Source organism: Carica papaya, chromosome 8 (genome assembly GCF_054855325.1).
Source record: "Carica papaya isolate Zhongbai chromosome 8, ASM5485532v1, whole genome shotgun sequence".
Classification (NCBI taxonomy): Eukaryota; Viridiplantae; Streptophyta; class Magnoliopsida; order Brassicales; family Caricaceae; genus Carica; species Carica papaya.
Genome location: NC_142316.1, coordinates 24,826,974 through 24,899,062, shown reverse-complemented (window position 1 = coordinate 24,899,062; position 72,089 = coordinate 24,826,974). Strand labels below are relative to the sequence as shown.

The window sequence follows — 72,089 nt, the reverse complement described above, 5'->3', positions numbered from 1 at the left end:
ACCTTAATACAGAAGTAATAGGACAAGATTCTTGCTTTTCTAAACCACGAAGAGCAATTTTAATGATTGACGCTCTTAACTGTCTCTATTTTCTCTCGGATATTACTAGAGTTTCGAGTAATATTCACACCCCAAAACTCATGTCTATTTATAGTTTAACTCAACGTAAGAGAGAAAATAGTAATATGTTATTTTTCTGGGTGTTATCTTCTTCCTTAATTTAATAGAAGTAATTTTTTCTCTCTTATATGCTCATTAAGAGTCATATCTTTTTATAAAAGAATTTCTCTCTTATAGATTCACGAAAAGTCGTATTTTTTTACAAAGGGTATTGTTGGTGTTTATAATTTTATGCAACATCTTTCACCCGGTCATACAAGCCACATTAATCACAATATATACCACATCAATATATCTCTCACGCTTCATACAAAAAATGGGGCGTGCGAGAAAAAAGTAACAAGTAGTGTTATATTAAGTCACCATCTAACTAATACAACATTTTCATATTTATAATATCCCAGATCATTTGGACATTACCATTAACATACATTCTCCCTTTATGTTATAATTATATTACTTGGTTATATATAAAATATAACTATCCGGGCTTATGTGATGATGTCAAAAAGATTTTTCTTTAAATACTCATGACAATCCATCTCAAGTTGACTGCTTTCCTAACATGCTCCGTTATATCGTATAGTTCGTGGCCCTTGAAAACATATTAAAGTAGCAACACCAAATAAGGACTTTATATGATAGCTCCAAGTCGATGGGTATCATACAAATAGGGCACAAGAGTCTTTTGGTTTCACACAATAACAAAATAGGGAATTATTTTGTCGCACTCTATATCGGTCGTCATATAGCACATACAGTATGATATGTATGTCACAATATAGCTTCCACTAAGTTGGGTATGTCACTCTTCTATGTCATGTGAATCATCAGTCCAAATACTACTCAAGTATCTAACTCGAGCCACTTGATCAACATACTCAATGTGTAACCTGACACTCGATATTTGGCTCTAAGGTTTTATTATGAAATCATATATATTTCATGCTGGACTTTCTAGAGTCTCATCTTAGACATACTAAGGTGACTATAAAATTTTAGTATTTTGTTATTAATACAATTCAAGTTTAAAGACAATCCATATTGCACATACTTAATACCAATATAATTTAGTCTTATCCCACTCGCTACTCAAGTGTTAGGGAGATCATCCGTGTTATAAGGTCGATCATAAAGCTTGATGACATTATTACGTGCTTAATCATGTAATTATGTTCATGAACATTTTGTAAGAAAATAACAAACTTTTATTTCATAAATGATCAAGACACAAAAAATATATGTCCATTATGTATCAAATCCCATTTGAAAACTAAAGACTATGCAAACATAAACATTTCACATGACCTCAAAAATCATCTTTAGATATGGGGTTAGTCAAAGGATTAGCAACCATTTTACTAGTGGATATATACTTAATAATAACTTTTTCTTTTTTTATGGTGCCTCGAACGAAGTGATAATGTCTCTTAATATACTTAGTTTTCCTATGAAATTTTAGATCCCGAGCATATTGGATAGCAGTAGTATTATCACAATGTATTTCTACAGGTTCATCAACTTTATGGGTGATGTTGAGATCTAGTAAAAAGCTTCTCAACCAAATTGCTTCCTGTACAGCAAGACAATTAGCAATATACTCCACTTCTATTGTAGATAAAGCAATGCAATCTTACTTTTTACTACACCAAAATATGACACCTCCACCAAGGAAAAAAAATATATCCTAAGGTCGACTTAGACTCATCCCAATCGCTACCCCAGTCTACATCTGAATATCCTTTCAACCTTAAGTCCCCTCATTAATAACAGAGAACTAGGTCATTTGTACCACGAATGTTGTGCAAAATTCTCTTAATTGTTTGTCGATGAGCATGTCCAGGGTTGCTTTGATAACGACTTACCAAACCAACTGCAAAATAAATGTCTGACCGTATACATAACATGGCATACATCGAACTGCCTATTACACTAGTAGAAGGAATATCACTCATTTTATTTTTCTCTTCATCTATCTTTAGGCATGAGTCAAGACTTAAGGTTAGACTATTTTTAATAAGGATGTCAACGGGATTGGAGTAATGCATCTAAAATTATTCTAATACTTTCTTAATATATGTTTCTTAGCACAGTTCTAGAAGCTTCTTAGAACGGTCTCTCATTATTTCCATGCCAAGGAAAAACCTGACTTCACCTATGTCCTTCATCTAAAAAACATAGGACAACCACTGCTTGGCGGTATTGATCAACTCCATGTCGTTTCCAGCCAATAGTATTCCATCAACATATAAGGAGATAAACATAATCCCTCATGTTGCTTTCTTGACATATACACAATGGTCTTTATTGACCATGGACAAGGCAAACGAAGTAATGACTTCATGGAATTTGAAATACCATTATATGGAAGACTACTTGAGACCATATATGAATCTTTTAATAAGAAAAACTTTATTTTCTTGACCTTTTGAGATAAACCCAATAGGTTGATTCATATATACCTCTTGCTCAACTGTACCATTTAGAAAAACAGTCTTAACATCTATTCGAAACAACTCTAAGTTCAAATGGACAACCAGGGCTAGAAGGAGGTGAATAGAGGCAAATCTCACCACAGGAGAAAAAGTCTCTTCATATTCTATACCCTTAATTTGAATAAAACATTTCGCCACTAGTCGGGCCTTAAACTTTTCAATTGATCCATCAACTCTAAATTTTATTTTGAAAACCCACTTGTTTCTAATTGATTTACGTCCAAATAAGAGATCAATTAGTTCCTAAATTTTATTTCTCATCTTCAAGTCTATCTCATCCCTCATGACATTAATCCACTCTTTATTGTTTGGGTGAATTTATAGCCTCCTTAAAGGAGGTGGGTTCCTCAATTTTTAAAAGAGTGTAAAGGAAAATTTCTCATTCGATTTGAAAATATCATTAGAGAATTTTTCCACATTCACTCCTTCAGATTCTAGGACCTTCATCACCTGCCTAACTAGATGATAAATCTTTCCCACAGTCCCTTGTTGGTGTGTGATTAGGAACTTGAGGGCTAACCTCATGTTCTAAGCTCAAATCTTGAGAACTAACCCCATTTTTTAGTAGATTATCATTTATAGGCAAGTTTCAACTATCTCTTTCATTTGGTGGAATATCACTATCATTGGTGACTTGGTAGGTTCTCAATACATCCCTCTCATCAATAGATAATTGTATGTCCTCCTGTAACTTATACAGATCGAGATTCTCTTTTATTTCACCAATGTCTGAGAACTCAACCTCAAGAAAATCAACATTGCAGGAGTCAATTTCGATCATGCCACCATTCGGGTGTTCTCTAAACATTAAATATCATTTTGAATGTTTCAGATATCTGATGAACACCATCTTAGTTGTTATTGGACCTAGTTTTTCGTGCTTATGGGTTATGTTATGCACATACCCTACCGACCCCCAAGGACGTAAACGATCCAAAATGGACTTCTTGCCATTCCATAACTCATGTTGAGTGACATGTATACTTTTACTTGGTACATGGTTAAGAATGTAGGTTGTCGTAAGCAATGCATCTTCTTAAAACTTATTAGAGAGGTTGACATGTACCATCATTGACATAACCATGTCTAGTAATATACAAGTCTTTTACTTTACAACACCATTTTGTTGCGAAGTATGAGGAATTGTAAGTTGCTTATATATATCATTTTTCTTACAATATTCTTTGACCATATCATAAAGGTATTCACGACTATGATCGGTTCGAAGAGTCTTTACTCTTTGATCCATTTGATTTTTCACTTATGTTACAAAATGTTTAAACATATCTAACGCTTCATAGTAGTGAGAAATCAGATAAACATTCACATATCATGAATAACCATCTATAAAGTGAGAAAGTATATAGCACCATGATGTATTTTTGATATTTAAAGGTGCAAAGTATATGCCACCATGACGTGCTTTTGATATTTAAAGGCACACAAATATCATAATGGATTAATTTTAAGGGACTTGACATCTTCCTAAAAGGCTTCTTACTCGCTTTATCGGCTAAGCATGACTCAAATTTAGGCAACTTAGCCTTAGTACGTCGGTCCAAAAGACCTTCTTTAGCAGTCTACTAATTTAGTCTTGGCCAATATGATCAAGTGTAGCATGTTATTTAATAGATTCAAAGTGAGAAACATAAGCAAACATGATATTATTATATATATTATCATCCAAGTAAAGAATAAAGAAATATTTCTTAAAAAACCATGACCAAATATATCACCATGATATAAAATATCTAAAGTATCAGACTTAAAGTTAAAAGAAAAACCTAATTTCAACAAGGAAACAATTGAAAGTAAACAACATCGTACCCTAAATCTATAAAGAGTATCATGAAGGAGTAAAGTATTTCCTCCATGTAGCTTGATCTGGTATGTTCTAATTTTAAAGACGTCCTCTTTGTTATTGTTACCCAATACAAAAGTTTATGAACCCACAAGGACACGATGGTAGTCCATTAATCTAGCTCGATATTGAATTATATGTTTGCTTGCTCCTGTGTCTATAATCCAATTAGAAAAGAATTAACAACTAATGCATGGGAATAAATGAATAAATCAAAAGACAAAATAGAGAAGGGTATCTTTTTTGGCTCAGAATAATCACGAGCGAAGTGACCCTTATTGCTGCAGTTGTAGCACTTTATACATGTTACATTTTTCTCTTTATGGTATTTAACCTTATATTGTTTGGCCACACCAGCTGTAGGTCCACTGGCTTGAGAGGGGGGCTGATATTTGATAAATTGCTTGGCACGATTAGACTTGTTTCCTTTGGGTCTAACCCTCTATGGGCAACAAGCACTACATTGGAAGGATTAAACATTTTTTGATATTTAACTTTCATCTCAATGTGCCTAGCAATTTTCAAGAAAGTATTAATGTGTTCGCTATGAACCATTAGGAGTTTAAAATTTTTTCAATATTCAGGTTCATCTGGAAGTGAACGAATCACATTCAAAATTGCTCCGATCTCTCATGTTACACCCTCTAGCCTTAAGGTCACGAACCATAACACTCATTGCACATAAGTGTTCAGCTATACTGTGTTTTGGATCCTCTTCATACTTCATTCACTTTAAATATAAGGCACGAAACCTTGTTGCGGATGTCTGGCCATAAGTAACCTTAAACTTTTTCCACATGTTCTTAGCCATAGAACAATTCTCGAACTCTACAATGAGATCGTTATGCATGCAATACAACATAATATAGTGCGTATAATGATCCTTATTAGACCATTCCTAGTATACAGCTAGATCCTCATTGTACCGATCACTATTGATATTTTTTTCCTCATGTATAGTAGTGGTTAAAGTTTTTAAAACTTCGCACTCATTAAGAAGATATTGAATCTTCCTATTCCATATATCATAATTTGTCCCATTCAACTTCTCGTTGGTGGAAAAATCAATAATCATATTTTTGTTTGCCATTTTTACAAGCATATAAAAAATAAATATTGTGCATGGTTTTTTATAATTAAATTATCAAAATTTTATTGCTTATATCATATGTTCAAAAACTTCACTAGCTTCATAATCATCACATATGATACAAATTAGAAATATTGTAATTTAATTATCATGACAAAAATAAAATAGAACATATCCATGTAACCCTTTACTTTTGCAAAACTAATTAGCATAAAAAAATATCATATTAATATATGTAGTTACCTCAACTTAACAAAAAATGTATAACTAAATAATGTATATAAGCTAATTAATATACATTAGTACAATAATGATAAGACAACGTTATTGCATTCCAAATAATAAAATAATATGCATACATGGAATACTATTAAAATACTTGTATTGCCAATCAATTGGCCAAGTGGTAGGAGAGTGTTAAATTAAGGGTATGATTGGAGATGTCAAGTGTTCAAATCCTCCTCTCAACAAAATAGGTAATGTCGTCGTCATCATCATGAGAGAGAAAAAATAAAATAAAATAAAGAGTCTCTCCTTTTTTTTTATAAGATAACCATTTTTTATGCATATATATATACATATATATATCTTCAATCTCCTTTTTTCTCTCCCTATTTTTTCTTCTTTCACAGACATATAATGTATTTTTTTTCACGCACACACAGTGCATCATCCTCTTTATGTTTTTTTTTCTTCAGTTCTCTATGTATATATGTGCATACATATCTTTAACTTTTTTCATTCTCTCCCAATTTTTTTTTCCTTCACCATTCACAGTGCATATCTTTTTTTTTTCAGTTTCTCCCCTTTTTTTCATTCTGCCACTCATGGCAAGACAAGATATTTGAGGTTTTTGGTTTCACTAATTATGTTATTTTAGTGTTCCACACATAACAAAAAAATTGGGAGTTAATAGTTCTTAATAAAAAAATATATACATGTGTAAAAAAAATATGTTATTTGGATTCATCATAAAAAAAAAACTCAACAAACTTAATACAGATCAGAACATGATTATTGCGGGCACAAATGCAAGCAACTAAACTCTAATACTACTGTTAGAAAATTAGGACTGATCTTAATGCGGAAGTAATAAGATAAGATGTTTGTTTTTCTACCCACGAAGAACAATTCTTAATTGTTGACACTCTTGACAGCCTCTGTTTTTTTCCGGATACTATTAGAGTTCTAGATAATCTTCACACCCCAAAACTCAACTCTATTTATGGTTTAATTCAATGTGAGATGGAGAATGGTAATATACTATTTTTTTGAGTGTTATCTTCTTCCTTAATTTAACAGAAGTAATTTTTTCTCCTTTATATGCTCATCAAGAGTTATATCTTTTTACAAAAAAGGTTTCTCCCTTATAGGCTCACGAAGAGTTATGTCTTTTTACAAAGAGTATTGTAGGCTTTTATAATTTTATGCAACAAAATGAAATTCAATCATGGAGAGAGGAAGCCAAATTCCTCTTGGGTAAGACATCCTCCGTGGGCGGGATTGTTATTTCCCTCTCAAACATTTTCCCCCAGCCTTTTCTTGTGTTATGACTCTTTTTGCTGTTGTTTTTTGAACACTTTTTCCTTGGCTGAATATGTGACATTCCAAATTCTTGGTGGGTTGAAAGGGAGCCAAATAATAGAACATATATGAGTGCAATAATAAAAATATATATATCCAGCGAAAAAACTAAATCCCTTACAACAAAATTTGAGTTTCAAGAAGATGGCTGTCAAAATACATAGATATACAAAAGTTATGGAGAGCTACTTCTTTCATTACAAGTTGATTTCATTAAAGTGCGGACATAAAACACTTATAATCTTCCTAAAGATCCATGAATGGATCCAAATAGGCTTCAAAGGGCAACTCAACGTGTGAATCATCACTTCCATTATCTGAGGAGGGACATGGATTCTGGTGAGTTTCAAATAACTCAATAAGGAAAATAGTATTTAAACTACACTATTAAGGTCTATAAAGGTTATTAAACTCTAGAATAAAATATGTTTACTTAAATGAGTGACTTACCTTTACGTCTTGTCGTATAGCAAATTTATTTGAAATATTAAGAAAACCTTTATCTATGTTTAAAACTTATTTTTGAACATTAATATCATAACATGACATAAAGGCAAAGTAGAAAGTAAGATAGTCAAGACACAACAGGGTAGTGTAATTAAAACTAGTTGAACCAATTAAAAGCATAACAAAATTAAAATAAAATAGAAAAAAATATATCGTTAGAATATGTAATGTCAAACAACTATTCTAGTCATGTTATTAGATAGATAAATTTTATTAACATCTTTAATAGATCTTCACGCAAAATCGTTTTAACTTATATCAATTGAGGACAGAAGGATTCCCAAATAACATCTATGAATGACAACATATTCATTTCTATATTCGTCATTTTAGACATAAACTAATGACCATAACTGCACTTCGCCACTGTGGTCCATTTCTATATTCGTCATTTTAGACATAAACTAATGACCATAACTGCATTTCGCCACTATGGTCCCTATAGATTAGATCGCAAATCCACTCTCATAAGAGGGAACACTAATCTCATTCACATAGAGTGGTTCACCAACAAATTCATATACAGATTTAGATACAAAAATAGAAACCCGTCAAATTGATTTTTCATTCTTCGCACTTGTTTTATTTATTTTCATTTATAATCATCACACATTTAGAACTCGGTGGGGGTCTAATAACATATTCCGGCATAAAAGGTCTATTTTACCCAGACTTGGCCATCAAGACATCCTCTCTAGCTGCGACCTAATAGAATGACCATCTCTGTGATCACTAAAGGCAAGACAAATGGTCAAACTTGCATATACTTCAAATCTTCATAAGTTGTGTTAATCATACATCTTAATTCACGTTCATATTCATAATAATAAAAAGATAATCATATTTTAATTTCATGCATCAAAATCACTCAAAAATTCAAGTTACATTATCTATAAAATCATTTAGAAATGTATGAAAAAATACTCAAAAAATTCCTTATAAAAAACCTTGAGATTTTCCATATCGATTTGCTTTTTGGGAGGAGAAAAGAAGGTCATTTGGTAGAGTCCTATAATTAAGTAGTGTTTCTGAAATGTAAGTGAATAAAGAGTCTAAGGGTGTGCCCTTTTAAACATGAAATATGATTAAAAAAAAGAAACTGAAGAGGAAAGAAAGAGAATTATCGCATGAAAATCGAAGGTTTTTCTATCTCTTCCCAAGACTCTCTCTCTCTTCTAAGATTTCTCTCTCTAATTCTCTATCTAAACCTTTAGTTAAGTGAAAAAGAGAAAAAAATGGAAGGACTGGGAGAAAAGAGGAAGTGGAGGGGCTTTAAATAATCATGGGAGGCAAAATACATATTTGCCACGTGGCAATGTGCATGGCTACCACGTGGTAGCATGTGGAGGCCGATGGCGATGAACGGTAGGTAACACAATGGATGACTAACCATAATGATCCTCCTATTATACAGAACCTTCTCCATCCAATCAATGATGTCGGTAAGGTACTCCACATAAGCCATGTCCGAACGTACAAGAGTTTGCTAATGCAGGATGATGTGAGAAGGATCATGGTGATGGTTTCTCAGCATGGAGACATGGAAAACATCACATAGGTCTGCAAATTCTTGGGACAATGAAAGGTAGTACGCCACGAGACCTACACATCCCAAAATCTTAAAATGTCTATTAAAATAAGGACTCAATTTTTTTCTCTTTCTAAACTACATCGTTCTTTTTTATGGAAAGACCTTGAGGAAAACATGATCATCAACAATAAATTCCAAAGTGCTTCTTCTATTGTCAATTTAGTTCTTCTGATAACTCTAGCAGTAATGAGATTTTTCCGAATGACGACAACCTTGTCAACAGTTTCCTAAACATAATCTGTTATAGGGGATGTCTATTCCCAATTTCATTCTAACAGGTTGGGAATCAATAGGGGCTACTATAGAAAGCTTCAAATAGGCTCATACCAATACTGAAGTGATAGTTCTTATTGTAAACAAACTCAGTAAGTGGGAGATGTTGATCTTAACTGTCACGAAAATCTAGTACACAGGTGCGCAACATGTTCTCCAGCGTCTGAATAGTTCGTTTAGGCTTTTCATCAGTTTATGGATAGTAAGCAGTACTGAAGTACAAGCTGGAGGCAAGAGTTTCTTGAAAACTTTCCCAAAAATTGAGAGGTGAAATAAGGATCGTTGTCTGAAACCACAGAAGCAGGAACACCATGGAGTTGGATAATCTCCTTAACATACGACTGAACTAACTTACTGATTGAGTTTATAGTCTTGACTGTAAGAAAATGGACAGATTTGGTCAATCTATCTACAATGAACCAAATAACATTATCATATGAACTCATCCTTGACAAACCCGTGATGAAGTCTATAGTCACATATTCTCCTTTTCATTTTAGGATGGGGAGACCTTGCAAAAGGTCATTGAGTCTTTGATGTTATGTCTTTATCCTTTAGCATGTGAGACATCGAGAGACAAACTCAAAAATATCTTTTTTCATACTAGGCCACAAGAAGCAATGCCTTAGATCTTGATACATCTTAGTACTTCTATGATATATAAACAACTTGGATACATAGGCTTCCTTCATAACATCCAATCTAAGCTCGGGGTGGCTAGGTACTCATACTCGATCTCAGAATCTATATAGTCCATCATCGGTTATTATGAAGTCGTAGACTTCTTTGGATAGAAACTTATCTATATGTTTCAAACTTTCAGAATCCATTGCTTAAGCTTTCCAAATTCTCATTAAGAGAGTGGGCTGGATCCAAATTTGGGCAGGGTATGTACCTTTGTCGTAATGGTTCAATCAGAATGTCTCGATATCCTCTAGTTGAAAACCATCAATTTGGCTAATATGGTTGAATCCTTTCGACTAAGGGCATTAATGATTATATTACCCTTACCTGGGTAGTACAGGATCTTGTAGTCATAGTCCTTCAAGAGGTTCATCCAATGCTTCTGTCTCATGTTCAACTCCTGAAAAAATAAATACTTTAGACTTTTGTGATCGGTATAGATTTGAAATGTTTAAGCATATAAGTAGTGGCGTCACATCTTAAGAGCAAAAACAATGATAGCAAGCTCAAGGTTATGAGTGGGGTAATTATGTTCATGCGACTTTAGTATCTGTAGTCATATGTTATTTCCTTTTCATGTTGTATGAGTACACATCTTTGACCAACATGAGACACATTACAGAAAACTAAGAATCATCCAGTATTGTCAGGGAGGATCAATACCAGGGTAGTGGTGAGTCGATTCTTAAGTTTGACAAAGTTATCTTCACATTTTTCATTCCAATCAGACATGATACTGTTTTTTATGAAACGAGTTAAGGGGGCGGTAATGCAAGAGAACCCCTTAATGAAGTGCCAATAATAATTTACTAATTCCAAAAAATTGTGAACTTCTGTTATATTAGTTGGTTGACTCAAATTAATGACAGCCTTAACCTTTGAAGGGTCAACAGAAACTCTATCACCAGAAATCATATGATCAAGTAAAGAAATCAGGTCTAACTAAAAAGAGCAATTACTTAACTTGGCATATAATCGGTGTTGTTAGAGAGTCTTTAAGTCTTGATTTAGGTGAACTACATATTCCTTAGGGTTCTTAGAATATACCAGAATGTCATTAATAAAAACAATAAAGTACTGATCCAGTACAAGCTTGAAAACTCGGTTCACAAGGTTAGTAGAGGCAGCGATGACATTGGTTCACTCGAAAAGCATGACCTTGAATTCAAATTGATCATATCTACAGCAAAATGTTGTTTTGAGAATATCTTCAGCCTTAACCCTCAATTGGTGATAGCCAGGCTTGAGATTAATCTTAAATAACACTAATGCACCCTGCAATTGGTCAAACAAGTCATTAATACGAGGCGAAGGGCACTTACTTTTTATAGTCACCTAGTTAAGTTTCCGATAGTCAATATAAAGCCTGAGAGTCCCATCATTCTTTTTTCACAAATAAAATCAGAGTACCTCAAGGAGAATAACTTGGTCTAATAAACTCCTTCTCCCTCAACACTGTAATTTGATATTTTAACTCTAAAAGCTCTGTTCAGCCTATACAGTAGATGATTTTTTATATAGGATATATTTTTGGGACTGGGTCAATGGAGAACTCAATCTCCTGCTAAGGAGGTAGACCTGATAGTTCCATTAGAAAAATCTCCAGGAAGTTAAAGAAGATAGCGATAACCTGAATTAATGGCTCAAGATTTATGTGTCTATGTATCACAAAAGTTAGAAAAAGACAAACAAAATTTTTGAAAGAGAAATCCTTACCAGGTAGTTATAAAATTTTGTAAACATTCAAAAAATATTCATTTATAAAATAACATTTTCCTATAATTCTAAGATTTTTTCCTTCTACGCGAGCGTAGAGTTATAATTTTATCATTACAGTCGATGACAGCTCAATGGTTTTCTAACTAATTCATTACTTGTATTACATGAAATTCAAGAATATCTAGAAGTATGAGATCTATAGTTAATTATTTGCTTGAAATATTCACTTTATAGTTCCTATGTGTAATATGGGTTCAAAAAGTCCTCTATATGGTGTTTCTATTACTAAAATTTATCCTAAAGGTTCTAGCTTAATTCTTAAGTTTCTTGCAAATCTACATGATACAAAAAAGCGGGTGACATATGTATCAATCAAAACACATACATTAGAGTTATAAAAAGAAAACATACCCTGAATAATAGTTGGTGTAGCTATAGCACCAAACTCTTCGAGATGGAAGATTCTCCCACGTTAAATGGGTTTAGTAGCATCCCGCGGTTATGGGGATAATCCTTCATAAAATGATGCATGCTCCCGCACTTGTAGTTGGAATTGTTGAAACGGTGACATGGTCGGTTATGATGATTTCGCCCACAATGTTGACATACCTTGGCAAACTAAACAGGGTTACTAGGAGGTGGGGGTGGGTTAGTAGCAGGAATCAAATGGGGTTGTACAATCAGGGCTAGGGACAATCATCTTCCTTTTCTACTATTGTTGTGCACGAACATGACTAATTTATCGATATCAGGCTGCAATGAGTTCTTTGGCCAACTGGGCATGTTCAAGAACCTTAACATAGGAGTTGGGCTTCCATACATCAATTCAATCAAATATATCAATTTTAAGACCCTTTGAAAATTTATAAGCCTCCCAACTCTCAGTGGCTACAATCATAGGAGCAAACTAGGATAACTGGATAAATCGGGCGATATATTAACTGACAGTCATGTTTCTTTGATGCAAGTCTTAGAATTTCTCCTCCTTTTTCTCTTAAACGTAAACTAAGAAAAAGTTCTTAAAAATGGCATCCACAAAATGACCCCAAGTAGTTGGAGTTGATAAATTATCCTTCTTAAGTCGCTACTAATGTTCAGCCTCTCCATTGAACATAAAACTTGTCAAGGGAATATTTTGTTCCTCAATACGATTTAAAACATAGAAAAGTTTCTCAATCTGCATAGTTCATGCTTCTACGACCGTAAGGTCGGGTCCACCATCAAAGTGAGGAGGGTTCAGTCTCCTAAATTTTGAGATATTATAGGAGATGGTTTAGCCAAGTAAAGGGTGGCTGGTTATTATGAGCTCAGTTATTACCTATAGCAGCGGTCAGACCTTGAATAACTTGGAATAATTCTGTAAACTCAGCCCAAATTAGAGCATCATGGGTCTTGAGTTGTTGTATAAAAAGTCTTCCTCTAGTCATTAAGCCTATAAAAAGGAGATAAAAGGTTTTAGAAACAATTTTGGTGACTGTGTCAAAATAGATCATTTCTAAGGCTAAGAATTCCTTAACACATTTTTTTCTACAGCTAAACTTTATACCATAGTGTAAGAGATTTTTTGAGAATCATGTTTTGATACCAACTGTTACATCCCAGATACTTAGTTGGGTAAAAGGGAGCCTAATAACAGAACAAATACGAGTGCAGTAATAAATATATATATGTAACGAAAAAAATAAAATCCCTTACAACAAAATTTGATAGTTTTTCTTTTCTTACATTCTCAATAACAGTTCTAATTTGCTCAAGATGATCATTCAACAATTTGTTATATATCACAATGACGTCAAAGTAAATAACACAAACTTATCAAGATATAGTCATAGAACATGATTCATCAATGGCATAAAAATACTAAGAGCATTAGTCAACTCAAAAAGGATAACTAACCACTCATACAAACCATATTTAACTTGAAGGCGATCTTCCACTCTTCACCAGGCTTTATCGGATTTGATGGTACCCACTCTTTAAATCTATTTTAATGAAGATGTTTACTCTACTCAAGTCATCGAACTTATTGCCAAGTTTAGGAATGTGATGTTTATACTTTACCGTTATTTTATTCACAACCCGACAATATGTCAGATCATCCATGACATGTCTTTTTTTGGTACCAACAGGAACAAAGTAACATAGGGACTCAAACTTTCACAAACATGGCCCTTCTCCAATGACTCCTCCACTTGCCTCTGAAGATTCTTTGTCTCTTTAAAATTACTTTAGTAGGCTGGTTAGTTTGGAATTAAGGAATCAAGAACGAAGTTGATTAGATGCTTAATCTCTCATAATGGTGGTAGCTTATCTGGTATCTCCTCTAGGAACATGTTCTCGAACTCTTGCAAAAGAGACAACACAACACTAGACAAAGAAGGGTTAAAGTTAGTCAAATTTAAATAAGTCTTCTTGTACTGAAGTATAATTAGACTTTCTCATAATAGACATTCCTCACCTCTCTTTCCCTCGCAAATAGACACTCTTTTCTTTTCTTTCTCCTTTTTTCTCTTATTGGGCATTCTTTTTTCTTTTAGGCCTCTTTCTTTCTCATTGGGTATTTATTTTTTCTTTTAGCCTCTTTATCACTCAATGGGGCTTTTATTTCTTTTTTGGTCTTTTTTTTTCACTTAGTTGGCATTCCTCTTTTCTTTTTGGCCTCTTTTATATATTTTTTTCTTGTTGATTGTATGATCTAAAGTTCCCTCTAGAGATCTTTTGACTTTGAGTAGGCATTGTATACTTCTTTAGATATGAATGGAATGAGAATGTGACTTCTCCCATTAAAATTAAAAGAGTAGCGATTCTTAAAGCTATCATAGGTAACTCATCTATTGTATTGCCATAGTTATCCAAGTAGGAGATGGCTAAAATGCATAAGTACGACATCACATTTGACTTAATCCTGATACCTTTCTATGGTGAAAGATACTGTTACCTGTTTGTTTATTTTGACTTTTCTATATTCGTTCAGCCATTGTAGCCTATAAGGGTTGGGGTGTTCTGTACAGGTCAATCTCAAGTTTTTAATAAGTGTGGTGCTGACTATGTTAGTAGCTCCCTCCATCAACAATTGTGTTGCACACTTTTCTATTCACGACACACCATATATGAAATATGTTCTCCCTTTAATTATTTTCTTCCTTTATTTGGATATTAAGGGTTCTCTTAATGACAAATAGATGCTCTCTACATGAAATACTCATGTTTTTTTATCTATATCTTCTAGTGACGACATACTGCCATTATCATCACTTTCACAATCCTTGACATTATTGATTTTGTCATCGTCTCTCAATGGCATAATGTTCTTATTTGGGCATTGAGAGATGATTTGCCCGACTCTTAAACACTTGAAACATTTAATGCTACTATGTCTACCATGTTTTCTAAGTCCGTGTAGTGTTATAACTCTATAATATTATAATCTCCTTGTTAAGACTTCCTAAGAATCTTGTCATGGTTGTCTTGCGATCTTTTTTGATATTAGCCTTAATCATGGCCATATCCATCTTCTTGTGATAAACGTTGAAATTTCTGATGTATTTCTCCATAGTAATAAGAATATATGAACCTTTTTTGCATGATGACATTCATCTTTCTCTAGATGGAGACTGATCGTTCCCTGTTACGTCGTCTAGTGAGGATTAGTTGATCCCACCATACTAAGGCATAATCAGTGAATTCTACAACTGCCAGATTGATCCTTTTTTATTCATTGTAATTATGGCAGTCGAAGACCAACTCTACTTTCTTTTTTTATTTCAGGTAGGTTTTTGTATCATTCCTACATTTGAAGGGTGATATCTTTATTATGATGGAGCTGATATTATTTTTCCTAGTATTTTCCTTCATTCCAACCGATTTTCTTCTTTATAACCGTTACAGGACTTGGCTTCATCACTGGGGATTCTAGTTCTAGGTTGTTTGGTGTAATGAGTCTCATGTTTCACTTCATTTTAACTGCTCCTCATGCCTTCCACTACTTGACTAAGCCTTGCTAGTTTGGCGTGCATCACCTCTACAAATAGTCTCATTTCAGCACGACCTTGATTTTCACTACACATTCTTAAGACTTGTCTTGCAAGAAAAAAAAGGTTAGTGAAAAGAAATAATCACTCCCTTATCATGTCTCTCGCGTTGCACTTATTTGGCTTTTACCCTTTAATGAGCTTACATACTCTTGCCTTTCATCGTTTACTCTTTAGCTTGCAAGTTGAGTGTTGAATAAGGTTCTTATGAATCAAGGTATTCAAGTATTATTTTAAAACACTACAAGGAGCCCTATGGAAAAAAATATCACACAAATACTAAAAGCTAGAGTTTTTAACACATAGATGAAAAGTAAGTGCATTACATATGTTATGCTAAATACGAGAATGCAAATTAAATGTTTAGATGCATCTTAGAGCTAGAGCTTTAAGAAAAAAAGAAACAAAAGGTGCAAAAAAACAACTATGGAGAATTATATGTAGATTTGGTTTTACCCTAAGGAGGAAAATCGAAGATGTCCCTAAATTTCTTATCCTGATATACACTAAACTCTATAATGAATATGAAGTCTTGTGCTAATGAGATGTGTAAGTATGGATGCATGTTGATTTTTGGGTGAAAGCAAAAAAAAAAAAGTTTGCTTTATGGTGATGCAGCCTTGCATCGTGATAAAGAAGGATAGTTGAGCATAAAAGTAAGTACTTTCGTGATTAGAATATTGAGTGATCAAGATTTCTTTCCTTTATTTCCTTTCTTTTTCTCTTTTTTTTTTAACTAAATAGGAAACGTAATCTTAAAAATGGAAAGATTTTTAAGTTATAGTGACGATAATGATGATGATGTTTATGCTCAAGGGAAAAGTAACAAACAAAGAAAGTTTCATGTTGTTGTTTCTTGCTTGGTCAATGTATGTATAGATATGTATTTTTTTTAATATGGACGATGATAACAATGCAAGAAAGTAAAGAATAAATGCAAATGATAGTAAGGTTTATATGAAAACTAAGCTATGATACCATATGATACAAAACTCAAGATCAACAATATAATCTAGAGCTCACATAATACTCTTAAAGCATCAAAGACTTAAATCCTAATAAACAAAATCTTAATAAACTCTACCTACTTAACTCACTATCAATAAATTGATAAGAACTAAGGTAATTGTGAAATTTAAAAGAATGAGAAAAATGCCACAAATATACTTTGATAAGTTGATCAAATTCCTTACTCAACGAGAAGGCTGAAGACATCTCACTAGTTGAAGATAACTTTATAATTTTGTTGTCCCAAACTTAAATGATTACACTTTTGAATTGAATGCCTATTTATAGAGTAGTCTATGTGCATTATAAGAAAATAAATCTTCTACATTAATTATAAAAATTACAAAGGAAAATAAATCTTACTTTGAATGAGAAAAAAATAAAAATTAAGAAGACTTTTACTAAAATAAATTAAATAGGATTTTCCTTTGTGGAAACTTTGTTAAATGAAAAAGATCTTAATTAATTGTAGAAGAATTAATGGAAGTAAATATGGTAAATTAAAACTGACTATTAAAAGAGTAAAGAGACCACCTATATCTTTTCTAAACCGTGGGGGATTTGGTTATTTAAAGAATGAGATTTGATTTCTTCTTCTTTTAAGATGTCACATTGTTTAAGAAGAAATCTTTCCTCTTTGCCTATGTTCCCTTTAAATGAGAAGATTTTCCATGGGATTAGGAAAAAGAATCCAATGGGAAGAAGATTTCTCCTTTATGGAAAAATCTTTTTTTTTTTTTTTTTTTTACTTATTTTCTTCTTCTCGTTAGATTGACTTGCATGGACCATTATACCCTTTAGTTAATGGACTTGTTTTCTTCCTCCCTTGGTCTCTTTACTTCATCCAAACTCATATTCCTCAAACATTCTTGAATAAAGGGTTGAAAGGCTTGTTGTAGACTTTTATTCTCCCTTTTGTAATGGGCCTACTTAGCATTGTAATGCTTTTCCCAAATGGCCCAAATCCATCCAAGATGTGTGGGTCTTAATTGGATCTTCCTTGACAGCTACTCTCCTCCTTGGTTTGGGGTTTGAAATGGTCCATGCTCTCCATGCTTACATCAATTTATTTAGATTTTCTTTTTAAATGATCAAAGGGAACTTACGAGAGGACCATTTGAGTTAAATTTGAAAAATATCAAACATGATCCTCATATGCTTTAGATTCGAATTGGTCGTTTTGAGTTGAAGGTGAGCCAAATAATAGGAAAACTGATAATTTGAATTTACATAGAGAGTTTTTGAAAATATAGTACAAATAACATCTTAAAATATAAAAGAAGACACATCTTAGTTAAATATAAAAAAATATCAAATATGATCTTTATACGTTTTCGATTCAAATTAGTTGTTTCGAGTTGAAGATGAGACAAATAATGGGAGAAGCAATGAGGAGTTAGAATTAAGGAAAAATGATTGATTGGATTGAGTTTTTGTTGACATTTTATCAATGTGGAGTCTATATAATTGTCATACCGGTAAAATTTTACGATATTTTTACTATGTCATCGTGACAAGGACTATACAATAAAATTATAAATAAAGTTAATAAAAATTTAAGATTAATGTATTTAAAAAGATTTAAAAAATACAATCTCTTTTACATATAAAAATATAATAACAAATACATTTAAATAAAATAAATATTATTTGTATGTTTGAACGGATATAAATATGAAAGGTACATTATAATACACAGATACAAGATAATTATTACTCTATCCAGAAAGCCAGAAAGCAAACAAAGGTGATTATCACAAATTACTGATGGCTGAATATATATTTACATATATTCTATATATGTATTTCAAGTATACACATGTTTGCATTTTTTGGTGAAATGTTTGGAAAATATTGCAATTAGATGGACTTATTTTTCATTTCCAGTAATCTGACTAGTAAAAAATGAGTCCCGAGCCTGAGTAACTGAGGTGCCAAATTGGCTAGGGAGACCCACAGCGTATCCAATGGACCTTCTAACATGATATAAGCCACTCAGCTCCTGCTACTAGTAGAACTAGCAGAGGAGGTGGCAGCATATAGCGAAGGCCCCTCGACCAGCCTCTTGATTCTCCCGATCGCCCTTCACTTCCATTTTCTCCATCCAGAGCACGTCATCACAGTCACTATCACCTTCATCATCAACTCTCTCTATATATATATTATTATTATTAATAAGAAGAAAATGCATTTTTATGTGAAGCCTCGTTGAAAAAAATTAAGCTACCGATTCAAGATCCAACTGGTCGAATTTGGTTTCAATTTGTTTACCTTGGGTTCCAGGCAGACAGAGGGGAAATAGAGAACGCATATTTTGTAGAAGATAGCTATGGCGCTTTCTGCTTCTGATTTGCCAGCTATGTACTCGCTGCTTTCCAATTCAATGAGCGGCGACGAGAGCATTCGTAAACCAGCCGAGACGGCGCTCTCTATGTCTGAAAGTCGACCCGGTTTCTGCTCTTGCCTCATGGTATTTCTGTCTTATCTGTAGAATCTTCCGTTCCTAGGGTTTCATTTTTATTTTATTCATTTTATATTGTGTGGAATCTCTGCTCAATGCCTGTTAATTTGCATGCATATGTACATGTACTTGTTACTAGTTTGTGCAGCGGCGCTTAGTCTTTATTCACGCAGGAAGTGATTACTTCAAAGGATTTGGTGTCTCATGTGGATGTTCGATTGTTGGCATCGGTGTATTTCAAGAACAGTATTAATCGCCATTGGAGGCACAGGCGCGATTCATCGTAAGAAATTTGTAAATCTCATACTGTATATATATATATATATATATATATATATATATATATTTTTTTTTTTTTCTGAATATGATGGGGGCAGAAATCTTATAGTGTATTCTATCAAAAAGAAATCCTACGGTGTGCTAAGCTGTGGGAGATACCTTAGAGGGGTCATCTTTGACCTTAGAGGCACCATTTAATGACTAAACTCTAAGGACCAGAGTTGACATGGATGAGACCAAAGTAGTGCAGTACCAATCTTGAGGCTACCAGATTACTATTCTTTTTTTTTTTTTGTGATATAAAGATAATATGTATTAAAGAGGCACCAAGGCGGTGCCACCCCTGTGCAGAAGGAAGCAAAATCATCCAGAAGAACTAAAAAATCAATACAGTTTCCATCCAGACTGGTTAGAATGACCTCTGAACAAAAAACATAAGGTCTGGAATCAATGGTTTGCTATTAGTTGTTGATATGTTTGAAACCAGATTTCACTACTAGGTTTTGATCACAGTGAATATGATGGAGATGATTGTTTTATTCTTTGGTTTTCCTGAATTAAAACCGATATCTCCTCCACAAAGAGGACTAACAAATATCAGGCTGAGGCCATTTGCTTGCGCTAATAACTTCTTTAAGCCATTTCTCTTACAAAAGGAATGTAGTATGGTGGTGCACAGGACCTACTATTGTTAGTTATTGTTGATAATTTAATATTGACATGTTTTCAGGGGAATAAGCAGCGAGGAGAAAATGCATCTGAGACGAAAATTATTATCTCATCTAAGAGAAGAAAATTTTCAGGTCTTATCAACTTCTTTGTTTTGTTTTTTTTTTCCAAATATTTTGTCTTATATTCAGGAGATACATATTTTCTTTTTTGGGATGGAAAAGAAAATATAATTGAAAGAAGAAAGGGGAAATACAAGCTAGAGGAGGGTAAGCTATCATTCAAAATGCAAAATAGAGAACATGCAAAAAGCAAACAAATCAAGGTGTTAATAGAATATAGCAACCCAATCCCTTAGACTTGTAGAAAGAGGAACTCCTTCGTTAGTCTAGGGAGAAGCTAAGGACATAATCCTATCCTAAATACCATAAATAGTAGAAGAATGTTGGTTGAAGTCCTTGCATTTATTTATAGCTAAAGCACCAAGTCAATCTCTCTCTAAATCTTGGAATGATCTATTATACATCAATCTTTTGAAGGAAGAAATAAGATAACATTTTTCTTCCAAAAAAAAGTAGTATTATATATGAAAGCGCTGAGGATGCAATTCGTTTACAAGTCTTTACATATTTATCAAAATATCAATCAAGTTTCCTAGTATCCTTAAAATATCATCCTTTTATCAAAACACATAGTGCTTGGAGCCAAACATCCTTGCTTCTACCAAAAGAAAAATCTATGCCTTCAAAAGATTTTTTCTTTCTTTCCAAATAACCATAAGATGATCAAAGGAATAAGGCTTACATTTTTTTTGATAAAAGAAAAAATATTATTAAGAGTAAAAAAGAATCAAATACAAGAATGGTGGGTAAGGTCTCTTCCTCAAGTAAATTAAAAACACAAGAGAGAAGCAATTACATGATTGTAATAACATGCACGCTATAGATAATATGTTCTTAATTCTGGTGAAGTGCGGTGTCCAATATGGGGGAAATGTCCAAGTGCCTTAACCCACAATGTTGCTATGAAGGTAGTCCTATCCCAAAGCTCATTAACAGAAGTAGTATGATTTTGGAAGATTCTCTGTTTTCTTGTTAGCCAAATGCACCAAAGACCATCAAAAATTGCCCCTTGCCACAATGGTTGAGCTTCATCTCTCATCCCTTCCCCATTTATATTGGTGGAAAAAAAACTTCACCACCCAAACCATGCCTTACAGTCTAAACAGTTTTATCCATAAACTCCAGTTTAAGTTGCAATGTAGGAAAAGCTGGGAGTGGGTCTCACTAGTTCTAAAGTACATTATGTAGATGTCTGGATAGAAGACACGATGAGAGTGATGGAGTTGAAGCATCTCATTTATGTTGAGCCTCTGATGGATGGCTGTTCAAGAAAAGACTCAAATCTTTAGAAGCTTTTTAAAAAACCTTTGCAATGTGGAAAGGAAAGTCATTAACTTTTTCTAAAAGGTGATTGAACAAGGACTTGCAAGTAAACATACCCGATGTTTCAAGGATCCATGATCTACTGTTAGACTATGGTGAAAAGTGAATGGATTCCAAAGTAGTTTATAGGGATGACATATCCGAAGACTCACGATCAAAAAGGTTATTTATTGTGCGTAAAGTGAAAATTCCAGGGTGCTCTCCCCTCTGTTTCGTGGGTTGGACACGTGAGTATTGTGTTTGGCTAAAAGATTGTATAATCTAGGACATTTGTTACCTAAAGGTTGATCCCCTACCCATATATCCTCCTAAAACATGACTCTATTTCCTTCTCCTTCATGGAAAGGAGTAAGTGAGGCAAAGATGGAGTGGGGCTTGGCAAATAGATTTCCAAGAACTTAGGTGAGCTGCAGATCTCCTTGCTAAGGCACCCTACCTATTCCGTTCACTCCATAGACGTTGGTTATAACCCTATGCCACAAAGAAATTGGTTCACATGGAAAACACCACAACCATTTAGCCAATAAAGATAGGTTCTTTGATTTCAGATTCCCTATATCCTAATTTACTAAATTAATTTGCGATAATCGGATACCTTCATGGACTTATCCTTTTTGGGCATTGAGGTAAAAATGGAGTTCATACTATTGCAAATCTTCTCATAAGATAGAACTCCTCAAACACTTTTACCATATCCCATTTAGTTATGTGCCAACACTCCTTAAAGAACTCTATCACGAAACCATCAGGTCTAAGGGCCTTATCATCACATAAACTCCAAATAGGCCCCTTTATTTCATCCTCTTCAAAAGGTCTTTCAATTTGCTCCCTCTTTTCGTCCCTAATAGGTACCAATCAACTATTTCTAACAATGGCCTATGGTCCTCTTTTTCCTTGTACAGTTTCATGTAATATTGAGTTAGCTCCCGCCCTATGGCATTTGTTTTCCTTTCCACAATCCCATTCTCTAAATCGCTTTTATAGCACTTTCCCTCCTTTGGCCATTGGCAACTCTATGGAACATTCAAGTGTTTGCATCCCCATCCTTCAACCATTTAATTTTCATTTCTGATGCCAACATCTCTCTTCTAGCATCCTAACCTTCTCCAGCCCATTTATTTTCTCTAAAGGGCACTCTTCCTGACTCTCGGAAATGGTACCCTCTACTATCATCCTATCTAACTCTCTCATCTTAGTAAGAAGTTATGTCTTTTGCAATCTCACATCTCCCAAGACTTCCTTTTCTATTTTCCCTTCAAGTGTCTCAATCTCTACATACATTTGTAGCCCTTCCAACCTTCGTTTGTCCTACGTTGCCACTCCTCTCTTAATAACCTAATGAAATCAGGGTATTAAATCCACACATTCTCAAATTTGAACAGAGTATCATCTGATCCACTAGGATTTAACTAAAAATGGGAAGCTCTGACAATGAATGTGGAAGAACTTCCTACACTAAATTAGGAAAGCTATGCTCCCAGTGGGTAGAGATTAGAAGTCAATCTAGGTGCGAAGAGATTACTTCTTTTCTGTTCACTGAACATCACTGAACAAGTAAATTGGGTGTTGTCTAAAGGAATATCTCAAATTTCAATCCTCTATAAAGCTATTAAAGTTCTGCATCAAAATAGTCATCCTTTTGTCTTCTAATTTTCCATGAAGTCATCTTCATGCATTGAGATCCCCTCCAAGACACTGAAAAGGTGTGCATAGCCTTGAAAGCTATGATGATTCCTCCTAAAGAGAGGACTGTTGTCTATACGTAGTGGGTACATGAATATTCATAATCTACCAACATCCTTTTGTGACAGCAAGAAATAATGAATATGAGTGAACTCTCTCAACAATATCAACTCTAGTAGCCACCCTGGAATTCCATATTATCAAAATGCCACTCAAATCCCCTTATGCGACAAGGAACACCTAATCTTTAAATCTACTATCTCAAAGGCTCCTAACTAAGATACCATCTTTTTGTTCTTTTTTAGTCTCTTATAATATTACAATATCTGGGTTTGCTCTCATTGTCACTTCTTTGATTTGCTTCCGCTTCCTTACATTTCCTAGACCGTTAACATTCCAGGTCATTTTCATGGATTACCTAACCTCCCATTTTCTTCTCAAACTTCCCTTAATTACCTTGGTATGGTATTCTTCTATGATCTTTTGTACACGTTTTTTCCTACGAATATATGTCTGCAGGGATACTATTACTCTCATCTCTTCTCTTGTGGCAGCTTATTCACGAGATCTGTTAGGTTATCCTGATCAGAGTTAATCATCATTAACGTAATGGCTATAACACTTTTCGTCATTTCCTTGCTCTCAGTTGTCAAAGTTTGATAAACCGTATCGTGTTCGTTCCGGGAATAGGGAAAGGATGCCTTTGCCTAATAGGTCCGCATCTCCACTAGTCCCTGCACCGCATGTAAGGGTATTAATGGGAAAAGAATTCAAAAGTTGAATTGGAGTCCCTTCCACATTTCCTGAATATCTCTTGTGTAGCCTTTTGTTGGACAATCTTCTCTAGCTCCTCCTCATCTTTCTCTTCCACCTCAATTTCTTCTAACAGCAGTTCGTCATCTGAATAATCTTCATCAGAATTGACCTAAGATTCTGTCTTGGCTTCTGTTCATGTTGACCCTTTATTGGCTGGCTAAGGAGCACTAGGATGACATCCATCTCCTCTTGAGAGCTTCATGTCGGCCACTCCCCTTTCCTCACATTCCCAGGTTTTCCTGAAATACACTAATGACGTAACGTGCTGGAGGGTCAATTTTGTATGGGTCGGCCTCTATGATGGACTTTCGACGAAGCTCCCGTCGCCTGGTCATGATGGCCTGTCGACTTGAGGTTTTTCGGCTTTGTCGAAGTTAGTTCTTCCTTTTGTTTTGGACTGAAGGTCCTCGGCAGGCATCTGAAGACTGGCTGAGTTAGGCGTCTGTTTAGGCACCCATATGATGTTTTGGCCTTGTCGAGGTGGACCAATGGCCAACTGGCGCTGGCAGCGCTACTGGCGTTCCTTCCATTCATTGTTCCTCTAGGGTTTCTTGTTTTGAGCTGCCAAACTTGAGTTTGGCGCGTGAAAGAATGGTTGGGCTGCCAATGAGGGAGCCTACTCTACCACCTGGATAGCCTTTCCCTCTTTCTGCCTGGGTTCTAAAGTCGGGCCTTCTTCATCCAGCCTTTGGAAGATGCTGGGCTGTTCTAATGCTGTATCCGGCGTGCATTTGAGCCTTTCAAAAGGTGGCCCATTTTGCCTTATGTTCACGGGGTGTAAAATCTGCCTTGTATCTGTCCATTTAAGAGAATATGTTTAAAAAATATTTGTTGGTTTCAACTTTTCTTATTCTTCCACCAAGCTCTCCTATACTTGTGGAAGTCAACAGTAATAATTGAAGAGTATCTTTCCATAAAATATTTATCCTCCGTAACTGCCTCTTTGACAAATCTCTCCATCCCATTATCCCACACAAGATTTCCAGGCTGAATTCCTGCATTTATGAAAAACAAAATTCCCTCCTATTTGCTGATGCGTCCTCTACGCACCAAGACCTGAGTATGGCAGAATCAGCCACCATAGTGGTAGAGGGTTTCTAGCTAGCGTCATTTTTAGTGACTGGTTTCTGCATGCCTTTATCTCTTGATCCAAATCTGTCCAGGGCTTCAAGTATGGTTTGCCAACTCATCATTTGGTACCCTTCTGGGATGCATACATGACCCCTCATCTGATTTCCAACATAATTCGCAATAGGCAAGAATCTCCCTGAATTATTCATTTATTGCTCTATTAATATATATCCATAAGGCATCCGAGTGATCGGAGAACGCCTGCTTTATTTGTCCAACACATCCTGGACCCAGATCTGCACGTTTTGAATCCATTTATAATCAAGATGAATGCTGAAGCATTGATATTGTAGCTGTTCTGAGATGCTCAATCTTCCCCAGCTTAGATTCTGCCACCCTGCTGTAAACCGCTTCCTTTCAATGTCGAACATAAATGGCTTTCCATCCGTTAATACTCACTCAACTTAATTTGAAGTCACAATGCTTCCTATCCAAATCTCTTTTTTAACTGACCCAACCGTTACTCAATTTATCCCTATGAGACTATATGCCACATACCAAGGACGAGAAGCCAAAAGGCACCATAAGAGAAGATGGTTTCCAGTCACCTCATCATTCTTGCAGAAGTAGCACTTGTTCACCATAACCAGTCCTCTCTGTAAGAGATTCTCTAAAGTTAACTTTCAAACTCCTGTTGCTTTGCACATTAGAAAAAGCTTTTGAGTAAAGTAATGATTTTCCGAATTCAATTACGTGGGAAATTCTCCTTTTGATGTTGTCGTTATTGGACAGGTAGAGATAATAGGATTTTTCCCAAAGAACTATTTTTTAACTAAGATAATTTAAACAAAGCACATAGGGATTGACGTGGTAGGGTATGGGGAGGATCGAATCAACTCCTATAACCCACCATATTTATGCAATATTGAAACTTAACCGTTTAGAAAACCTCTCCCTCTACTTGAATTTATAACACCTAATAAGGTATGCATAAACAAGAACTAGAGAATTAAAAATAAAGAAAAACGCAACGAACTTATCGATAAGTTGATTTCTATTCCTTGGCTCCACAAGATTTCTGAAGACTCCTGCTTCTTGAATAACTTGAAAAAGTTAAAAAATTAGCAAGTTGCTAATCGAAGAAAAAGCCTAAACTTTAATTTTATTCTCAATTCAAGTGTTTTTATATAGGTTTTTCTTGGTATAGTTCTAAATGGTTATAAACACTTGAAAAATAATAAAATATTAATCTATCCTAATCTAGAATTCAGATAAATAATTAAATAATCATAAGCGATGGATTTATATTAAAATAATAATAAATAAATTAATAAATAATTGCAAAATTAGCTTATGTGAATTTTTGGATAAAAGGACATGGAAAGCCACATGGCAGTAGCTGGATCGTGGGTCGCTCCAAGCGGGAGACACGGGTCGTGTCATGGGCCTGCGTGGGTCGGCCCGGTTTTGGTACTCGGGTTGCTGCATGGGTCAGCTCAAAATGGACATGCGGGTCGCGTGTGTAGGCTGTCCGGGTCGCGCGGCTGTGCTGCCAACGCGTATTGGACCTGTGGGCTTGCTGCGTGCAGGTCTGCTGGGCTTGGGGATGGGCAGGCTGGGCTGTTGCGTGCGTGCTGGGCACGGACTGGGCGTCTGGCCTGCTGGGTGGCATGTGTGCAGTGTGCGGCTTGCTGTAAGCTCACGCGTGCTGCATGCGTACGGAGTTGTCCGTCTGCATGGTTGGCGTGCTGTTTCATGCGGGCGATGGCTCGGCATATGTGGGTGAGCTTCCAACACATGTGGTGGTTCGCACATGTGCCGAAGGCAGGTCACATGCATGACACATGCTGTCCGCCATTCTCCTCAAGGCTGATTGGCCTCTCTTGGGCCTTCTCTTGGGCCGAATGCTGCCTTGGCCAAAAAGATCTTGAATCCGTCTCTTTTCGGACTAAAGGTTGATCTTCCATCCCTCTTGGCAATTCTTCAAGCCCACAGGGTTCTCTCATGGGCCTCAAGCCCATTCTTTTGTCTTGCCTTGGATCTCCAGGCCCAGTTGGATCTAGTTTGGACATTTCTTTGGGCAACTTTTGGGCACAAGCCTTTCCCCTTCTTGACCCATACTTAGTCACAAGGTTTGGACCTCTTTGGGTGCTCATTGGGTCGAGTACTTGGCCCTATGCAGAAGAGTTTTGAGTTCTTCTCTCTTGGTTACTAAGATTGAATCTCAAGTCCCTCTTTAGATGAATTTAGGACCTGAGCCGTTACTGGACTCCTTAAACAAAAAGAAAGAGGTAACCTATCTCACAATCCATTAAAGAAAAAGTGACATCCTTAAAAACTCTCGGTTTCTCTTCCTCCAAATAGACCACAAGATAAAGGGATCATGTATATTTCCTTCGTTGTTCTCTTATCAACTCCGGTACTTTGCTAAGCCTAGAACTTTTCTAAAGCAACCAACACCAATCTAACTCAAGTTGAGGAAATGGAAAGTTAGACACTAGAGGCGGTAAGAAAGAAGACACCAAAATAGCATACGATCAGGAGTCTTAGCTGCCTCCTTATGTAAATGACAACTGTTTGCTAGGAGCTTCTCCATCTAGATCACTATAGTTAAAATAACATGACAACTGTTTGCTAGGAGCTTCTCCATCTTTGAATTGTAATACATCTATTCCATGTTATTTTAACTATATGTGATCTATCTATTGTAGTTCATGATCTTTTGTGTATTTTCTGTATAATAATGAATCTTGCTTCATATTGTGTGTATTTTATTTGAATTTTAGTAGTTTGCTTGCTAATTTCATTTGCTTTCCTTGTCTTTTTCAATACAGATAGCTGAGATGTTGGCTGTGCTCATTTCCAAAATTGCTCGCATTGATTATCCTAGAGAATGGTATGTCTTTTTAATTTGTTGCTTCACTGTATAGTTACATCCAATAGGATTGTATATATTGCTTTGACTTTAATCTAATGTTAAAAAATATTTGAATTTAACAAACAATATTTTTTTCATATAATTTATAATGACAAGAAGTACGAATCAAAAAGTTCTCTTTACTCAATTTTACTTTAAAACGGCTTCTGCTGAAAGTCATTCTAATTTCAACCTACTCGAGAAGATTACGTTGCTAGTCTTGGGTTTTAGCATATTAAATAGAAAGATTTGACAAGGGTTAGGTTCTTTGTATCTCATTTTAGGGAATATTACTATTGAATCCTCACTGGAAGTTCTGAATCCTCCCATTCAAAACCTCCTTGTTCCTTTTACCCAGTTGACCCAAAAGATGGAGAAAGGACCAATGAATTGATTCTCATACTTTAGTTGTAGCAGTTTGAGTCCAAAACACTAGTGCAACAACCATCTGGACCAATCACTAGTAATCAAATGTTCAAGCTTAATTATTAATAATGAGTGAGTTGTCTTTCCAAGGAACCCAGTAATTGTGTCTCTGTGATGTGGGATTGACGTTTCATAATGAGGTGCTATTATATTGTTTATAACTAATTGTGTATGAAATTAGTTATTAACAGTTAATAATGAACTTTTATATAAAATTCAAGAATTATATATTTCTCTAATGTGAGATTGAGCAATTATATAAGTGGCTTCTATTGCTCTTTTATGATTGAACTAACAACTATGGGCTTGATGTGGTTTTGGATGGAGTATGGATCAAAACATGCTTTGGCATTGCCTGCTTTTGCTGGATTATGCTCATTTTGTTCAAGAAAAATGCAAAATGTTTTAGGCAAACATATCAGTCATTTGATGACATTTGGAAAAGGATGGTGTTTTTGGCTTCTCTTTGGGCTAAAATCCATGATTTCCTTAGGGAAATTTCTTTTTCCATTTCACGGAAGTTTTGGGTTGCTATCTTGTATCAATAATGCATTTGCTTTCTTTCTTTTTCTTTTGGAGGATAGCTTATACTCCTTTAGTTTATGTACTTTTCCCTTCTAATGGTATTCCTTTTATAAAAAAAAAAAGGACAATTATTTTAACTTAGTTAAGCATATTGCTATATCCCAAAGCTTCAAGGTTCATGTACACCACAATTGGAGACATCCAAGAGTCTCCTCCATTCTTTTGCATGAAATCTCTCATTGGTTCTCCCCCCCCCTCCCCCCTCTCTCTATAGTTAAATACTTTCCCAAGTAGCTTCGAAGGAAAGCAAGCTATCTTTATTTGACATTTTCTCCTTTTCTTTTAAGTAAAAGGAAGCTATCTTGGGGTGTGCTCTCCTCTTCCTATTGGGTTTTCATGAAAAATTATTCAAACTAGCAACGTTACATAGTCTTACATAATTGCAGTATGGAACATAGAGAAATTATTTCATATGACAAGTGTATTACATCACTTGTATCCCCTTCCAATCGGTAGATGATACTTGTCATTCATGGTTTTCTCTAAAATGATAAGGTGGTCCTTGTTTTCTGTTAGATCTCCATAACTATTTCCTTTTTGTTTTCCCTTAAATCTCCATAACTATTTTCTGTTTGTTTTCCCTTTAACCTCAATAACTATTAACTCCTCTCTCCATAACTCTCTCATCTTCTAAAATGCAAACTCAAGCCTGAACCAGTGATTTTTTTGAAAAGCAATCTCATGGCCAACAAGAAAATCTCATGCTGCATGTTTCAAGGCTTGAACAGTTTCCTACAAAGAATAAATGATATAAATTATATATGATATAGATGTATAAATATGTATATATGTACATGCAACCCAACATGTTCGGTAGTTTTGATTCAGATACTTGTGGGCTTGTATTTTGCTTGTTAGATTAAAAAGCTGAAGTTTAGTTCAAAGTTTAGTCATCAAACCACGTATGAACTAAGCTTTGATCAAATTGAGCTTGATACTTTCATTAACAGCTTTGGCTTGCTGTAAGCCATACTGCAAGCACATCTATACTTATATGATTCTTCCTTTGCATTTAATGGTCATATGCCTCCACGACTGGACATAAGTTTTACTCCAAGGAAATATGTGGTTAGACGTATGATTGGTTAAAGGACATTTTAGTTTAAGGTAGTACCTGAAAAGGGCTGTAATTGGGCATAGTTGAACAAATCTTTTTGACATTGTCCTCTTACAGTATAGACAATAAATGCATCCCAACTTGAATTCTTCTTTGACGAGATCCAACAAATTGTGTTATTGATTAATTCTTATCCCCTTATAAGACTAATCTATCATTCTAGCTGCCAGCTCTTCGAAGAATGTTTTGGTTTCTTATATAATGTGACCTACATTTTCAGTACTCTTTTGTTGAGATTTACTGAATCTGATTTGATGACTTTAGGCCTGAGGTCTTTTCTGTTTTAGCACAACAACTCCAATCAGCAGATGTTCTTACTTCCCATAGGATCTTTATGATTCTCTTTCGAACCTTGAAGGAATTGTCCACCAAACGTCTAACTGTAGATCAGAGGAACTATGCAGAGGTATAGGTTGCTTGCTGCATGCTCTTTTTATTATTTTCTTGTGTTGTTCTATCATATCATTTGTTTGGAGGTTTAGCTTCTTTTTGTTTACTCTGAAAAAATATTGATCTATTTCATGCTAAAGGACTAAAGTCATGACAAACCTCTTGCGCAGATCACATCCCATTTCTTTGATTATAGCTGGCACCTTTGGCAGACTGATGTGCAAACCATATTACATGGTTTCTCAACAATTGCTCAGAGCTATAATTCAAATCCTCTGGAACAGCATCATGATGAGCTCTATCTGACATGTGAGAGGTGGTTTTGGTGTCTGAAGATAATACGTCAACTGGTAATTTCAGGGTTTCCAAGTGATGCAAAATGCGTACAGGTATCTTCTTTTTTTTTTTTAAAAAAAAAATTTAACTCTTGCTATTTTTTTTTCCTTTTCAACAGATCTTGAAATTTTATATTTTTTCTTATTTCTCTGTGTTAATATAAAATTTACCTGGCGAGAACATGAGAATAAGGGTACTCACGTGTTTCTATCATTCAGGAGGTCCGACAAGTCAAGGATGTTTGTCCTGTTCTCTTGAACTCAATCCAATCATTTCTTCCATATTGTAAGACACTTGTTTGTATTTAAAGTTTTTCTTTTCTTTATGTAAACCTTGTGTTTTTATTATTTTTCTGTTTGGAGGATTTAAGTACTATAATTATTTCATCCTGTGTTAAATGTCTCACCATGAAAAAAAAATGTCTCACCCTGAAAATAAAAAAGAACCAAATAAAAAATGCAAAAGAACTGGGAAGAGTGAAATAACAAAAAGAAAAGGTCTAAATTGCATAATAGTTACTTTTAATTAGCACAAACATACAAGCTATATTGTGCCATTTTCTTTCTCTTGCAATTCATTCAAAAAGAACCTTTTCTTGCATTTGCGAGCAAAATGCATAAATTTCGTTCTGTGGTGTAAGGAAGTTTACTTCCATTCTAATATCTGCCATATTGCTAAGTATAAAAAGTAATGGTGACTAAAACCTACTATAACTTGAAATGCTGCCTTAGTTGACATTGGTAAGATATCTCCCTACTAATTGAGAAAAAAGAGGCTGAATCATCTTAAAATCGTGGTTCCAAATATTGTGGTATATAATTCGTTCTCATTGGTGTTCTTCCAGATTCATCTTTTCAGAAGGGACATCCTAAATTTTGGGAATTTGTGAAAAGGGCATGTAGAAAATTGATGAAGGTTCTGGTTGCAATTCAGGGCAGACATCCTTATTCATTTGGTGATAAATGTGTCCTTCCAACTGTTGTGGATTTCTGTTTAAATAAGATAACAGATCCAGAGCCAGACTTATTGTCATTTGAAGAATTCTTAATTCAGTGTATGGTGATGGTGAAATGCATTCTTGAATGTAAAGAATACAAGCCCAGTCTTACTGGTCGAGTGATGGACGAAAGTGGAATTACGCTGGAGCAGATGAAAAAAAACGTTTCCAGTGTTGTTGGTGGGGTTCTGGCTTCACTTCTACCTAATGAGCGAATAGTACTCTTGTGCAATGTTTTGATAAGAAGGTATAAATACTCTAGTTTCTGTTTGCTTGCGCTAGTTTGCTCCAAATCTGGTTGGATGTATGCTAAATGCTTGCATGAGAATATTTCATTTCTTTTGTTTGCTTTGAGATTATGATTTGGAAATTTTTTTTCTAAACATCAATATATCATTAGAATCATCTAGTTAATCCATGGAGTCTTATGATGTTGATTTAGTATTTTTATGATAAGCTGATGGCAAGAGGTCAGATTATGGTCAACAGGTGTTACTTATGCATGAACGCAGCGGAATATTGCAACCATATCCTTTTGTGGTGTCCTTTAGTTTATGGTTTGTGGTGCATGATTTAAGGTCTTTGGGGGACTAATTGAGTCATTATGGGTTCGATCAAAGGGGAAATTTGGGCATGGGACGGCAGCTGCCGCACCAGGAGGTGGAGTTCGGTGGCCCTGGTGGTAGCCACTTTGATCGAGCAGGAGGGGCTCTTGCCTGCTCCCCTCGCATTCATTGAAGAAGAAAAGAAAGGATGGGTTTCTGAAAATAAAAGAAATCCTAAAACTGGTCCAACCCGTCAAGGGGGTAAAACAAATGAACTGACCCGAACCCGTCCTCCAACTTTACTATAAACCGGACTGATTCACATTCCTCTAGTCGCTGACCAACCTGGCCAAGTTGCCGAAAGTAGAAATTCTACTTTTTGAGGGTATTAATCCCGGTGCTTGGATCCGAAGATGCGGTAAATATTTTTTTGTACACAAAGTACCGGAGGAAAAAAACGTGCAGGTAGTGTCACTCTTCCTTGGTGAAGGGGCAGACATTTGGTTCCATGGGTAGTTGGTGAAAGCTGAAGAGCTCGAATGTGATATTTTTTGTGAAGGAACTTTATCAAAAATTTGGGGGCAACTCACAAAAAGAGTTTTTTTGAAGAATTTAACAAATTGGTGCAAGTTCTAGAATATTAGGAACAGTTCGAGCATTTGTGTGCTCTAATGAATGCAGACAACCCTGCTCTTTTTGAGATATTCTTTATACTTAGTTTCATTAATGGTCTTAAATTAGAGTTATAGCCTATGATAAGACTGCTCAAGTCACGCATGCTTAATTAAGCTTTTGAGTAAGTCTTGTTGCAAGAGTAATCCATAATTAAAATGTCGGGAAGCTTTTATTTTCATGAAAGCACTACCTACTCATCCGGTGGTTAGAAGGAAACGACAACTTGAAAATTCAAACATGCAGGAAGAGAAACAGAAGTCAAAAGATCAATAATATCGTGCTACAAATGTGGTGGTTGTTATTTTCCCAGACACTATTGCCAAAATAGAATCATGATGTCAGTAGACGTACCCTACCAAGGAAGACTTATTAGAAAAGGTGCCAGAAAAAGTGAGAATGGATGAAAAAAATTCAATAGGAACTTTATCCAAACAGGCAATGGAAGGAGTTTTAGCAAAACAATACCCTTAAAATTAGAGGGCATTCTCTGAATGTGATGTGCTACTAGTTGCTAGATAGTTGAAGTTCATACTCGTTTTTGGATGAAGATGTGGCTGAAGGAGTTTAGAATTCAAGTTGTCAGCGATAAACCACTGATGGTAGTGGTGGCAAATGGATAAAAAATCACTAGTGGTGTTGTGTGTCTAGATGTTACCTGAATAGTGTAATGTTACAAATTCAGGTATGATTTTCGAGTAATTCAACTCGGCAGATACTAAGAGTGGACTGGATGAACTAGCTTAGTCCTATAGTGTTCAATTTTGTGCATGCCACCATCAAAATTCATTATGCCAACTCGTTCATAGTTCTAAAAGGAGGTGACACCATAGGACGTGAAAGAGACCACTGCCGAGAATTGCGACAAAGAGAAGAACAACATGGAAGGGGGGACCATGTTCCTAATTGTGGAAGTTGATCAAGAAGACAGAGTTACTCTGACCCAGAATGACCCTAAAGTCCCTGCTGCAACTATTCAAGGATGTGTTTGAGGAATCCAAGGGACTACTGCCACCCAGGAGTGATTATTCTATATCCCTTATTAAAGAAGGAGCAACTGTCAATATTCGGGCATACAGACATTCTTTCTTTGAAAAGAAATGAAATAGAAAACAAGTACACAACATGGTACAGGAATCAATCATTCGATCTAGTCACAGCCCGTTCTCATCTATATTCTTACTAGTCAAAAAGAAGGATGAAACCTAGAGATTTTGTATGGATTTTAGGGAATTTAACTCGCTGACAATTAAAGATAAGTTGCTCATTCCCATCATTGATTACTTGATGAATTACATGGTGTCTCTATTTTTTTAAAATTTGATTTAAGAGTAGGATATCATCAAATTTGTGTGAAAGAAAAAGATATTCATAAGAGAGTATTTCGAACTCATCATGGCCGCTATAAGTTTAGGATAATGCCCTTTGGTTTGACTAACGCTCAACTATCTTCTAGGTTCTCATAAATCACATATTTAGAGAATATTTGGAAAACTTTTTGACGACATCTTCATCTACAAGTCCAACAAATAAGAACAATTTGTATCAACTTGTAATGGTACTGTAGTTGCTACAAAAACATGTTATATGCAAAAAAAAAAGTTGAATATTGTTTCCTATAGACTCAAGCAGAATATCTAGGACATATCATTTCGGGAAGGGGAGTTTGAACAGACCCCAAGAAAATTGAGGTCAGGGTCAATTGGCGGAGCCCACAAACTCTTAAGACTCTTAGGGATTTCTGGGCATAACGGGGTATTATCGAAAATTCATCAAGTAATATGAAGTGATGGCCTAACCCCTTACAGACTTTTTTTTTTAAAATAAAAAATTAAAGAAGTATATATTCACAAGGCACCAAACAAGGGAGTACTGACCATGTACAATTGTTTACATTCTAGTTAAGGTATCAATGACAAACCCAAAATCCTCATCTCTAACAATGTCACGCCCCGTGAACATAGATCCAAAAATATGGAACCACCTATCTCTTAATTAACCCCTTGCAGACTTGTTAAAGAAAAGAGCATTCAAGGGGAATCCTGAAGTTGAAAAAGTCTTCCATCAACTAAAAAGAGCAATTACTGCTTGTCCCGTATTGCGGTTTCTGAAGTTTGGGCTGTTTTAATGCAAGAAATGCAACTCATAGTCTTTATCAGCAAAGCCTTGGATCTTAGAAACCAATCCAAGTCCATATACGAGAAAGAATTTTCAGCTATCTTGTATGCAATCAAACAATGGTGCGTTACGTGGAAGGGTTTCCTTTCGTCGTTCAGATAGATCAGCACAACCTTAAGTACTACTGGATCAAAGAGTATCCTCTACAGTCCGACAGAAGGACATTTTGAAACTATTGAGGTTAAATTACCTAACACAATATAAGTAAGGGACCACAAATATAGTGACAGATGCCTTATTCAGAAGGGAACATGAAGATACTTTTACAGAAGTTGTTTACACTGTTACTGCTATCGGCTCTGCTTAGGTATGTGAGGTATCCAAAAGTTGTGAAGGTAATTCGGATGTACAACAACTTATCATAGAACTTTTAATTTTTCCGCATGGTAGGCCATCTTTCCACCTTTCTAATGGACTTTTACGATACAAGGGAAGGTTATTTGTCGGCAATGGTGAAAGTTTACAACATCAGCTCCTTCATCAATGCCACAACTCTGCTATAGGTGGTCATTCGGGGATCAAAACCACCTATGAATGAGTCAAACAATACTTTTATTGGGTCGACATGAAAAAACAAGTTATTCAGTGGATGCAACAATGTGATATTTGCCAACGTTGTAAAGATGAAAAGGTAGCTATCCCAGGACTCTTACAACCATTGCCTGTACCGTCCCAGGCTTGGACTCATATATCGATGGATTCTATTGAATAACTGCTCAAGTCCGAGAATAAAGAGACAAGTCAATGGACTTTATTCCTTTTCGACATCCTTTTTTGGTTCACAGGGTAGCTCATTTTTCTATGAAGATTGTTCATAAGTTGCATGGAGTGCCGCAGGTCATAGTATCAGACCGAGATCCCTTGTTCACAAGTTCCTTTTGGAAGGAATTGATGAAAACAGTTGGAACTAGCCTTCATTTCAGCACTGCGTACCCTCCTCAAATAGATGGTCAGATTGAATGACTTAATTAATGCTTGAAGATGTATCTGAGATGCATGACTCATGATCAACCAAAAACATGGGGAAAATGGTTATCTACTATTGAATGGTGGTATAACATGATCTACCATACAAGCCTCAATATGATCTCCTTTACTGCCTCTGCATATGGTTTTCCTCTCTTTCCATTGACCGTTAACTCCAAAGAAATTTTAAGGATCTTATAACATCCTAGTAACATCCTAGACAGGCCAGTTCGCAGATGCCAGAATATCTTTTTCTATAGTTTCTTTCCTAGCTTTGCTTGTCTTCTTCTTTTCTGCCCTAGTCTTCCATGGTGGAGCAAGGGATCTGCCCAGTAGCCCTCCTATGGCCTCTGTGAAACTCCGCTAACTGTCTGTTGCCATACTCTCCAGGATATAAATCCTCTTCTGTCTCTGTTGCCTTCTTCCCGTGATTGCCAAATACCTTCTTCCTATGTTTGCACTAAGCGCTACCCACAAGGGTTGTGTTTTTTCTACCATACTTCTAACTCATGAAGGTTCCCCATTCTCCCAAAAAATTGCTCCAACATACTAAACAACCACCAAGCCTCCATGCTAAATAAAACTTTTGATACTCTAAACCCCTTCCATCTTTGCCTATGTTGACAAATTTCTCCCTTTCTCCAAATAAGACCAAGTTGGAGAACTTCCTATTGACAACCAAGAATCACCTAGAGGAAGATAACGACATAGGGAGCAAGAAAGTTTCACCGACGAGCAGCAGCACTGATCAGAGAAAGTTGGTTGTGTACTGTGGAACAAAGACTTTCTCTCTCTCTCTCTCTCTCTCTCTCTCTCTACTGTTGATGATGCTATTTTAGGTTGTTTAGGCTTATGTTCTCTAAGCCATTGCATGGCAGGAAATTGTTGATTGCCTTTAGAACTTTGTGGCTAGTGTGTGTCCTTCTAAGGGCATTCGTTTATTGTGATTTGAAGAGCTACTGTTAAGTGAATATTTACTTTCCTGATTTGTGCTACTATTCATGCATTTTCACCTCCTGTGGGTCTAGAATATCTTATCATCTACAAAAGCACCTTCACGGTTTTATCTCTCTTGTTTGGTGTTCTTTTTTTGGAAGTAATTTGATTAAAACTTTCTATTGATATCTCAACAGGTACTTTGTTCTAACTGTAAGTGATTTGGAGCAGTGGTACCAAAGCCCTGAATCTTTTCATCATGAGCAGGACATGGTTCAGTGGACAGAAAAACTAAGGCCTTGCGCTGAAGCTTTGTATATTGTATTGTTTGAAAATCGCAGCCAAGTAGGTGGCATTTTAGTCTTGGAGACTGTTTAGTTGTGTGACTTGTCTTCAATTTACTAATACTTACAAAGATATGTGTACTTATATATTATCTTCTTTTGCCTTTAGCTGCTAGGTCCTGTTGTAGTTTCTATCCTTCAAGAGTCAATGAGTAATTGCCCAACTTCAGTTACTGAAATCACTCCTGGATTGCTTCTCAAAGATGCTGCTTATGGTGCTGCTGCATATGTTTATTATGAGCTCTCAAGCTACTTGAACTTCAAGGATTGGTAAGTCCATAGCCTGCTAATTTTGATGTTTGGCTAAGCTAGATTATGGCTGGTGTGAATTGTTGTAGCATATAAAAAGTGTTAATAGTTTAATAGATTGATCTTGTAACACGGGATTAGACTTCTTTGTGTTTTAGGGTGTACATAGATCGTGCATGCATTTCTACAAAATCTTGAAATTTCTCTTATTTTTTGGATAGAAGAAGGTATTATTAATAGAGAAGGCAAAGAAGAATATAGTCAAGGAGAATAAGAAATTATTTGCAAGCTAGAAAAGTAAAAGAAAAGCAAGCATAAGAAAGAACTATCTCCTCGAAATTAAAGCTTCCCAATTTTGATGCAGATTAGAGATGCTAATAGTAGAATGATGCCCATGGGCCTTAACCCACAATGTAGCCAAAAAAGGGAGGTTGAGTCTTGCGATCATATAATGCTCTAGTGTCCATGTACGTATGAATTATAGACAATGGCCTATGGTTTTTTTGGGTAGGCAGTTGCAGGATCAGTCAAGGATGAGTTATGCGATTGGAAATAAATTAGCAAAAGAAGAAGCATGTAGAACTCATTCTTTTACAATATTTTGGGTTGTGTAGAAGGAGAGAAATAAGAGAGCTTTTGAAGGAAAAGAAGATGATCTGGGTAGAGTTAGCGATAGATGGCTCCAGGTGTTGGGGTTTTTGGATTTGGGGCATCCCATGTGTTTTTGGATTTGGGGCATCCCATTCTTTCTTTTGACGAGTTTGGGCATTTTATTGATTTAGTAGCTGATTTGTAAATAATTTTGTACATGGGTGGCACTCTTTTCGTGCTAAGATTTAATGATACTTATACTTTTTTTTTTGAAATAAAAAGTATCAAATGTCTATTAGTAAGGTACCAAGAATAGGGATACCGCCTACATACAAAAATTTACAATAAGGTTAGAGAATCAATGACAATCCTAAAATCCACATCTTCAATAATATCATGCCCTAATAATATAGATCCAAAATAATGCAACCACCTATCTTTTAATCTAATCATGCTACTAATCTCACTATCAAACACTCTACTATTCGTTTCTTTCCATATGACCCAAAAAACTGTCAATGGGATCATATTAGCTAACTTATTTTTTTACATTTAAACCATCCCAAGCCCATATCTCATCCCCCACCGAGCCTGCAATAACCCAATTAATGCCCAGCAACCCATAAATAAAAGACCACAAACCAAATGCTATGGACACCACAATTATAAGTGGTTACAAGTTTACTCCGCCTTCAGACAGCAATAATACCTATTCACTAGAATGCAGCCCTTGTTTCTAAGCTTATCAGTAGTTAAAATCTTCTCCCAGCAAGCCTCCCAAGCAAAGAAAGACACACGAGGGGAACCAAGCTCTTCCAAATTTGTTTAGCCGGAATGACCATCCTGCACACATCTCTCCCTTTGCACAAGAACTGATAAGAAGAAGAAACAGAAAAGAAGCCATTTTTTTCCAGATTCCACACAGGAAAGTTTCTGTTCCGCCAAAAGCTGCAACATACCTTCATATTCCTCCAACTCCCAATCATTTAGATTTCTGTTAACAATAATGGACCAAACCACATTCCCATTTGACCGATGGTAAGCCTAAAAAACAGCCATATTGTGAAATATTGAAGATTCATGAAAATATCCCCTTGAGGCTACCACCTCCCACCCAATTATCTTCCCAGAAATTAATTTTACTCCCCCTACCCAGCTTCCACTTAGTGCCTTGCATAAAACAGGATTTGTGTATAAGAATCTTCCTCCATAGCCCTCTCCCATGGGGGAGAGAAATCCGGCCAAAAGCACTGGAGTTCATAAATTTGCCCCATCGAGCCTCAACAACCCTCCTCCACAGACTATTTGCCTCCCTCGAGTATCTCCATAACCGTTTGCCTTGTGCTTCATTCATTTTCACCAAAGATCCCAAATAAAATTGGATATTTTAAGACACCCCAATTCACAAGGTGGTATTTACGGTTATCACCCACATCACCCCACAACAATCTGCATTGGATAGTTTCCAGCTTTTTAGCCACCTTCACTGGAATGGTAAGAGTAGAAAGATAATATATTGGGAGGTTTGCAAGCATGTTTTTATCTAAGGTATATCTACCCCTTTTAGAAAGGAAGTTTCTCTTCCACCCCGCAAGTCTTTTCTCAAATAAATCAATAATTGGTTCCTATGTAAGTTGATCATTGTATTTAGCTACCAAAGTAATCCCAAGATATTTGAAAGGGAATTTTACCTTCTCACACCCCAAAATTGTAGCAAAAGAGCCAGCCACACTGCTGCCACCGATTCTCGCTAATTCAGACTTGAAGAGATTTATTTTAAGTCCCGACACAGCTTGAAACCATAATAAAACACATCTCAAATACAATAGATTTTTCAAATCTGGTTGACAAAATATAAGCATATCATCAGCAAAGAATAAATGAGACACTTCTAAAGTGTTATCACCATTCCCCACCACAACACCCCTCAGTAAATTAAGATTTTTAGCTCTCTCAAGTAGCCCATTTAAGCCTTCCATAACTATAATGAACAATAGTAGGGATAGAGGATCCCCTTGCCTCAAACCTCTTGAGATGTTAAAGAACTTAGAGGGCCTCCCATTGACCAAAACAGCAAAAGAGGTTGTAGTGATACAAGTTCTCATCCACTTCCTCCACTTAGACCCAAAACCCATTCTATACAGCATGAAATCAACAAAATTCCAATTCACATGATCATAAGTTTTCTCCATATCCATTTTACACACCAAACCATCCCTCTTAGTAGCCATTAGATCATCAACTGTCTCAATGGCAGCCATCACAACATCAAGAATTTGTCTTCCACCCACAAAAGCATGTTGACAATCCCCAATAACCTCCTCTAACACCTTGGATAATGTCCTAGCCAACACTTTCGCAATTAATTTATACTGCAGCCCATTAAACTAATGGGTTTGAAATCCCTGAACTCATTAGCACCACTTCTTTTAGGGATGAGGAAATAAAGGAGAAATTCAATGATTTGACAAATTTACCAGAATGATGCAACTCATTGAATGTTTCCATGATATCAGCTTTCAAAATCTCCCAGAATTATTGAAGGAAATTCATATTAAATCCATCGGGCCCGCCGGGGCTTTGCTGCCATTACAAGATTTCAAACTTTCAAATACCTCATCCTCGGAAACTTGTCTTCCAGCATCCGCCTATTATCCTCAGATATATAATTGAATTGCATACCATCCAAAACAGGTCTAATAGCACACTTCTCCTCAAACAGCTGACAAAAAGGGTCTCTGGCAGCCTCCCAGTTCAGAATTCCCACTTATTTTCCTGCTATCAACCCAGATTTCATCAATATAATTGCTTCCCCTTCTGTGAGAGGCTAAGGCGTGGAAAAACTTTGTTTTATGGTCTCCCTCTGCCAGCCATTTCTCCCTGGATTTTTGCCTCCACACCAATTCTTCATCCTGCAGATGTATAGATAGTTGAAGCTTTAAAGACCCTCTTCTGCTCCTTTCCTCATCATTCAAGTCAACAGCTGCCTCTTTGGAATCCAAATCATTAATTTGAGCCAAAACAGCATTAAAAAAAACTTTGTTATGCTCCCTCTCCTCCTTGGCGATGCTTTTGACAGAATTCTTCAAGGCAATCAGTTTGTGAGCAAATATGAAACTAGCACATCCCTGAATACTACAATTTTCCCAGATGTCTTCCACCAACTTACAGAAATTTCCCTTTTTCAACCACTTGTTGTCAAGCCTAAAAGGGATTGGGTCCCAATGAATTCCATCAGCCTCAAAACAGATGGGATAGTGGTCAGAGATTGGCGTAGGAAGAGTTTTTTCGCTAGCTCCTGCCAACTCAACCATAAAACAAGAAGATACAAGAAATCTGTCAATTCTGGATTTACATTTCTGATTCGACCTGCCCCTGGTACAAAGGCAAATCAACCAGCCCAAACCTCTCCAATACCACCTTGAATTCATTAGCTTCCGTTACCCAAAAATTGTTGCCACTTCTTTCTTCCCTCTTCAGAGTCATATTAAAATCTCCTCCAATAACCCACCTTCCCCCCCCCAACTATTTCTGAATTCCTTGAAATCATTCCACAATAATGTTCTTTCCTCCCTATTACCCGGCAATAAGCCCCAGTGAACATCCACTCAGAGCCCCCCTTTCTGTTTTTGAATAAGCATGACAGGGAGCACACCCCTTTGATGATTTTCACACAACTAACCTCCTCTTCCTTCCATAATATGAGTACCCCACCAGCCGACCCCACTGCAGGAGAAAAACACCAGTTTTTTTCTTTAACTTTCCAAATGCTGTCAATGACCTCCTTTGAGAATGCATCCATCTTGGTTTCTTGGAGGCAAATAACCGAGGGTTCCAATTTTTTAGACAACCCTTAACGATTAACCGTTTACCTCTATTATTCAAACCACGAACATTCCAAGATAAGATCTTACCTATCAGCTTAACCCCATTGACTCCCTTACCATCTCCTTTCCTCCCATCGTAATTTATGGTCGACTCCAATCTTTTTAACTCCCTAGAAGTACCAACCCCAGCTTTTTTCTTATCTTTCAAAATCGAACCAATTTTCTTCTTCAAAGTCTTCCTCTCGATTTCAGAGAAGAAAATATAAGAAAAATTTTCCATACCTGAGAGAGAGACACCCATCAGTTTTGTACATTGTTGACAACCCATTGAGAGCAGTAGTTAACGTCACTTGCTGACAGAGTCACTCCTTCCAGACTCAACTCAATGAGCTCATCTAGTTCCAAGTTGTGAACAGCTGCAATCGCTTGTGCATCCTCTTCCACCATGACTATCTCCATATTTGTCACTCTTGTCTCGTCTTTTGAATCTTCAATTGGCATTTTTCCGTCTCCCTCAAAGTCCTCCATGGTAGAAAAAACCGAACATAAATCATCTTCAGCCCTTTCACCATTACCCCAGGAAGACTCGCCATCACCTTTGCTCATACCTCCCTTCATGTTCATCAATTCAACAAACCCTAAGTCCTCCTCCTCTGTTATTTTCTGTAACAGCCTGAGAATCAATACCATGCTCCATTCAATGGGAGCTATTTATGTCTTGGGCACCCGAAAGCTCTCCCTGGGCCAGGACCCTTACGTTCAGTGGACTCGGGTTGAGGTTTGGTCCCCCAAAAATTTCATGCCCCGCAATTCATTTCTCTTTTGTTCTCCAAGTAAACCTTTTCTTATCACCCGACTAATGCCCCAATAAGTCAGTCCGACCCACTTTCTTAGAAGCCCCCCCCTCCTTCGGGCCAAAACGACTGAACCCATTAGCCGCTCGATTACTAGCTCGAAACTTTCTCCTCGGGTCAACCCGATTCGAAACACTCGCGGGTTTCCTCTGCCCTACCCGGTGCGAAATCCCATCGCTATCTCGGAGTGCTGCCCAATAAGATTTTGCTCCCCTAACTTCCATCACCACTTCAATTGGTACCGAGCAATGCGGGTGATTGAAAGATACACACCAAGGTTGCTTATGTTGACTGACAACAATTTGAGGTTTCATCGGTTTGGCAGTCACATTTCCCGCCATAGACTTAGAAACATTAATGGGCCTATCAGAAAGCTCAAAAATTGCAACCAGTAACCTCCACCAACCTCTCCCTTCCATACCACCAGGGAAAAAGATCTTTTTCGCCTGCTTGTCTCCCTGTAACGTTAAAACTAGATACTCGCCTCTACCATTCCATCCATACGACAACCATAACTCATAACTTCTCTGAACCAAATGTTTCGCCCAAGTCCCTGGTTTCCATCTCCACCAAAACTCGTCAAGCGTATCTAAGAACCATTTGTACTCCTCTTTATTGAGAACGATCAAACAGCGAAAGCCCGCCCATTTTTGGTGATACTTATACTTTTTTTTTCTAAAAAATACCCTTCTACAAGTAAGGAAACAAATAAGTTACAGATATGCACTCTCCATCATGTGGTAATGCTGGTTTTTGGATTGGGTGTAAGTTGTACTCTATATAATCGTAAATGGGTGTCTTCTATTGATAGGTTAATGGCTAGAGGAAATATTATGGTTAATGGTTGTTATTTGTGCCAGAAAGCTATGGAATCTTGTAATCATATTCTCGTTTAGTGTCCAATGGCTTATGAACTGTGGATGATGATTTACGAGCTGTCAGGCATTGAGTGGGTGATTGCGGGATTGGTGAGGGAGAAGATTTGGGCGTGGGAAGGTTTATATAAAGAAAAAAAAATTTGTAAAGCTAATACCTCTTACTATTATGTGGGTGATATGGAAAGAGAGGAACAATAGGACTTTTGAGGGAGTTGAGATTGAGATGATACAAGATTAAGGATAGGTGGTTTCATTTTTTTGGATTCTTGATGTTAAAGCATGATATATATAGAGTGGAGGATTTTGGGAATATTATAGATATATTAATTAATTTGTAAATTTTATATATGGGTGGTACCCTTTTGGTACTGTTGTGAATAACACTTCTCATACTTTTTATTTTTTTTTAAAAAAATCTTAAAAGAGTGTATCAAGCAGCACAGTGGCTGTTCGGGGGTTTGGCTAATGAGTGCGGCTAATTCTGGTGACGATGGATGCTGAGGTTTGGTGGAACCAATTAGATTCCTCTAATGATGATTTGAGGGGCAGTGTAGACAACCTTCATTGGTCAGATTTCTAGAAAAGATTTTACTCTTGTTGGATCTATTATGCAATTTTCATGTGTTCTGACTTTTTGGGCTTTAGGTTCTTTCATTTTCCACTGATTAGGGTTTTTTTGTGATTTGGGAAATTTAATGTTTTGTAGGGTGAAAGTTTAATACAAAAAGCAAGGATTTAAATTCTGATACTAAATAGCTGTAAAGATTAAATAATTAAAGAAAACAAAAGGCAGATAAATCCAATCAAAATCATAGAGATTAGCAACAATCACAATCATAGGGCTATTAGGCACTCAATTCAACAAGAGCATCAATATATTTTATTCTTAAGGAGTCTGTCAAATAATGATGGTCCCATTTATTTGTAAGGTGTCTGCATAACCTAATATTAATAAAATTCGTAAATAGCAGATTAGTAGGAAATTAAAACTTCTAGTGATATAAGACAAAATAAAAATTCAATAATAAGCTTATTTTGATGGTTCCTACATAAGCTAGATACCCTTAATAATACATAGACATCATTGTTACATAAAAATTCAATAATACATTTTTATTTTAAAAAAAACAATATATAAACATTGTAATTGCATAAATATCTCAAAATATTAAAATGTCAATTCTAGGATCTTTTTGTTTCACATTACACATGCTACTGTTTACATCTAGTAAAAAGCTGGATTGAATTGACAAATTTCTTTATTCTGCAGGGATTAAGGTGTAAAGAAATAATAAATCTGATTGTAATTATTTACAAATCTTAAGATCTTAGGGACCCTTATGTAATTTACCCTAAATAGAATCATGATGATGAGGATCGGTATACGTAATAGATTATAGAATCTGCTACTCTTAATAAATGTTGCATATGGATCGACAAGGGGACAGCTATTTTTCATGTCTGGCTGTTCCATGATCTAAAACAGAAATTCATATTTACTCACTGATGGCAATAATTCTAAATACAACATTCTAAATCTTTTTTCTTTTATCATATATCATCCTCATCCTTTTTGGTGAAAGCAATACTTGGTTTTTCTTTGGTTGGGGAAGGAGGGGGAAGGGGAAGAGGAGAGGTGCATACCCTCTTTCTCTATTTTTTTCCTTTAATCGGAAAAGTTATTATACTTAAAACAAGTAATGCTAAAACGTTCTTCAGTTAATATCTTTTAAATTTAACAAAATGATTTCAGGCTTTTTTTTCCTTTTTCTCTGAAATATCTGTTTTGCAATGAAATGGCACCCTTCCTGTGATTATGTTTTTACAGGTTATGGTGGAGCTGACTGCTTCCGCTCCCTGAATTTTTATTGCAGGTTTAATGGTTATTTGTCCCTAGAACTCTCAAATAACCATCCAAATATGCGCATTATCCATCGGAAAGTAGCACTTATATTGGGACAGTGGGTTTCTGAGGTATCATCTTTCCTATTAGCACGTGGCGTTGGTGGTCTAATTTTTTTCTATTAATAATTGTAATATTTTCTCTGTCAAGAATTTGTGGCCTGCAATAGTTCTTTGTATGACTTTCTCCTCAATATGGTTCGAGCAGTAGTATCATCTAAAATTGTTACATGTCTATAAAGTGATCCAGACCCTTTCTTCTTTGCTCTTGAACTCATGATTTTGACTGAATCTTTCATACCAAAACTAATTAGATCTCCTATTCTGCTGGAAGAATTTTTCTAAAAGAAAGGAAATGTCAACATTGATTCTTGTTGACATGTTAGTTTCTTAAAGGTTGCATTTGGTGCCTTCCCATGGATTGAAAATTTGCAATGAGATTGTCATTGGTGCGGATCAATTTGTTGAAGATAGTGTTGATATGTTCAATTTCTATGGGAAAAGATGAACTAAATTCTAATTTTCGCTTGATTTGTTTGTTGGACAGACACTTCCAAAAAAGTACTGTAAATGTTATCAAGTATCCATGTTTTTAGAAATTGCGTATTTTTGTGCAAGTTATATCTCTTTGACCTTTTCTTTTCCTGTTAACAGTTATTGTTAAGAACGGTTTTTTTTATTGATATGTATTCATTGAATGTTATAACTCTATATATACAGGTTTTTTAGGATGGAAAAGGAAATAAACAATTAATTAGAAATGGTGTCATTTTACCCTTGTACCCTTTAACCTGATTTGTTTCCTCTGTAACCTTGTGTTACTTCCTCTTTAACGCCCTAATTTACGTTTTTTTTAACACCTTGATCTACTTTCGTTTTATTACCCTAATTTACTTTATTTTTAACACTATAATTTATTTTCTCTTTAATACTCATCTTTAAGCTGAAGAATATATGTTGTCTACTTCCAGCTTACCAATAAGAGTTTGGAATGTTAGATTGATTACACCTTTAGGGCCATGATTCTTTATGGGGCCCAGTTGGTTGGTTGTTTTTGCAACTTTATTTTTAAAAAATCTGATTGATCTGTTTCATTTGGGAGTTTAGGGCTTTGGGATATGGGACTCAGGGTTTTGGATAATTTGAATCCGAAAGCAAAAAACTTAGCTTTGTCACAAATGTAATAGATATTAGAAAAGGTGGAAAGAAAAGAGGACTCTAGTCCACAATCCAAAGGTTGACCATCTATAATCATAGGGATTGAAAATCCATAATCACAAGAATAAAAAACACAAGCACAATCACAGAGGTGTTATAACCATAATTGCTGGGTGTTAAGCAAATTCAAGCATGAAAAAATGTCTGTATAGTTTATTCATAAGCAGTCTTCACACAATAGGGTACATAACTCAACCTTTTATAGGGTTATAGATATGCTGTTATGTTCTTCTTTTCTGCCTACCTGAGTTGTGTGAAGAATAAGGAGCATAGAATGTTGTGGAGAGGGTCAACCAGTGCTGAATGTTGGGGTTTATGGTTAGAAAAAATGCCAGAATTTTCAGTGATTGTGTTAATCATGCTCATCTTATTTGGGGCAGAATACATTGCATGGCCTCTTTATGGGCAAAAGCACATGGTTGTTTCCGTAGATTGCCTTTATCTATTGAAATTTTAAACAAAGGAGAATTAAACCTGTTAAAAATATACTGATGCTATATTTGTATAAGATCAAGAAAGTATTACTAGATGGACCTTCATCAATTTTACTGTCATGGAAGATGAGTTTTGTTTGCATCATATAGTGGCAGTTTAATTGTGTAATGCTTTCACTGTCTTCTGGATTTTTGATAATGAAGTTCTTTGCTATATCTTTTGGTCAAAAGGAGAAATGACTCTTCAATGATAGGTTTTTTATGTTCCCATCCTTTCAGATTAAAGATGACACAAAAAGAGCAGTATATTGTGCCTTGATCAGATTGCTGCAGGATAAGGACCTTTCTGTCAAGGTATGATTCAGAAGTTCATTTTCTTTTACTCACCTTATCTGCTTTCTGCTGTTTGTTTATTTCTACCTCTTTACTTTATTTTGTCAACTGTTGAACATGCTTTTATTGTTTTAGTTGGCAGCTTGTCGGTCTTTGTGTTTACATATTGAAGATGCAAACTTCTCTGAACGAGACTTTTCTGATCTTCTTCCCATCTGTTGGGATTCATGCTTTAAGTTAATTGAGGAGGTTCAGGAGTTTGATTCAAAGGTAATTACTGGAACTTGCTTCACATTGACGAGCCGCTCTTCGCTAAGAACTTCTCCATTATGGCTAATTTTCTTCTTATTGTTGGTGTTCAATAGAGTGGGGCTGATTGCCTCATACCCTTTTCCCCCACCAACCCAAAGATTAAACTTATTTAACACACGCTGGAAAATATTATAAAATGTTATTCTTCAATTTTAGGGACTTTTTTTTCTGCTAAAAGATAAAGAGGGTCTGTGTTGTGATACAGATGAGGATAGTGACATTTCTGTGTTTCTTTGGGAATTTGTTTTACTCGTGCATTTGGACCTTCTTTTTGTCCTTTAACTCACTTTGTAGTCTCCATTTGAAATGCAAGCATTTAAGAAGTTTTTACTAATAAAAAGTTACTTTCCATTTAGATGCATTTGTATACATATTTTGTGATATTTTATTAACTTCCCTTCCATTCTTTCATTCAATCTCAGGTTCAAGTTCTGAATTTGATCTCTGTTCTTATTGGGCATGTCAGTGAAATCATTCCATATGCTGACAAGTTGGTGCAATTCTTCCAGAAGGTATTCTGGAGGCCCTTATTCTTCATTGCTAGTCTTTTTAGTCTAAGTAGATAATAACAATGTATTGATATTTTTTCAATCTTACTATGATTTTATGTATTATTCCAAGGATGGATTAGAACTTAGTGATGAATACATATGCATGTGTGTATATATATACACACATATTAGCAAGTTGTTTTGTTTTTGAAATAAAAGAAGTTGTATTAAAAGATCGGTACCAAAGAAGTACCATTCAATTGCACAGCATTTACATCTCTATCAAATGAACTAGCGCCATTCCAAATTCATCAACATCAGAAATATCATGACCCAACAATAGAAAACCAAAAATATGTATCTATCTATCCATAATACTATTGAAATTTTTTTCTATTCCTTCGAAAGCTCTTGAGTTTCTCTTTTTCCTTACAACGCATAAGACCGATAATGGAATGAGCATAAAATTGTTCCTCTTTTTGCATAAACCCGTCGATGCCCATATTTCAGCTTTCACGAAGCTTGCTATTGCCCAATTTATTCCCAAAAGTCCGTAAATCATTGTCCATAATTTGTAAGACCCTAGCGACAAATGATAACATGATTCCTCATTAGCTTTGCACATGAAACAACGGTTAACCATGCATCTGCCTCTCCTCATCAACATATCAATGGTTAGTATACTTTCTCTACAAGTTTTCCATGCGAAGAAAGCCATTCGTGATGGTACTTTTGTCTTCCATATTTGCCTATGTGGAAAATCGGTCCCCTTTATCCTCATATGTCCTTCAAGTTGTTGGTAAAACAATTTTACAGTAAATACCCCACTTTTTTCTGGCATTCATTGTTTAAAATCATCTTGTTGACCCATTTTTGCTTGAGAGACCAGAGTGATTAATTGTTGAAACTCATCTATCCCCAATCATTCAAATTTCTTTGAACTTGCACATCCCAGAATTTGTATCCTCCATCCCTAAAATATGCCTCCTTAACTTTCATGTCCCTTGTTTGCGCGATCTCATATATTCTTGGGAATCTGTCTTTTAATTTAAAATTTCCAGCCCATTCATATTCCCAAAAGCTTATTTTTTCACCATTCCCAACACCATTTTGTGCATGCAGAAAATTCCTGGCAGTCCACTAGGATTTTCATCCACAGACTTCTGCTATGATTTCCTCCCATCAGTCTTCCCCCAATTCCCCTTCTTCAATTACCGCACCTTGACTCAAACACCTTACTCCATAATCTATCTCCTTCCCTTCCCTTTCTCCATAGCCACTTTCCTAGCAAAGCATTATTCATTTTCACCATTGATCTCAGCCCCAAGCCACCTTTATCATATGGTTTTTTTACCTCTTCCCACCTAAGTGATACTTTCTTTTGTCCACCTCATCGCCTCATAAAAATCTGCATTGAATCATTTTCAGCGTCTTTGCAATCTTGATTAGCATAGTGGAAACCGAAATGTAATAAATTGGTAGATTTGCAGCGTACATTTGATGAGTGTTAAACGAGCCCCCTTTTGAAAAGAAATTCCTCTTCAATCTTGCCAACCTCTTCTCAACCATTTCAACCACTGGATCCCAAGTTCTTGAATCTTTTACCTTTGCACCCAAAGGGAGACCAAGGTATTTTATAGATAGGTCTCCCACTCTACATCCCAAAACCTTCGCCATTTGCCTTTCATTTCTTCTATCACCATTTTTTACCAGCTCTGATTTTGACATGTTTATTTTTAGTCCGGACACCATTTGAAAATGAAGAAAACAAGGAGAGAAAGTTTGTGTGACGAGGAAAAATCCTCTGATTTTCTTCAATGTTACATGGATACAAATGTGCTAAATATATAGGTTTTTGGCCAAGACAAAAAACAGTTAAAAAATGCTAACAAAAAGGTAAAAAATTAGTTGAGAGAGCACCCATCTGTCATAACGATACCAGCTGTCCTAACCACTTGAAAAAAGATTAAGCTGTCTCTAATGTAAGTATACATGTATATATACATTCCTACATATGAACATTTTACATTCCCCCTCAATTTAGGTTACATAGATGTTAAGTAACCCTAGATTGAATATAAGATTATTGAACTCTCTTTTTGGTAGTGCCTTGGTGAGTATGTCAGCTGTTTGTTGACTAGTCGGGATGTATAGGAGTGATACATCCGAACTTTCAATTTTTTCTCTGATGAAGTGACGATCAATCTCAACATGTTTAGTTCTGTCATGGTGCACAGGGTTCTTGGCCATGTTAATAGTTGATTGATTGTCACACCAAATCCTCATTGCAATAGGAGCAGAAAATCTTAGTTCTAGTAGAATTTTTTTAAGCAATACTTCCTCACATATTCCATGTGCAAGTGATCGTAATTCAGCTTCAGCGCTGCTTCTTGATACAACAGATTGCTTTTTGCTACGCCAAGTGACTAAATTACCCCAAACATAAGAGCAGTGACCAGATGTGGATATTCTATCTGTCACAGATACAGCCCAATCAGCATCAGTATAGATTTCAATATTTCTAACCATGTTCTTCTGAAAGAATAATCCATGTTCAGGTGTCATTTTTAGATACCTCATAATACGATAAACAATACACATGTGTTTTTCAGTAGGTTGAGACATGAACTGACTCATAATACTAACAGCGAAGCAGATGTCAGGTTTTGTATGAGCCAAGTAGATCAGGTCTTGTATGAGCCAAATAGATAAGTTTGCCTACAAGTCTTTGATACCTTTCCTTATCAATCGGTTTACTGTCACTTTTGATCCAAGTTTAGTGTTTGTTTCCATAGGAGTCTTAGCAGATTTACAACCAAGCATACCTATTTCATTCAGGAGATATAAGATGTATTTTCATTGAGATATAGAAATTCATTTATTGGTTCTGGCAATTTCCATTCCGAGAAAATATTTAAGCAATTTAAGGTTTTTGATTTCAAATTCTCTAACTAGAAAATCTTTCAGTTTCTGAATTTCTTCACTGTGATCACCTGTAAGGAAAATATCATCCACATAAACAATTAGTATAGCTCTTCTCCCTTTGATACAATGCTTGACAAATAAGATATGATCGGATTGACATTGTTGATATTCTATATGTTTTACTACTCTGGTGAATCTGTCAAACCAAGCTCTTGAACTGACTCATAATACTAACAGCGAAGCAGATGTCAGGTTTTGTATGAGCCAAGTAGATCAGGTCTTGTATGAGCCAAATAGATAAGTTTGCCTACAAGTCTTTGATACCTTTCCTTATCAATCGGTTTACTGTCACTTTTGATCCAAGTTTAGTGTTTGTTTCCATAGGAGTCTTAGCAGATTTACAACCAAGCATACCTATTTCATTCAGGAGATATAAGATGTATTTTCATTGAGATATAGAAATTCATTTATTGGTTCTGGCAATTTCCATTCCGAGAAAATATTTGAGCAATTTAAGGTTTTTGATTTCAAATTCTCTAACTAGAAAATCTTTCAGTTTCTGAATTTCTTCACTGTGATCACCTGTAAGGAAAATATCATCCACATAAACAATTAGTATAGCTCTTCTCCCTTTGATACAATGCTTGACAAATAAGATATGATCGGATTGACATTGTTGATATTCTATATGTTTTACTACTCTGGTGAATCTGTCAAACCAAGCTCTTGGAGACTGTTTGAGGCCATACAATGCCTTTTTTAATTTGCATACCTTTTGAGGATTCATTTTGAGTTCAGGTGGGACTTCCATGTATACTTCTTTCTCTAAGTCACCATTAAGAAAAATATTTTTTACATCAAATTGATAGAGAAGCCAATCAAGATTAGATGCTAAAGAGAATAATACGCGAATTGTGTTGTACTTGGCAACAGGAGCAAATGTCTCTTGATAGTCGATGCCATATGATTGGGTAGACCTTTTAGCAACAAGTCGAGCTTTGTAGCGGCTTACACTACCATCAGGATTGTACTTGGTGGTGAAGATCCACTTGCATCCAACAAGAGCCTTCCTTGAAGGTTGATCAGATAATTCCCATGTCTTATTTTTCTCAAGAGCTAAAATTTCTTTTTGGATAACAGCATTCCATTTAGGAATCTTGAGAGCTTCATGAACTATTCTTGGTTCAGGAGGGATGCTATCAAATTTGCTCACAAATGCATGATGCTTCGAAGACAACTTGTCATAAGAGACATAATCCCATATGGGATGCATAGTAAAAGAACGAACACTCTTTCGTAATGCAATAGGTAAACCAATATCATCACTAGAGTCAGAAATCTCATTACTTGTGTTATTCTGGGTGCTTGGTTCAGGAGTTGAGTCATGACAGAGTATAGATGGTTCAGGTACTTCATCTTTACCTTGAGTTTTGTTCCTCGTATAGATTCGTAACTCATTAACTGCAGGTAATGTGTTATCAGTCTCTATGATAGGTTCAGGTTCTTTGGTGGTTTCAGGGACATGATCTTTTTCTGAAGTTGTCAATGGAGTTTGTAGAGGAGGGATATACAAATCCCACAATTGATATTCTTGAGTTTCAGATATCTCCCCCTGAATATCAAGAGTAGAATAAAAAGGTTGGTTATCAAAAAAGGTAACATCCATAGTGTTATAGAACCGGCGGGTTACTGGACAAAAACATTTGTAACCTTTTTGAGAATTGGAATACTCGACAAAAACACATTTGATAGAATCAAGTTTTCCTTTGAAGTGATTGTGAATGTGAACATAGGCAGAACAACCAAATACTTTAAACGGAATTGTGTTAAGGATTTGCGATGTTGAGAAGACTTGAAGTAGTGAATCATAAGGTGTTTTAAACTTAAGGATATAGGAGAGCATTCTATTGATCAGGTATGTGGCTGTGAGGATAGCCTCTCCCCAAAGGTATTTAGGAACATTTGTGGTAAACATGAGTGAGTGGGATACTTCAAGGATGTTGTGCTTCTTTTTCCTTTCGGCCACACCATTTTGTTGAGGGGTGTAGGGACAAGAACTTTGATGGATAATACCTTGGCAAGAAAGGAATTTTCGTAGGTTGGATGCAAAATATTCACATGCATTATCTGTTTTTAACACTTGTATTTTTGTTTGAAATTGGATTTGGATCATAATATTGAATTTTTGAAAAATTTCACTAGCTTCAAATTTTTCTTTCATCAGATAGACCCAGGTTATTCTAGTTTGATCATCAATAAAGGAGATAAATCAGTTTGTGCCAGTAATATTTTTTACCCATGCCGGTCCCCAGACATCATTATGAATAAATGCGAAGGGTTTTGAGAGTTTGTAAGCAATACTGGAATATGAATTGCGAGTACCCTTCTGGGAAACTGAATAAGCGATTCTCTCTCTAAGCAACAGAAGCATTACCGAGAATACCCTTCTGAGAAAACATTTGCATGAGGGCCTCTAATTGGGCTGGACTGAAGGGAGAGCTCTCGGTAATACTTGCTGTAGGGGATAATTCTTCTGAAATTATCATGTTGCTCTGAGTGTCATTTTTGTAATTTTTCCTATCTGTTGGCTTGCCATGTAATTTTCAGTATTTATCCCCAATATGATCCGACTTTTTGTAATAATTATACCAGAGTCTCTCTTTCTTTCCTCCAGCTTCAGAAGTACGCCCGACGAAAGCAGAGGCGTGCTCGTGATTTAGGGCACCAGGCTGAGGTTCACTGAGCAACGGCTTCCTCTGAGTAGCAAGGGCAGAAGTTGCGTCCGTCAGGTTCGCGCCAGAGTAAAAATCACCCAGCATGATCTTCTTTCTACTCTCTTCTCGATAGATTTCAGAGAAAACTTCTTTGAGATTTGGCAGCGGCTTTGTACCCAGAACGCGACCACGAACCTCATCCAAGTTTTCGTTGAGTCCCATAAAAAATTGGAAGACTTTTTTGCGTTTAGTGTGAGTTTTGAAGAGTTTTGAGTCTTCGGGACAATTTTACGGGTGTTCCTCGAAGATGTTGAGTTGCTGCTAGTACCGAGAGAGTGCATTGTAGTACTGTGTTACAGTGAGCTCCTCTTGTCACAGGTCGTGCAACTGAGTCTCGATTTCGAAGGTGGCAGAGGTATTGTCTCGCCTGGCGTAAAACTCGCGTATGGCCACCCAGATGTCATGCACAGTTTCATAGGGCAAAAAATTTATCCAATCTCTATCATCATTGAGTTGACTGGCCAAGATATTACCAGATTGTTTTCGGTCTTCCATGAACGAGCACTTGGATCATCCCTGCTCTTCCCTTGGATGAATATGGGAACGGATGAAGACTATTCGAGATAATTACTCCCATTCAGTCTGTGTCCAATGACAAATGAAGGTGTCTAGTCAATGTGAGAGTAGTTGATAGGTATTGGATTGAAGGAACCCGAGACATGATCAATGTGAGAGGAGTTTTACTCATCCTTGGCCATTTCGGCTTGAGTTGGATGATGAAAGATTTTGGATCAGAGTTGCCGCTTTGATACCATGAAGAAAACAAGGAGGGAAAGTTTATGTGATGAGAAAAAATCCTCTGATTTTCTTCAATATTACATGGGTACAAATGTGCCAAATATATAGGCCTTTTGCCAAAATAAAAAACGGTTAAAAGATGATAACAAAAAGCTAAAAAATTAGTGGAGAGAGCACCCAACTATCCTAACAATACCAGCTGTCCTAACCACTTGAGAAAAGACTAAGTTGTCCCTAATGTAAGTACACATGTATATATACATTCTTACATATGAACATTCTACAGAAAACATAACAGAATTCAACGAAGGTGCACCATTATCGATTCACCTAGCTGACAAAATATGATAGCATCATCAGCAAAAGATAAATGTGACACCTCGACCTTGGAATTACGTTTGCCAACCATAACCCCTTTAAACTTGAACCCTTTCACCATTTCCAACAATATGCTAAAAGCTTCCATGACTATTATAAATAAAAAAGGTGAAAGTGGGTCTCCTTGTCTCAATTCTTTTGAAGCCGTAAAGAAGGATGAAGTTCCACTGTTAACCATGACAGCAAACAATATGGTTGTAATACATTGTTTTATCCGTTTCCTCCATCTATCACTGAAGCTCAGTCTTCCTAACATAGTCCACAAAATCCCAATTTACATTGTCGAAAGCTTTCTCCATATCTAGTTTACATAGAACACCTTACATTTTATTACTTACTAATTCATCTACCACCTCATTTGCCACCATCACAGCATCAAGAATCTGTCTGCCTTTAACAAAAACGTTTTGACTCTCCCTAATCATGTCCCCTAATACTTTTGACAATCGTCTAGCTAGCACTTTTGAGATCAACTTATACATACAGCCCACAAGATTAATAGGGAAAAATTCTTTCATACTCGATGCCCCTTCAGTTTTTGCCATTAGAACAATAAAAGTTGAATTCAAAGATTTGACAAAAGACCCGAATTCATAAAACTTGCAAAAGACAGCAACCATATCACTTTAAAATATCTCAAAACTCCTGTAGAAATCTCATATTGAAACCATCAGGCCCCGACACTTTATCCCCATTACACGACATTAATGCAGCACGAATTTCCTCTTATGTAAATTCTTGTTCAACCAGTTTTCTGCTGCCCTCCTATAGGGATTTGAATTGTAAATTATCCAAACTCGGTCTCCATTTTATCTCCTCGTTGCACAGGTTTGTGAAATGCTCTTTGGCATGCCCTCTCATTTCCACATTACCACTGATGGCTCTATCATTGTCTATAAATTCTTCAATGTAATTTCTCTTCCTGCTAAAGTTTGCCAAATAATGAAAATACGTAGTGTTCCGGTCTCTCTCCTTTGACCATTTTTCTCTTGCCTTTTGTCTCCAAGAGATGGCCTCTATATTTAATTTAAATGCCACCTTTTTCCTTATTGTTTCTCTTCTATTACGTTCTGGTTCCCCAATTGTTCCATTCCTCTCTAGTCTGTCAATTTCTTCAATGCCTTTAACAATTGTTGATATCTTCATTTATTCTTCCCTCCTCTTCTTTTGCCCATTTTTTTATTGCAATTTTGACATCCTTTAACTTGGCAGCTAAAAGACGTTGAATTTGCAAAGTTATTAAGGATCAACATTTGGTTCTATGCATGTAATTTGCAACACCTAAAAGAAGTAAGCTGGACTAACAAATCTCAGCATAAGTTTTAGCGGGCAAAAGAAAACATGTCTCAGCAGAGGGATTCACACATCTCCACTTTTTCAGTTCCTTTTTCTTTTTAAGAACCCTACAATTGGTGTATCTAATTATTTCTTGTATTGTCATTCACATATAGGAGTTATCTGGTATTCAATGATCTGGGGATTAGGCTATCCATCTGATGATACAGAAAGAGTTTGATTCACGACAATAGATGTTTGGATATGTTAGATAAAATATTCATAGAGAAGACTAATAACAGTGTAAATGATCACAATTCAAATTTGTATTAAAGAAAGGGTTTAGAGATCAATGTAATGATCGGTAAAGACTACTTTTTATAGAAAGTTAAATACAGCTGAATGAGATGTGTAAATTATTAATTTCATCTTCTAAGTAAGTTGATTCTGTATCTTCTAAATGACTCAAAATTTTTGTTTGGTAATCAAATTAATAAAGTGCTCAATTATTACTTTGTGTTGGTGGTGCAACATTTTGGAGATATCATACACTGCACTTGTTTGGGGGGTGTCTTATGATATATGTATTGATTCCGTCTTGTTTGAAAAAGGTGTGGGAGGAATCTTCTGGTGAAAGCCTTCTACAGATTCAGCTTCTTATTGCTTTGCGGAATTTTGTGATTGCACTCGGCTATCAGTCACCTTGTTGCTACCCCATGCTATTACCTGTTCTACAAAAGGGAATTGATGTTAATAGTCCAGACGAAATTAATCTTCTAGAAGACGGCATGCTGGTTAGCATTCTTGTCTGAGTTTGTTAGTTTCTGACCTTTGTCTGTTTTTAATAAATGATGTTTTATCTCATTGTTTTAATCATGCAGTTATGGGAAGCTACCCTTTCTCATGCTCCTACAATGGTGCCTCAACTATTGGCATGCTTTTCTTGCCTTGTGGAAATAATTGAAAGAAGTTTTGACCACTTGCAGGTTAGGCTTGTTGAATTAGTGAAAAATCAAAGTTTTTCTTCTCCTGTAATTTTCAGTTGCAATTTCTGCAAATCATCATTCAACTTGCTCTTTGTTTCAAAAGAAAAAAATTATTCAACTTATTCTTACAATCCCTAATTATCTGAGGTGTGGATTATGCATGTTGAAAATAATACAATTATTTATCTCTTGGTAATTACAGGTTGCTGTCAGTATCATTGAGAGCTATGTTATTTTGGGTGGAAGAGAATTTCTTAGTATGCATGCTTCTAGCATTGCTAAACTTCTTGACCTGATCGTCGGAAATGTCAATGACAGAGGACTTCTTTCAACTCTTCCAGTCATCGATATTCTTATACAGGTACTTGAATTGCTCTCTCACAAGCAACCAATAAGAGAACTGCACAAGTGTTCTTGTATGTATACAAGCTTGACTCCTTGAAACAAATTATATAGCAATTATGGACCTTCGACAATTCAATCAATTATAAAGTATTCATTTTTGCTCTTCTGCAGTGTTTCCCTATTGAAGTGCCCTCATTAATCAGCAGTACTCTACAAGTAAGCATCAACATATTGATTATTGATGATATTTGGAGTAAGTCTATCAGTAATCATATCAATCATCTTAGAGCATCTTACTAAGCTGTCTTTTTTCATGTCCAGAAATTAATTGTGATTTGTTTAAGTGGAGGAGATGATCATGATCCTTCTAAGGCCTCTGTCAAAGCATCATCAGTGGCTATCCTAGCAAGAATTTTAGTGATGAATACCAATCACCTTGCCCAATTAACATCTGAACCATCTCTTTCGCTACTACTACACCAGGCAGGCATGCCAATTGAAGAAAACATACTTCTTTGCCTGGTTGACATATGGCTTGACAAGGTCTGTGTAGTGTCATTTTGTAATGTTCTAGTCATTTGAACTTGTACACAGTCCCAAAAAGAATCTAAATTCCATTGTGTTGCACGAAGATAAGATGCAGTGATCCCATACTTGAACTTGTTTCTCATAACAATCTTGAGTACATTAACAAAGCATCAAGAGGTGACTATCCTTATGTGTAGTTTCCTCAGTTGAAGAAAATACGGAAATATCAGTTCCTAGATAACTTCAATACCTACTAGTTTCTGAATCACAGAAAGTAGACCTCTTTGTCTTGTCAGGTTGATACATGACCTTTACAAGGTCTGGCAGCATGCATCACTTCGATGTTCCTGTTTTTCCGTAATGCTCTTGTCATTTGAACTCATAAACATGTGTTGAAGAATATCTAAATCCCATTTTGCAGTTGGAATTTAGTGCTAAAATTTTTAATAAATGCGCCGTACATCCTATGGTCATTTGGGATAAGATGATGTTTTTGGCTTCTTTTAAGGGCTAGGGGACATGTATTTTTCTGAATGTCTTTATTTAGTTTCAGAGAATTTGGGAGGCAATTCTGTGCTAAGGCTTTTGGTTATTTATACACTCTCTAGTCCATTTTCCCCTTTTTTGTTTAATTTACAATTACTACTGTCTTGATATCTTTCGCAGGTAGATAATATGACATCCATCCAGAAAAAGACAGTTGCCCTAGCTCTTTCTATTATCCTGACACTAAGACTACCTCAAGTTCTTGACAAACTTGATCAGATCTTATGGTGGGAATTTGTTGTTGGAAATTGATAGTTTTTCTTTTTTAATTTCTCTGCACGCATAGATGATTCATGGGTAATCTATTTTTCTTCTTCATATAGTGCATGTACAAGTGTCATTTTGGGTGGAAATGATGACCCAACAGAGGAAGAATCAAGGTTAAATTCATTCTGATTTTGGTTTTTCCATATCGTATATAATTGGTAGTGGATTTTCTGGGTTCAAATATTTTCTCATCCCTAATTCTGGAATAACTGGCAGCGGTGACGTCATGAGCTCCAGTAGGTTCCATGGCGATGGACCTATTCCAAGAGAAGAGTTCAGGAGAAGACAGGTGAGAATCCTTGAACTGCTGAAACTTGAATTCCAATAAGTAAAATATCTTTAAAAAGATTCCTTATGCGACTTTTATCCTCTTTCCAAGTAGATAAAGTTTTCCGACCCTATCAACCAATTGTCACTGGAAAATTCAGTACGAGACAATCTTCAAACTTGTGCAGCACTTCATGGGGATTCCTTCAATAATACCATCAGCAGAATACATCCTTCAGCGCTGGCACAAGTGAAGCAAGCATTGAAGTTGCCTTGATCCAGCATGACACTCTCATCCTCTACTCAGTCGATTATCTCCTACTGTGCGAACAACCTTCTGTTTTATTACTTGAAGGTACATGGTAAGTTACTTTCAATCCCTAGTAACTACTATAGCTATCTGCTCTCCTGATGATGAGGGGAGGAAGATTTCAGTAATTTTCTTTTATAAACAGTTGCACATAGATCCACCAGATAGGGATGCAGCTAATTATGTGTATCCATGTGTTTTGTAGGTTTCCAATTAATTGCACGTTAATACAAGTGTAAAACATTCTATTTGGAAATTAAATACTAATCAGTAAAAATATAAATTGATGACAGTAACATTCCCTCTCTCATTCAAGTGCATACCTCTATTAGCTAGTGTCTTACATGTGCATTTTTTGTTTGTCCAGGTGACGGAGTTTCAGCTTTTGTGGCTTGGTTTGGTGTTTCTTCATTGTTTGCACTCCCTTCCGTAGCTGTTGATGCCAATTGGCGTGTCTATTATTGTCCTTTACTTTGAATTTTCATTTGTATATTCCCCTTTTTGAAACAGGGAACTCTGTACATAGCTTGGGGGTCCTTCATGTCTTGAGCATTTTAAGTGCGGGAATTACAGCAATGAGTTTATAGGATTTGTGAGTACTGGAACGAACTGAAAATATAGAGAAAGGGGATGATATGAAATGAATAGAGTGGCTTTTAATACCTGAAATTTGTTTCATCTTTGCATTTCACCTTGTGACGTGTCCCAGTGACATTCAAATTACTCTTTACTTGATTCGAAGACACCTAAATTCTTAATAGAGGTGTTAATGTTGTTGCGCTGGTCAGACTTGTTTGATTTGTGTCAACTATTTTGTCTTTTTGTTGTGTTGTGCTAAAAATTTAATGCTAATGATAAAAACTGAACTCAACCTCCTGCACACGTAAGGGGTTTACGGGGCTTTGCTAGTGATGCATGTTGAGTTGTGCTAAATGAGATGTCCTTCGGACCTATCAATCTTTTAATGTTTTAAAACATGAGATACTCATTTTCTTGATTATTCAAACTATAAGTTTGTTATATATATTACCCTTAGACAAAAAAAGAGAAGAGTTATTTCTTAATGTTTTATCATATAATGATCATTTATATATTAAGGGTTGGGAATATTCGAGATAATGATCTTACTAAAATCACGAAGTATTTGGCTTGTTAAGTGAAACGAGAGCTGAATTGCGTAAACATTCATCAAGGAAACAGAACAAATTTATCATCTAATTTACTTGTTTGGGAGTTCCCATAATCAGTGCAGCAGGTTAATTCAATGAGCATAAAGAATAGAAGAGTCCTTTTGTAGAATTGAGTTTGATCTCTTTCCCTTGTCTCCTCAAAAATTGACATAGGGCTGTCTCAAAAAGATTTATTATTAACATTTATATATTTAATATTAAGTACCAGTAAGGGTGATAAAACACACAATATTATTGGCTAAAGTTATAAATACATGAATTATTTTTTGAATATTTTTTAATTAATTATTATGTAGATTGTATTTAATGAAGTTTCTGAGTATTTATACGAATAGTTAGTCTATTCTTAGATGATACTCTTTTCTTTTTGTTCTTTTATTTTGTAATCATTGAGTAATTTTACTCTCATTGGGTAATTCTACTCTCATTTAAAAAACCGGAAAAAAAAAAAGTTTTGTTCTTAGTTGCAGCTCAATTTGAATTTTGCCCATAGTTATCAAAATTTTTAAGAACTTTTTTTTTCAGTGTCAGCCCATATCTGCAAGTGAAAGATTTTAATTTTTGCTTTTGACAATCAAAATGAGCAAAAGAATATTTTAAAGAAAAAAGTATCTCCATTCTATGCATAATAAATAGTCTTTGAAAGAGATCGAAGAAAATTTCAACTTAAGCTTTAAAGATGGCTTAAAAATTCTCAATTTTTAAATGGTTGGTATTAGAGTTTATTATTTAGTTAACTTGAGTTAGTTAGGAGAGTATAAAAGATGGTATGCTTCATTTAATTAACTAATGAAAATCTCTCTCAAATTTTCACTTTCTCTGTAATAATATGGTATCAGAACCGGTTTTTGTCTCATGAACCTCCAAGTCTTTTTGTTCTTTGAACTAATGAAAAAACCTAGGTCTTCTTCCAGTTTGTAAACCAGTAAATCTTGTTGAGACTCGTGAAAAAATTGATTAAGTTATTAAGAAAGTTAAGAAAAATAGAGAGCAAAATACAAGGAAGAAATGAGAAGTTGCTGGAAAATCTTAATATAATTTTCAACATTCATTCAGCTCTTTAAATACAAAATGAACTTAAGGTATAGCTATTAACAAGTCAACATAAACAGAAAATTAGATTTGCTGATTATATATGTTCCAAGAAAAAAATTAATAGATTTCCAGTGACTTGTGCTGATTTTCTGGAGATATGCAACAATCAAAAAAAGATTTATCAGTCAACCTTCCTCGAGTTTTTCATTGAATAGATCTAACTTTGACTTTAGATCTTCAAATTTGCTTCTTTGAAGTATCTTGATTAATATATCAGCAATCCACTCTTCAGAGGAACAACGAACTAAGTGAATTTCTTTGTTTCTCTCTGCTTCTCTTAGGAAATAGTATTTGACTTTGATGTGCTTAGTTCTCCATACTAGACAGGATTATTTACTATTGGTATTGCTGACTTGTTGTCCATATGGATAAAGGTAGGCTGAGGTTGAGATTTGCCAAGTTCCTGCAAAATTTTTCTCAATTAAATTGTATGATTGTCTACTCCAGAGGCTGTAATTTATTCAGTCTCTCCTGTGGACTGAGTTACGATCCTCTGCTTTTTTGAACTCCCAGGAAACACACCAGAATCAAAAGAAAATGTAAAGCCTAAGGTGCTTTTAGAGTCATCAGCACTCCCTGCCTAATCACTATTTGAAAAACTAATTAATTCCTCACTCTCAACCTTTGAAAAAAGAATTTGATAGTTGATTGTCCCTCTTAAGTACCTTAACACCCTCTTAGCTGCATTCATATGCTTCTTATTTGAGGAGTGTATGAATCGAGATAGCGAGCTTGCTGACAACATGATATCTGGCCTTGTTGGCATGTAAATCAAATTGCTAATCTGAATTCTATATACTCTAGTATCAACCATCTTTGCTTCTTCTTCTCTCGAAAGCTTCTCATTCACAACCAATGGAGTTGCTACTGATTTGAAGTGTGCCATCTTGAATTTTCTAAGCATATATCAAGCATATTTCTTTGCAAAAATTAAGTTTGAATTATCAGCTTATTTAATTTCCATTCCAAGGAAGTAACACATCTCCCTTAGATTAGATATCTCAAATTCCTTGGTCATAACATGTTTGAATTCCTAATTTGAATAAGGATCATTACCAATCATAAGTACATCATCAACATATATCAAAATCATAACATGTCTTTTGCTTTCAATGTCTTTCGCATATAAAATAACCTCACTATCATTTCTCTTGAAGCCATTATTGACCATATCAGTGTCAATTATGGTATAACAGGCCCTAGGTGCCTGCTTGAGGCTATACAAGGTCTTCTTCAACTTGTGTACCATATCAATCTTTCTCTCAATTACAAAATCATGAGTTTGTTCAATGAAAATCTCTTCCTACAAGAGACCACTCAAAAAAACTGATTTTATATTCAAATGATAGAGCCTTTAATTTAGCTTTGCTACTAAGGCCGCCAATAGTTTGATGGTATCATGCCTTGTTACAGGTGCAAATGTGTCACCATAGTCCACTCCTAATAATTGCGTATAACTCTTCACCACCGACTTGCTTTGAATTTGAAAATGGAACCATCAGAGTTGAATTTAGTCATGTAATCCACTTGACTCCAATAACGTACCCATTTTCAGGTCTTGGTACAAGCTGTCAAGTGTCATTTTTATTGATCATGTCAATCTCCTCCTTTATAACAAGCTGTCACTCCTTGTACTTCATAGCCTCTTCATACCTTGTTGGCTAAACGTGTTATGAGCTTATTAACAAAATTAGATTATTTGATGAAGATTTTTGCGATAGTAGAATTATTGAAAAAATTCTTGTGAGCTTATCAGAAAAGTTAAGTCAAAGATTTCATCACTTGTAGATTCTAATGATCTTTTAAAAAATCATAGTTGCCGAATTAATTGATGCTTTGCAAGTCATGGAGCAAAAAAGAGCAACGAAAGATGAAAAAATAATTGAGAGAGTTTTTCTCGCCACAATGTCAAACAAGTCTTCATCAGCATCAAAGAGAAAAAAATTTTCACCATGCAAAATATGCAAGAAAAATTATCATGATAAAAAAAATTGTTGGCATAAAGGTAAATCACAATGTTTTTATTCTAAAAAATTTGGGCATATATAAAAAAATTGCAGGTTGAAAAATGAGCAAATAAATGTTGTTGAAGAAGACTTTTTTAAAATTTGAAGAGAAATGCTTTAAATGATTTTGATGAGAAGTGCATCAATAATCAGATATTGGTGATAAGTGAATCAATAATTGAAGAGAAATATTTCAAAATATAAAAATTAAACAAGAAATATTGGATGAAAGTGCTCCAACAAAATAAATTTGGTGATTATAATTTTTATATTAAGGGAGGGTGTTAAAGATAAATGTAGAAATTATAATTTATTTTATTTATTAGTTTAAATTTAAATAGCCTTTATCTTTAAATAGATTTAGAATATATTTATTAATAAAAAATTATGTTATTAGTCAGAGTTTATCTTTAGGAGATTTAATTTATATTTGTCTCTTAAATAGTGATAGATTATTTTTAAGAAATTTAAATTTGATGTAAACCTATTTAAAGGTACTTTAACTTGTTAATTTTGAAGAAAGTAAAATCAATAGAAATTTAAGTTTTTTTCACTCTGAAAAATCCCAACAAAACGATGGTCAAATTACACCTTTCACAAACTTCTACCAATCACTTGGTTTTTATAGTTAGTGTATTTGTAGTTGGATCATCAAATTCTGTAGAATTAAATTGAACATTTTCAACAGTAATACTTTGGGGACTTAAAGTTGCAACAGTTGCATCCAAATGAGTATATTTGCTTCAACTTACTTTTTATCCCAATTCCGAAATGTTTATTCATCAACAAGCACATCTATACTCGCATTTTTTTTTTGTCATTATATTGCAGATTCTATAACCTTTGGCTTAAGCTACATATCCTAAGAAAATACTAATTTCAGCCTTGTAATCTAATTTACTTCTTTTAACTTAGGGGATATGGTTGTAACATACTAAATCAAAGATTTTCAAGTGTCATGTCATGGTTTTGATCCATTCCATACCTCAATCAGAGTCATGCCTTTAATAAACCTAGTAAAAAGTTTGTTAATCAAATAGACCGTTGTATAAACTGCTTCAACATAGAAATATTTGGGAAGAAAACTTTTAGCAAACATGTGTCTTACTATCTCCATCACTATTATGTTCTTCCTTTATGGCACTTTATTCTACTCTGATGAATAACTGAGAGTAAACTAATGATGAATACTATTTTCTTCACAAATTTTTTTGAATTCTAACAAGGCATATTCTCCTCCATTATCTGATCTCAATTAGAAAATTTTGATTGCATTTTATTCTCCAATTGAAGGTTTAAATTTCTTAAACAAATATAAGACTTGAATTTTGTTTGATAAAATATACACCCGAGTCATACGAGTGTAATTATCAATAAATAACAAAAAGTATCTATTTTTATTTAAAGATTCAACATTTAAAGGACCACAGATATCAGTATTTATAAATTCAAATTTCCTTACAACTTGTCTCACACAAACTGAGGAAAAACCAGTCATCTACAACTTTCCATGCTGACAATCAGTATGCACACCTTCACAATCAATTAACATACCAATATCAACAACCATTCCACTTTTTTGCATAAACTTCAAATAGTCAATTGTAATGACCAAATCTTTTGTCATAACCAAGTCAAATCATCCTTAGCAACAAAAGTATGTTGATTTGAATATTTTAAACTAAATACATAACTATTCTCATTTTTCTTGATATTTGCTAATAGCATATTTGTATGATCATAGATAAAACAATAGTGATTGTTAAAGATTAATGTAAAAATTATAATTTATTTTATTTGTTAGTTTAAATTCAAATAAGGTTTATTTTTTAATTCAGTTTGATTCATGTTTATTTTCTAGTTGGTGAGAGTTTATCTTTTAGGAGATTTAATTCATATTTATTTTTTAGATATTAGTAGTTTATGTGTAAGCCTATAAAGACACATTAAGTTCTTAATTTTATGGAGTCAATCTAAATTCAAGTTTTCTTCACCTAAAAAAACTCCAAAAAATATTATCAGAGTCTTTCTTGATAATGAATCTATAAAAAAAAATATAGAGAGAAAACAAGTGAATTTCTTTTATTAAATATGGCCTCAGACACTTTTTCTTTAACTTCACCTCTATTTTCACATGAAAAAATTACCAATTATGGGCTATGGAAATGCAAACATGTACACAATTATTTGATTTATGGGATATGGTTGAAAATGATGGTGAACTCCTATTATTACCATCTTATTCAACTGCGATGCAACTACAGAGTCATAATAAAAAAAAATTCAAGAAGTACAAAGCAAAAACTTGCTTATACTCTTCAATTTTTAAAATGATTTTCACCAGCATCATGACTTGTGAAACTCTAAAAGAGATATGAGATTTGCTTAAAACTAAATATTTAGACAATGACCAAACTAGATTGATACAAGTTTTGAATCTTAAGAGAGAATTTGAGATTCAAAAGATAAAAAAAGTCAAGTAATCAAGGAATATGTTAACAAGTTCATGATAATTATTAAAAAAATTAGATTTTTTGGTAAAGAGCTTTCAGAAAATAAAATTGTTAAAAATTCCTGTAAACTTGCTTGAAAAGTTTAAGTTAAAGATTTTATCACTTGAAGATTATAAGGATCTCTTAAAAATTACAATTACATAATGAATTAATATTTTACAAGCTGTGAAGCAAAAAAGAGCAATAAAAGATGAAAAAACAATGGAGAGAGCCTTTATTGCCAAGACGTCAAACAAGTCTTCAACATAATCAAAAAATAAAAAATTTCAACCATGCAGAGTATACAAGAAAAATAATTATGATGAAAAAAATTATTGATATAAAGATAAATCATAATATTTTTATTATAAAAGATTCGAGCATAGACAAAAAAATTATAGATTGAAGAATGAGAAAGTAAATTTTGCTCAAGAAGAAGAATTTCTTTTTAAAAAATTAGAGAGAAATGCTCCAAGAGAACTAATAATAGATTTTAATGATGAGAAGTGCATCAATTGTTAAATATTGATGAGAAGTGCGTCAATAATTAAAGATTGATGAGAAGTACATTAATAATTAGAGATTGGTAATAAGTGCATCAACACTTGAAAAGAAATGCTTTAAAATATGAAGATTAAATAAGAAATATTAGAGAGAGATGCTCCAATTAGACAAATTTGGTATGTATAATTTCTACACTAAGGAAGAGTGATGAAGATTATTATAGAAATTGTAATTTATTTTATTTGTTAGTTTGAATTCAAATAGAGTTTATCTTTTAATTAGATTTTATCCATGTTTATTTTTTAATTAGTGACAGTTTATCTTTTAGAATAATTTATGTGATGATAATTGAGGTAAAAACTACTGATAAACAGAAGGTTTCTGTGACCACTAAAGGACGGAAAAGGCTGGTAATGAACTTTCTGTACATATTCGCAAGTGTTCTTGGATAGATAGTGACCAAATTGAATCCACCTAGGTACAAGCCTAGGACAACAAATTTGAATTGATTGCACTTGGATCTCGATCTAAAAAGAGATAAAATCAGAAAAGACAAAAAACTAAGAAGTTATTGGGCCTTATAGCCAAGGAAAGACTCAACCCATGAGTCCCAACAAAAGAAGAAGTCCAAAAAGTGGTGTGGGTATGGATACCGGTGGCCTACACATGTGTGGGCCTTCATGTGTGAAACATGGCCCTTGCATGTACAAGCACCTAGCCCGCAAGGTCACACATGTAGGATGTGTGAGCAGCAGTAGCGCCGCATGCCCCACAATGCGCAAGGAGTTGCCTGTACATGCAGCCAATAAGCATGCACGGACAAGCAATTCCACATGCCAAGTGCATGCTAGCATGCGCGTAGGACTCATACGACATGCGCGCAACAATGTGCATGTGCGTAGGAGGCCAAGTGCATGTCCAGCGTCCCGTGCGCACCACCTAGCTCAGTGCAGCAAGTCCGCGCCAAACATACACCTCGCTCGTGCGGCTTGCATGCTGTCCGCGTGCCCACCAGGCTACCCCCATGGGTTTTGCCTTCCTAAATCCTTTTGGACTTGTTTTCTCACTTTTTCTAAGTCTAATAAGTTTTCTAAGCTTTTAAAATTATCCTACGTTATTTAAGTGCTAAACTGGAGGAGGATTTCTATTCAAAATTGAAGTCCAAAGAAGATAAAGATTATTGAAGATTTGGATAAGGAGAAAATATTATTTTAATATTTATTTTAAATACTTAAATTATTTTAATTAATTTTAAGATAAGATTTGATTATTTTTATATTTATGTATTTGTTTTCTAATTAAATTAAGTCATAGAGTTTGGATAGGAATTATAAATCATATTTGGATTAGAAGTAATAAAAAACATATATAAAAGCTTAAGTTCAAGTTTTGTAATCACAACATTGAGAACTAATAAAAATTAAATTTTGAGCTTTTCTTTATAATTAGCTTTATGCTAATTTTAGCATCTTCAAGTTTTTCGAAGGTGAGGAGCTTTCCGAAAGCTTATTGAGTCGAAGAGTTGGGATCGACTTATCCAGAAAGTTCGCAGCATCTTTTTTTTTTCTTGCTTTATTTTTCTAATTTTTGTTTTTGCATGTCATTTAGGTGAATGTAGATTCAAGTAGAGGGAGGGGTTAACTAGGCGGTTACGTTTTTGTATTGTGTGTGTTAGGTTGTGGTTCTGGAAGTCAAAACAATCATTCCTATATCCTTTCGCATCAATAGTGGTACCTTATTTTTAAGAAATTAGTTTATGTATAAACCTATTTAGAAGAACATTAAGTTGTTAATCTTGTGAAATTAATTGAAATTCAAGTCTTCTTCACCAAGAAAAACTCCAACTGTTATTTTTAATAAAATGGAATAACCTTTGCATTTGAGCAACACTCAATAAATGTTATTATAAACCGAGAATAAAGAGCACATCAGTTATGAGTTTAATACATTTCTTACTTTGAACAGGTATTGAGCCTTTTTCTTGAGCTTCAACAACTGCCCTATTGCCAAGTTTCATTTTACTTCTGCAATTGACACCCAAGTTGCTGAACAACATTTCATCATTAGCCATTTAGTTTCTGTACTCACTCTTCACATACCACAAGTTAGTTCCACTCACAGAAGAGGCCTCAGTCATCATGGAAAAATGACTTCCTGTCGTTCACGTTTCTCAGCAAAATTAACTTGTTGTTGCTGAAGTGGTTGATGTCATTATTGAGATTCATTCTTTTGCTGTGATGCTTGATTTTTTCTCTTCCAACAAACCTTCTCTAAATGACCATATTTTTTGTAAATCTTGCATTGCATATGCTTCTAACATTTATTATCAGGATGTTTGGATTTAGCAAAACTTCTACAAGAAGGATACTTTCTTTTTAATTCCAGCAAATTCTTTTACTATTTCTATCAGTTTTTAAGTTTTTGTTTCCTTCATTTTCTCAGTTAACTTTGTTGTAACTTAGTTGCTGATGTTTCTAAAGTTAGTGGCTACTTATGACTTAAATACTGGTAGCATTTTCTCATCAGTTTTATTCACTATGTTTAATGGAAAGTTATTAGGGAAGTTACTTATTTTTTCTGTATATAAAGTTTGTAATTAATAAAATGGAATCATGTTGGAATTTTAGACCCATTCTTAAGCTTCAGTTCTTCAATTGTGTTTTAAATTACTTTCTCAAACCATGTTGTTCTGTTTTTAATAGTGATATTAGAGCCGTGATCTTGCAGGACTAAAATAAAACTATTTTTTAACAAAAAAAAAATGGCATTCAACAACCTACCTTTAAATTCTCTCATCATTTTCACTGATGAAAACTACCACAATTTGTTGGTGAAGATGCAAGCTTTTCTTAAAGCCTATGACCTCTGGAGAACTATGACTGAGGACAGGCCTATACCTCCTCTACCAGTGATCCCACTTTAGCTTAGATCAAACACAATAGTGAAGAAAAGGCAAAGAAGTCCAAGGTCAAATCGCTTATTCAAAGTTTTGTGGCATATTGTGTTTTCTACATAATTATGACATGTAATACTGCAAAGGAGGTTTGGGATAGGTTGAAAGAAGAATACCAAGGCAGTGATAGAACACGCCAAATACAGGTGTTGAACTTGAAAAGAGCATTTGAGTCTCTGAATATGGAGGAGGATGAAACAATTGTTAAGTATGCTGATATTCTCTTTGATTGTTAACAACATCATATTACTTGGTGAAGAATTTGCAGACAAAAAAAATTGTGGAGAGAGTGCTTGTAACTCTTCCTTAGAGGTTTGAATCAAAGATCTCTCTTGAATAATCCAATGACTTAAGCAATATCTCATTAGGTGAACTAATGAGTGCTCTTCAAGAATAAGAGCAAAACACAATTAGGCAGGACAGATTAATTGAAGGTGTTTTCCATGTGCAAAAACAACAAGTTGGTAAGGGCAAGAAACAATTCAATCAAAAGAACAAAAGCAAAAATGAAGGTAATAGTAGCAGTGACGGTTCAAAATAGAAAAATTTTCCTCCTTGCATACACTGCAAGAAGACCACACATTTCGAGAAATACTATTAGTAGAGGCTGATGCAACTTGTGAGAATTGCAAGCAGTTAGGGCACATTACAAAGGTCTGAAAATTCAAAAATAAAGACTTCAAACCACAGCAAGCTCTCTTAGTAGATGCAGCTAATGCGTAAGAGTAACTTTTTGCAGTTTCTTGCTTATCAATAAATGATTCATCTGATGTATGCCTCATTAACAGTGGATGAACATATCATTTATACAATGATTCTGAAATGTTTAGAAATCTTGATGAGACTTCCAAGTTCAAAGTGAAAGTCGACAATGGAGATTTTCTAGAAGTCAAAGACAAGGGCTCAGTCAATGTTCAAACGATTTCAGGTATTAAAACTATTCCTAATGTTCTATTTATACATGAAATCAGTCAAAAAATCTATTGAGTGTTGGACAGATGCTTGAGAAAAATTACTCTCTTTACTTCAAAGATCATAAACGCATTATCTTTAATACTTCTAAAAAATAATTATTTTATGTAAAGATGAAAAATAGAAGTTTTGTCATTGATTGGGAAAAGATTTCTGAACACGTCTATTCCAACACCATGCATGTTGTTTTAAATCTTTGGCACAAACGATTTGGGCATTTTAATCAGAAAAGTCTCAAATATATGAAGTAAAAGGAGATCGCTAAAAACATGACTGCAACCATTAGTTATATTCAATTGTGTGAAACATGTCAACTTGGCAAGCAGACTAGACTACCATTTCCTAAAGGACAAGCAAGGAGAGCCAGCCAAAAGCTTTAGCTTATCCACAATATGGGTATCGTCCTATGAAAAAGGCTCATTTTGTTGTTACAAATACTTCGTCCTTTTCATTGATGGTTATACTAGGGTGTGTTGGGTCTATTCTATTGAATTCAAGAGTGAAGTGGTTGCTATCTTTCAAAAATCTAAGCCTCCAGTAGAAAATCAAAGTAGTATGTTGGTTAAATGTTTAAGATCTGATAATGGTACTAAGTATATTTCGAATCAGTTTGTTGAGTATTATAATAGTGCAGATATAGTTCATTAGCTTAC

General features: G+C 35.1%; 1 protein-coding gene across 6 annotated transcripts; it reads left to right on the top strand.

Moving 5' to 3' along the window:
* Nucleotides 1-18,964: 18,964 nt before the first annotated feature.
* On the top strand, nt 18,965-60,893 carry LOC110809472 (ARM repeat superfamily protein). 6 transcript variants are annotated; one of them, XM_088210180.1, is made up of 24 exons: nt 18,965-19,433; nt 19,598-19,707; nt 20,434-20,506; nt 28,222-28,283; nt 30,697-30,838; nt 30,993-31,211; nt 31,377-31,443; nt 32,003-32,402; nt 37,650-37,797; nt 37,906-38,066; nt 46,070-46,169; nt 48,029-48,103; nt 48,218-48,352; nt 48,817-48,906; nt 57,587-57,769; nt 57,857-57,961; nt 58,164-58,322; nt 58,478-58,522; nt 58,628-58,849; nt 59,501-59,607; nt 59,704-59,760; nt 59,864-59,936; nt 60,103-60,269; nt 60,592-60,893. In XM_088210180.1, exons 1-23 carry the CDS (start codon nt 19,293-19,295, stop codon nt 60,166-60,168), a joined length of 2,940 nt encoding a protein of 979 aa, XP_088066306.1. In that variant the 5' UTR covers nt 18,965-19,292; the 3' UTR covers nt 60,169-60,269; nt 60,592-60,893. The 6 variants fall into 6 exon arrangements, with proteins under 6 accessions (XP_088066306.1, XP_088066305.1, XP_088066304.1 ...); XM_088210179.1 differs by having other exon boundaries at nt 18,966-19,433; nt 60,103-60,276; XM_088210178.1 differs by having other exon boundaries at nt 18,966-19,433; nt 60,030-60,269.
* Nucleotides 60,894-72,089: the final 11,196 nt, after the last annotated feature.

Excerpts from the sequence above, each read along its gene's own strand:
- LOC110809472 (XM_088210178.1), top strand. The coding sequence starts at position 19,293 with ATGGCGCTTTCTGCTTCTGATTTGCCAGCTATGTACTCGCTGCTTTCC. Across the intron at positions 38,067-46,069 it reads TACTTGAACTTCAAGGATTG|GTTTAATGGTTATTTGTCCC; the intron begins GTAAGTCCATAG and ends TTTTTATTGCAG. Across the intron at positions 59,937-60,029 it reads AAGAGTTCAGGAGAAGACAG|ATAAAGTTTTCCGACCCTAT; the intron begins GTGAGAATCCTT and ends CTTTCCAAGTAG.